The sequence below is a fragment of the Thermobia domestica genome, chromosome 1, assembly GCF_964235325.1.
Source record: "Thermobia domestica chromosome 1, izTheDome1.hap1.1, whole genome shotgun sequence".
Classification (NCBI taxonomy): domain Eukaryota; kingdom Metazoa; phylum Arthropoda; class Insecta; order Zygentoma; family Lepismatidae; genus Thermobia; species Thermobia domestica.
This window is the reverse complement of record NC_137454.1, coordinates 199,739,373-199,811,461: the sequence shown is the minus strand read 5'-3', so window position 1 is coordinate 199,811,461 and position 72,089 is coordinate 199,739,373.

Sequence of the window (72,089 nt, the reverse complement as noted above, 5' to 3'; positions counted from 1 at the left end):
CGTTTTGTTCGTCACCAGAAGTGTGTCAAGATGAGCCTCCAAGGTGTGACGAAAATGACCCACTTCCGACACTATCGAATTTCTAGATCGTTACTTTCGCATCGTTTAATGGATTTTTTTAACTTTTCTGCACCTATTTCTCGTCTTGTGCATCACCCGAGGTGAGTTAAACGGGGCTTTAAAGAGGGAGTTAAATGGCTCACTGTTCCGCCACTATCGAATTTCGGGATTGGTTCTTTCGCATCGTTTAGTGTGTATTGTGTACGGTTCTGTTCGCCTACTTCCACGTTTTGAGCATCACCAGAAATGCGTCAAAATGGTCCATCAATGTGTGAGGAAATAGAGCCATTGTTCCGCCACTATCGAATTTGGAGGTCGTTTCTTTCGCATCGTATAGTGCCTGCTTTGTACTGTTTTGTGCTCCTATTTCCACTTTAGTGCGACAACGAAAATGGGTCAAAATGGCCTACAAGTATAGCGGAATAACTTAATACTGTTCCGTTACCATCGAATGTCGAGGTCGTTTCCTTCACATTTTTTATGCATGATTTGTGTCGCTTTGTGCATCAGTGGGAGAGGGTCAAAATGGACCTTGAAAGTGGAATGAATATGTCTTTTTCTGCCATATTTGTAGGTCGTCTTTGACCCACTTTTGTTGGCCTACAAAACGTGAAAATATGCGCAGAAACGGTAAAAACATGCACTAAACAATGCGAAAAAGCGACCTTGAAATTCGATACTGGTGGGAGAGTGGATCATTTTTCTTCCCACATTGAATGCCCATTTTGACCCACTACCATTGATTCACAAAACGTGGAAATAGGCTTACAAAACGATAGAAAACACGCAGAAGATGATGTGAAGGAAACGACCTCGAAATCGTTCCTGACGGAACAGCATTAACTTGTTCCGCCATATTTGTAGGATAACATTGACCCATTTCCGATGACGCAGAAAACGAGAAAATAGGCGCACAAAACGACACAAAAAATTTCCATGTAATTAAGTTTGTAAGCTTAATTATATGGAAAATTTTATACATTTTTCCTTTACGTTGATCTACTTTACGTTGATTTGGGACTTTTAAATTTTATTCAGTTTTCCACTGAAAAGTATCTATAATTCAACAAGGAAATAATTATTAATTATAATTATTGTCTATATAATTGAATTCATTGTAATTTGTTCCATAACAAACACTTTACCATTTCGTACTAGCATTATGCCCGTTCTTGGCATGGATCAGATAAAATATCAATGTAAACGAACTGAACAACGGGAGAACAATTAAGAAACATTTCTAAAATTGGATATATTTTGTGTGAATATATATCCAACAACGTACATGTGTTTTCATTGGGAAGGTCGATGGGGGCTGAATTTGAACTTATACTCTATCGGGAGTGTCACTATACGTCTGAGCAACCCCAATAAATATGGATTCGACACAAATTCTACTACTTTTACATGTCCCGGTGAACCACCCCTCAGAACCCCTTGGTTCGTATTGTGAAAAAATCTCCTCTGCCCCCCCCCCAACCAATACCGCAAAAACTATGAATGTGACACTAACATCTGCCATTTTCTACTACTTTTTACATATGCCGGTAAAAGTCCCTATAATCCTCTGGTTCCAATTTTGAAAAAAACAATGCCTCTGGCCCACAGCCGATGGGGGCTGTATTTGGAAGTCAACGCCTGTGGAAGTATCACCATTCATCTCAGCGACAGCGAAAACTATGGATTTGACACTAATATCGGTCACTTTCCATTATTTTTACATGTCTCGCAATTCCCCACCCCCGGTGACTTTCGGCCCGCATACAATGGTGGCTAAATTTGAAAATCATCGCTAATGAAAGTATCACCATTGATCTCAGCCACCGCGAAAACTACGGATTTGACATCGGTCATTGTGGATTATTTTTACATGTCTTGTGATCCCCTTTATAATGCCCCCTTTCTTAGCTGATGGGGGCTAAATATGAAATTAACCGCGGTCTTGAGTTTCACCATTGAGCTCAGCTATCCCGAAAACTATGGATTTGACATTAATATCGGTCATTTTCTATTATTTTTACATGTCTCGGAATTCCCCCCTCTGGTGACCCAAGGCCCGCATACAACAGTGGATGAATTTGAAAGTAATCGCTAATGGTAGTGTCGCCATTGATATCAGCAACCGCGAAAACTATGGATTTGACACTAATATCGGTCATTTTGGATTACTTTTACGTTTCGGTATCCCCCCCCCCGTTGACCCACGGACCGCAGCCGAATACGGTGAATTTGGAAGTTAATGCGATCGGAGTTTCACCATTGATCTCAGCGACCGCATAAACTATGAAATCGACACTGATATCGTTCTACTTTTACATGTCCCTGTAAACGCCCCCCTGAGACCCCCTTGTTCGAATTTTGTTGAAAACTCTTTGCCTTGGTGTGGGACCTGGACCAAGGTATCTTTGACCAAAATTTGGTAACTCTCGGTCGACTTTTCTGGTTCCCAGGCCGGTCCTGGTAAACGTCCCCTGGAGACCCCCTAGTAAGGAATTAAAAAAAATCTCTTCGTCTTGGTCTGGGGTCTAGGCCAAGCTACCCGTGACCAAATTTTGAAAAGTTTCGGTCCACTCGTCTCGTCCACAGGCCGCACAAAGGTAGACAGACAGACACACGAACAAACTCTATTTTATTTATATTAGAGAGGTCAGATCCGATGTTATTGTATTAGTGCGGTGCTTGAGCGATTGATCGTAGAAATTCAAACTCCGATGAGTGATAATTTTATAGGCTTGTTTTATTACAAGCTTAAACTCTTTAGTCAGTAGAGAAGAGGGCGTGAATCATGGGTCAGAGTTGATGACAATGGGTTTTGGTGGGTCTGTGGGTCACAGTGGGTAAGAATGGTTTATGGTGGGTGGTGGGTCAGAGTGGGCCACGGTGGGTCGTGGGTCACGACGGGTGGTGAGTCAATTGGTCGTGGCTAAAGTTTTCATTGCCCCACGCCCTCTCTGAACTACAGTGTTGAAAATTAATCAGTGAAAATCAATTGCAATTGATCAATCAATTGAAAGTAATTGCTGTGGAAATCAATTGCAATTGAATCAATTGCCAATTAATTTCAATTGCAATTGAATTACAGAATTCAATTGCAATTACTTTCCACTGCAATTACTTTCAATCAATTGATCAATTGCAATTGATTCTCCTTTTTTAATGGCCAACTGCAATTAACAATTAACCATTACTTATTTCAATTGTTAATTGCAATTAACAATTAAATTTACAGATTAATTGTTAATTGTTAATTCAATTGAAATTTGCCCAACACTGGTTCTCCGGCAGTCACGTAGCGCAAGAATTAATTAAGAGAACAAACAAGGCTGTTATGGAGAACCTCAGGGTCTGGGTGAGGTAAGGGAGGGGTCCGAAAAATCATCTCAGCAAGCAACCACAAGCTGCATAACATGGGTGGAATATCAGCATTCATAACGTAAGTTGTATTTTTCATTTGTATAAACTCGCTGTTATTTATATAAGGTTCCAAGCTGGACGAATGGTCTCCTGCGAGAGAGCATAATCTAAATTTGTATTTTTAATCTTTAATTCATGTAAAATAAAGTCTTGCATGTTGAAAAGGGGAATTATTAATTTGTTAATTGATACCTGACAGGCAGAGATCCCTAACTACCTCATTATTTAAACATGGCTCCCAGACGAAAGAATACAGCTGGGGCCCTATATTGAATGACAGCAGTTTTCTTTATACCAGACTAATTTTTTTCTTTTCTTCCTTTTGGACGTCTTTTTTCAATAGTGGTACAGTTCTTTCAGTGCATTTGCTATATATTTTTTTCCTTTTTTCATTAATATATTTTCGAGTGTATTCTAGTATTCTATAATGCCAATAACACATAGTCTTGCGCAAACGATGGACATAAACGGTCATGTAGTAGCCCCGCAGTCTTTGACGACTCTTCCTGCTACCTCCATTAACCTGCACGCTAACAACAGTACACCCCATTCTATAACCCCAGACCCTGTAGTTAATACTCCTTCCCATACAGTTTCCCAACCTTCAGCCTCTGTCACGTTAGGCTCCGCATCCGTTTCGGTTAACCCTAACTCTCTCACAATATTTGCGGGCACACCTTTAGAGAGGGCAGATTTGTTTCTAATTTCGAACGCACAGCGAAAATATCTAGTTGGTCAGAAGATAGAATGAAAAATATTTTTCTTTGTGCCTAGCAGATGTACCCTTGTACTGGTACCAAACCACTGCCGGATTAGAAGCTTTGTCATGGACAGATCTTAAAGACAAATTCTTGAAACAATTTGGTCCTAACAACTCGCCTATCTCAGCAACAGAAACATATTGGTCTAGGGTTCAGGACCCTTCCGAATCTCTTTTGCATTACTTATACGCCAAAAAATATTTGTCTACGCAAATAGAGAACCCGCCTAGCTTTAACGAATTTTTATTAGGTGCTATTACAGGAATGCTCACACATCACATAGTTGAATTTTCTCAAAAAAACATTCACAACTTTGAAGAATTAATTACTCTAGCCTCTACTAGGAAACGAGCCGATATATTAGCACAAAGATGGTTGGCAAGCCTGCCTGCTGTTTCCAATATTCCTCCGCCTTCCGACAGTATTTCCCAGGCGGCGAATTATTCACTTCAAAATATCATTACTCGCCTAGATGCCATCCAACTCCAAGTTAATACACATATGAATGCCCAGCCAGTACAGCACACTGTGGCATTTACGGAGGATGCACACGCTAGCTCATTTAACCGCTCTTCATATCCGAATAATAGCTGTTGTTCGGACAACTTTTGCAGGTCAAAACGGGCGTCCTTTCATCAATCACCCAGTAGACATAGCGACAACCAGCAGTCTAAAAATACTGCCACAGATCATCATTGCTATTCTAATACGCACAGACAGTGCGCCTGTGATCAAAAGTCAGACGACGCAATTAAGAAGCCTGAGGCCAAAATTTGTGCATGTCAGAGCAACCCACAAAGTTGTAAATCGCAGCCCGCGAACCAATCAAAACAGCAAAAACATTTTAAGAAAAAACAACGGCCTTTCTCTAGAAATTCCAATAACCAACAATCAAGGGGTTTTTCCACATCAACGAATTTTGCATCGATGTACCCTCCAGTCTACCCACATCCTTTCTCTGGGTACTACCCCTCACCCTATTTTTATCCCAATTACTCCCTCCATCTCAAGTCCCTAGTCAACATTATACTACCACTCCTCTGCCTTCTTTACCTTCCACGGACACTAGTCCAAAAAACGGGGAAAATTAGGGGGGACATAGACGCTCCACCCCTGTCAATCTAGATACTCATATTGTATCACATGATATAACTAATATACTTCACAAAGTGCTACTACGCACACATTGCAACAGCTAGAGTTAGAAATGAACCCCAAACCCCATTTACACAAAAAATGCACATTTCAGGTACCTATAATCTTTCAGCGTCAGTTAACGTACATACAAGGGAAAATCTCAGGGAAAACACACCCTCTAGTATTAGATACTGGCGCAGAGTTAAATTTACTCCCCAGCCATTTAGTACCCCCTGAGGTAAAGCCTTTCCCACTAACTACAGTACTGAACGGCATATCTGGGTTACCCCTTACCCTCACCCATGCGGTGACATTAATGGTAAATATACAGGGTTATAATTTTTCAATACTTTTTCGCATAACGCCCTTACGTTCCTTTCCCATCATTTTGGGTAATCAATTTTTGAAAGAACATCTGGCACACTTAGATTATAACACTAGAACTTTAACATTAGAACATTTCGGTAAGTAACCCCCCACCCCTCCTCCCAACAGTAACGCACAGGTACATCTACTAACAAATGTTACAAGCAAGTTCTCCCGTAAACAAACATTTGTTTTCCACACTGCCAGAACGCAAACAATCCCGGCGCAAGGAGTAGGCATGCTCAAACTGCATATACCGTTACATTCAGACATTAAGCATTTTTATTTTCATTCGCCAATTCATGAAAATTTTAAGGGATGCTACACGGTACACTCAGCAATATCAACTGATAACCTTGCAATCCCTATTGTAAATTTATCTAATTATGACCAGACCTTCACACAGGGAACGCCCATTGCATTGAGTACAGTCCTTCCAAAGGACATACAGGAATCGAATGTGCTTTCAGTAGCTCAGCTGTATGAACCAACCGAGAAACATGCAGAAGAGAACCGAATAGAACGCATGGCCAAAATAAAAGACTATATTGATTTCACGAAATTCAATATAAATCCGGATCTTTCTCCTATTCAAAAACAACAAATGTTGGATGTTTTGAAGACATTTAAATGGTTTCCTACGGACTTCACAAGAATTAAGACTTTAGTGTCTCGTTAGACTTAATTGATCGACAACCGTTTGTCAATCGTCAATACACAATTCCACATAGACTGTGCCCAAACTGAAAGAAAAGATTTTGCTAGAACAAGGCATCATACAGCCCTCCTCGTCCCAGTATAGGAATAACATCTTAGCTATAGTTAAACCGAACTCAAAAGGAGACCTTCGTGTTGTACTTGATTTACGCACGTTATCTGATAATGTCACATTATAGCTGATGCAATTCAACCAATACAGAAAGTATTGGATTCAATGGCAGAAACCAAGTGGATCATACACCTCGACTTATCTCAGTCGTTTTTCCAGTGTCCCCTTGCAGAAAAAGACCGCCGTAGTACTGCTTTTTCAGTTCGTGACTTAAATTTACGAACTATGCGTACAGTCACAAGGCCACAAAAACTCTAGTATCAATTTACAACGTATTTTATGTACTATTTACCGTGACATTCCCGCCAAAAACTTTTCTTTGTATGTGGGTGACTTACATTTATTCTTCTTCATACTCACATTTGCTAAAAAATTTTGACCAAGTTTTAGAGTTAGCAGAAAAACACTCATTGCTCTTAATATAGATAAATCAGAATTCGGAGTAACATCGGTAAAATGTCTTGGACACATTATTTCTCACGGTTCTTTGAAACCTGATCCGGCCAAAATTGACGCCATCACTAAACTACCAAAGCCCACAACTATCAAAAAATTACGCGGATGGCTTGCTAGTGTTAATTTTTACAGGAACCACATCCCTTTCATCTCGCAAAAACTTGAGCCCCTATACAAGGCCTTCCGGAGGAACCCAAAAAAGTTACAATGGACTTCAGAGGTGGAAAAGGCATTTGAAAGGATGAGACAACTTTTAGCTAACGCACCTGTACTACAGCTTTACAGCGTAGAAAACACAGAACACATGGTAATGTGCGATTCGTCAACAGATGGCGTTGGCGCGTTTGTTTCAGAGAAAGATAGGAGAAAAAGACTATCACGCGGTATGTTATATATCGGCAAGACACCCACAACGCATAAGACCACTTCCTATTTATAATTTGGAACTATTTGCCATATTTTTTGCACTAACAAAATTTAAGAAATATTTATTAGGCCACCACTTCACTTTAGTAACAGACAATAAATTGTTACTTGCTCTAAAATCCACCACACAATTGACGCCAAAAATTTTACGGTGGTTGGAACAGATTAACCAGTATGATTTTACATTGCTCCACGTGCGCTCTGCCCAGAATCCGGTCAGTGACTTATTAAGTAGGAATCCATTACCTTTCGATGAAACAGATTTACAGCTATTAGACGCGGACGTGCATCCTTATCATCTGTTAGCCTTAGACACAAAAACAGACATAGGTCAACTTCAACGTAATGACCCATATTTTTCAAAAATTATCACCGCACTCATTACTGAAGACCGTACGAACAAACATTACGAGACTTGGAATAAACAATACTTCTTTCGGAACAACCGTAAAATGCATTCCCCGACCCAGCCGCGCACTTTACTTTGTGTATCCAAAATTTTGCATGATACTATTTTTGAATTTCACAACTCGTTGATTCATCATGGGTATCTGAAGCTATATTATCTCATTCGCAACAAATATTACATACCTAACTTAAAAAACTGGCTCCACAATAAATTACAGTCCTGTTTAGATTGTGGATACTTCAAACGCAACTACCAGAAAGTTGTTGATCACGTGCAAAGATTGCCCCCCACTAATCTCTTCTCCACGTGGCAAATATATATTTGTGGTAAATTATTGCCATCAGAAGGAGATGAATTTACCCATTTCTATGTGGCTACTGACCTACATTCATCATACACAGTAACCAAACCAATAAAGACACCTACCTCAGATGCTTTTATTGAATTCATTACGCATGAGGTAATTATTCCTTTCGGTGTCATGGAGATTATTTATACCGGTCAACAATCTACCCATACCAGTACAAAAACCAAAGCTTTTCTAGATGCTATGGGTATCAAAATTAAGCACGCACTACCAGGCGCCCATAAAACAATTGGCCAAGTCGAGTGTCGCATCGCGAACTTACAAACGGTTCTCAAATTCTTAACAAGAGACAATCAGCGATAGTGGCCAAACTTCTTGAAAAGGGCCACAGCGACCATCAACCATAGCCCACTAACTGCCTATGGCGTATCACCTTTTTACATCTTATTCGGACGTGAACCGCGGTTTCCTTTGCAAAATATTCTCTCTACCATTGACCCACCCACGGATGTTGCGGACAAATTAGCCATGCTGAATGAGTTTCGTGATCTATTGGAATATAGAAAGGAACAAGCCTTTCAACGTTTGAAAGAAAAGAATGAAAAAAATCAGGCTCCCACGGAGTTTTTCCTGGATCTCAAGTCTTGGTTAAAAGTTTAGCAATGCGTAGAGAAGAATGTGATCCCCTTCGGTCACTCTACAACGGGCCATATAGATTATTAAACAAGATTGATTCAAACACGTATCAACTTGACATGGATGGTAAGATTATAAGTATGGCGAAACATAGATTAAAATTATTCATTCCGGATGCAGAGAGCAATCCTACATTTGTTACCAAATACAAACAATTCCTTAATTCCCATCAGTGAACAAATAAACTAACTTCACGGAAATTTAAGATACTGGCACTTCATTTAAGTTACCGCCTTCGTCTCACACTTAAATAATAAAAACATCGATATACAACAAATAAATTTTTTTCTGTGAATATACTAGTTCCTATACGGCGCAAATAAGACAGATCCGCATCATGAAAATTTACAACACTAATTTCTTTTTGTATACTTACCTACCAGGTTATCCATCGAAAAACGAAACTTGAAGATCACTATTCACTTTAAAACAGTACGGTATTACATCCAAAAAAATTATAATCCCACTTCCCCCGATACCCAAATACACTATTCAGATCACTTCACATCGCGGAACAACATTTCAGCCACATCGCATAACATACACCGATCACTCACATAGCACCAACGATGTCATAACCCTTCCACCCCGAAACAAAAATTAATTGCACCAGTCTGTTAATAGCATAAACAAATTACTTCGGCTCTAAAACAGCCAATCACAGCGCGAGAAAAAGTTTCACTTTTGAACTCAGCACCCTCAAGGTCGATTAGCAACGGCCCACGTGTTCAAACACACTCACACACATTCCTTTAATGAGGAGAAAGTTTGTATTTTTCCACAAAAATACCCAAACAGGAAATAAAGGATTTATTTTTGGTTCAACATACTGTTAGCTTTCTACGACTGATCTTTTCACAAGCACGAGTAGCAATACATTTTATACATTTCTTTTAGTTAATAATACCTTATTTTTATAAATAAATGCTCATTACGGATTTTTCTTTTTCCAGATTTATAATAATTTCTGGCCTTATATCCCCAACCCACACACAATCCCTCACACCAGAAGGGGTAGAAATTACAATTGGGGTTAATTTCGTGCCATTCCACAGGCCATTATGTATAGTACAATGGTATCTTTAATATATTCCTTCCAAATTCCCATCCTGGAGAGTAACTCTATAACGTTAGAGTGTACACCGGAAAACGAGTCCCGATACTGTTTGCCATTGCTAACACTTATCCAATCAGCAAATAACTTTTCTCAGGACCTCATGCAGGCAACGTATAACTCTAAATTCGGTTTTTTGCCTATGAATACAAAAAATAAGCGTGCACTGCTACCCTTCCTGGGATCTTTTCTCAACTGGGCGACCGGAGTTGCAACAGAAGATGGGATAACACATTTCCAATCACATGAAAATGAATTAAAACAACACATTCAAATACTAGAACAAAAAGAATTAATTGTTCATTCGGAATTACATAATATGTCTGTACTCGTTTCCAGACTAGCCAAAGAAACTAAAGACAGTTTTGCGGATGTTCAAACTACCTTCAAACGGATTATTCAAGATGAGCGGCAAATACAAGAAACGTTGCTTTCAGATAAACGGCAATTAACATCCGTTATACAACTTAACTTCAATCTTCATTCTCTATTGTTGAACAAATTACACCAACTTTTAGAAATGTCCATTTTCAACGACATATACTTAGCATGTAATGAAAACAGACTAAATAACACCTTGGTTACACATACGATGTTAGAGAAGGACCTTACACGCTTGAACTTACAATTACTCAAAAAAGGAATGAAAATTAACCCATTACTTTTAGCACATATGGCTTATAAGATGTCTATAGTTAACTGTAAGGTTACTCCATCTACCGTATACATGAAGGTTACAATACCGATTATTCCGGTCAATACCAAATACTCGTTATATAAATTACTCTAACATCCTATTCGTCTCAACGATGAAACATGCAGTTTAGAGACCGACATTCAATACGTACTTTTTAATAATACGCAGACTACTCTACTCCCCAATGATGCAATCCAGCACTGCACGATCTCTCAAAATCCATTTCTGTGTAAAATACCCGCAATTAATCACAATGCCTCCCCCTTTTCCCTCTGTTTACAGCATTTACGTTTCCCAAAAGTCACCGGCTTGTATAAAACGGTATGCCTTTTTTCTTGCACCAAAATCACTCGTTAACCATAACACCACTAAGCAATACCGAATTTGTTCTCACTAATGCTCCCCTTTCTTTAATTACCTTATCCCCACAGGGACATAAGACGGAACTCCATGTTCCACACACGCGCACCATTAAAGTGACTTTACCCTGTGAACACAAGTTAGTCATGGAAGAACAAACTCTTATTTTTCAGCCGGACTTATGCCACAATGATCAAATTTTACCACGTCATTTAGTATTAACAAATGCTTTACACATAAATGATTCTCTCTTTCAATTGTCTCATGATCGATTATTCGCTTTTAAATCCAATTTCTCCAATATCCCCTTGAATTACAGTTCTAGAATATCCGAAATTTCACCCATTACCATCAACGATACAACCTTACCTTGGAACAGTTGGATACCGCTTGAATACTCAATACATATCAGTACTTCAATGACGTCATTACAATTTCTCATAACGATTACCAACTCGGTATTTCTTGTTATCCTCTACAGACGTTTTAGATCCTTCCAACTCTCGGTATCTAGTTCGAATCCCGAAGCCATTCCCTTGACACAATTACATTAATTTTTTCTTTTATTTTTTTTCAGAATGCGAGTTGCCTTTTTACTTTTGTTCTCTACCCCCACTTGAGCCCTTTCATTCTTTGATATCACACTCCTGACAGTGACACCTCTAACACTGTTATTGCTTATCACTCTAGGAATATTCTGTTGCAAACGTTACTTAGCGTACAAAACCTACTTTCGCATAGAAACACATACCCACATTGCATTACGATACCTCCCACCTACAATCCAAAATTCCACAATATCCCACTACCCACAAACAGAGTCTCGCGTTCCAATCGCACATCCTTCATATAACCCCAGCCGCAATTAACAAAAAAAAAGGTCTAAACTTAATATTTGCTCGTAAGCTTATCTCCAACAAAATTACAACGCTCATCATGAGTATTCCCTTTTTATCATTTTCCTTCTAATTAATAATTCCAGAGGAGGACCCGTCTTAGACTGCCCTTTTTCCTATTGAAAAAAAAGTCAAGAGACAAACTACATATTCCATCTTGTGCACTGAAATACACATTATAACACTACTGAACCTCAAAAATGATAATTATTTAAAATATATACAATCTGGTATAAAGAATAATATGAAAAGTACAACAATCCCTTTTCACCTCTACCATATCCCGACATCCCTTTGCCACCCTTCAACAAACAAGGCACAGCAAGGAACCAGGAACCTCCAACGCCGAAGTTCCAGTCATCCAATTGGAGCCACAAGAACATCTCCCTTGCCTGGGTTCGTCAGCCCAATTGAAGCCAGCAGCCGAAAACCATGCCTGTGTTCACCAGTCCAATTGGAGCCACAAGAAAATCTCCCATGCCTGGGTTCGTCAGCCCAATTGGAGCCACCAGCAGTACACCAGGAAACCATGCCTGTGTTCATCAGTCCAATTGGAGCCACAAGGAAATCTCCCTTGCCTGGATTCGTCAGCCCTACTGGAGCCACAAGCAGCAAACCATGCCCGTGTTCAACCTTGGAGGAACCAGAGTGGTCTAAGCTGCATGCGACGGGAACTCTCCCATGCCTGAGTTCCAGTCTCGATCAAGTTTGCGACATAACCCCCCGCAGTATGGACTCTACGTCGCAACATTACTTCCCCACAGACTTAATGTGTTCAGGATCCATAAACATTAAGAGATGTGAACTGTTTTTCCTTTTTTTGTGTATATGTGTGTGCATACCAATAGTCTACAAGTTCTCAAGTGCCAGTGTCTATAAACATAGTGTGGACAGAACTATGAGTGATGAAATGAGTGAAAAAAAAGGGAGTGACACACACCACGGTGATGTTCAGAAACATTTCCTCATCAATGGGGGACTGTAATGAAACTATGACAGAAGTGAAAGAAAAGAAGTTAGCTCAACAGGTTTCAAAAAGAAATATATCAAAAAAGATTTTTAACATTGTTTTCTAGTGATTAAAAAATGTATGTGTATTTAAGTTAAAATTATAAAAGAATTTTGAATAAACAGTTACACTTATCGTGGACTAATGAGGTTCTCCGGCAGTCACGTAGCGCAAGAAGTAATTAAGAGAACAAACAAGGCTGTTATGGAGAACCTGAAGGTCTGGCTGACGAAATTTATACAATATAAAAAGGTACGGGAGAGGTCCGAAAAATCATCTCAGCAACCAACCACAAGCTGCATAACATGGGTGGAATATCAGCATTCATAACGTAAGTTGTATTTTTCATTTGTATAAACTTGGTCATTTATATAAGGTTCCAAGCTGGACGAATGGTCTCCTGCGAGAGAGCATAATCTAAATTTGTATTTTTAATCCTTAATTCATGTAAAATAAAGTCTTGCTTGTTGAAAAAGGGAATTATTAATTTGTTAATTTATATCTGCCCGGCAGAGATCCCTAACTACCTCATTATTTAAACAATTAGTTGTATTTTGTTTGAGATATTTGACAGAAAATCCCTTGACTACATGTAACCATTTTTGCACCATCAATTAAAATATTTGAACAGCTGCGTTTTCTTGCCCTTCGGGTTTGTTCTTGCTCTTTTGTGGTAGCATCACCATAACCATCGAAAATACACTTGATAATTTGGTGAAATGAGTTTTCACAAAGCTCACATCGGATTCAAAAATCTTGTTCGTACATAGCTGAACTTGACCAAACAACTTCTCGAAGCAGCATACCTCCATGCACTATAATTTTATATTCATGGGACAGCATTTCTTTGATATCATTACCACTAGGAGTGCTCGACTGGAAGAGATCATGTAGATTGAAGATTTGTTTGTTTCTCTTAATGTCATGTTTCGGAATAGTGCCGGTGGATAAGGGGCTAACTCGAACTTTAGATACATGTTTAGATCTTCCTCTGCTTTAATCACACATGCTATCCACATAAACAATTGATTCGTATCTACCGGATAACATTTTAAGCATCTTAATAAATATACTTGCCTACAAAATAGGCTTTACTCGGTCAGATCTCTTCAATTTAAAATGTCCAAAATCCTTCCCAACCATTCTCTGTACACAGGCTTTCCCCGAAGTCTTCGCGGAATCGCAGTTAACTGAAGCATCAGAGATAACTCCAGTCGCGATGGAAATTAACTTGTTAGTGTCCACGTCGAATATACTATGGCAGGTGGGCGAGTGGCTTATCTTTGCGGGCGAGTATTTAATATCATACCGAAGGTAAGTAAATGATTTCTATTGAGAAATGTGGGCTAGTAGCTTATTTCTTGGGTGAGTAAAATTTCGTTCCTTATTTGCATCGCTGGACTATGGTCATTGAGCCCTAGAACAAACTTCTCAAGATCCTTGTAGTCACGTTGTTGCCAGGATTCTCAGAGATTGACATGTTGTTCTTACGACGATGAAGAGATGCCGCTGAAGTTTTCGAAGGCTTCACACATCCACAAATTTCATAGTAGAAAAAGCATCCACTGAGCCAGGGTATTATCCGTTATACCCCGGCCCCTCGTAACTCCTGTATATATACAGGGTGTTAATGAATTATACCGACAAAGTGAAAGAGGGGATTCCTCACATCAAAATAAGAGAAAAAGTTCATATGGGCCTATGACAAAAGTGCGTAATTTCAGAGCTAAGGCTGTCCAAAATCGCGAAAAAGCAAAATTTCAACAGGCCCTATTTCCAATTCAAAAAAAAAATGTGGATGGTGGTCCTTATCAGCGTAAAGGAAACCACGCATACACAATCCAAAACTGCATATTTAGTCAGTATTCAATAGGCACACAAGGTATTCCAAACAGGATGTAATTCTCAGATATGCTCTCAAAAGAGGTTTCAGATATACCCTGATTTCAAGGAGGGTTCAAAGTAGGCAGAAGGTAAACCTTGACAAAAATGGACATTGAATGCTTCTGAGGGAAGTCGGAAGTGTTAGGCAGCTCTATGTTATTTTTGTGTTCGGACTAATGTATGATGCGATGTATTTCGTCAGGGTAAATTTGACGTTTTCTTTAATTATAAGAATGAGTACGAAAAACCATGCTGCTGACGATCCTTAACACTTCCGACATCGGGCTAAAGGATTTTGTATTCACTGCTATCAAGGTTTATCGTTTGCCTACTTGCACCAATCATAAAGTCAGAACGTATCTCAAAATTCGGTCGATAGCATGTCTGGACGTTTCTCCCTGCGTGGAATACTCTGTACACCTACTGAAAATTAATGAAATATGCATTTTTGAATTACGTACGCTGATAAGGACCACCACCCACAGTTTCTGGAATTCGAAATAGGGCATGTTGAAATTTGACTTTTTCGCGATTTTGGAACTCTGAAACTATGCACTTTTCCCCACAGGTCCATATAAAATTTTTCTCTTATTTTGATGTAACGAATCTCCCCTTACTGTTTTCCGGTATAGTTCATTAACATCCTGTGTATATATAACACCCTTTAGGTTTGTGTACAAACGAACAATCTGTTTGTTTATTCATTAAGAAATACATAAAAGGAAAGAGTCAACACAAAACAGAATTTATTTTATGTCTGAGCATGTAAATGAACTGTAAGTGTGCTGGAAGAAATATAAATTAAAATATAATTTTAACGTTGATCTGATAATGAGAATTCACTGTTCATAATTTCAAATAAATAATGCTTGTCATTTTCACAGAATTTTAGTCCAATATATCATATGTCCAAAACTTATTATTATTTCACATTATTCATCGTGCTGGACTCTATACCTTCACAATATGAGTGAGTGTCAATTCTCATACGTCGTTTTTGAGAAAAATGAGAGAACGTTATTTTTGTAATCTAAAAATTGATACTATACTATAACTACGCCATATAATGAGTCTGATTTGAAGTGTACACTAAGCGAACTTTTCATTATGACATTATCAAGACTATGGTACACAGTATAGTTCCAAAGTTATTATTAACACTTAAACGTAATGTTTGATTACTTGGAATAAATATATTGCAAGGTTAAACACGTGCTCCCAACATCACGTGTTGGCTGTAAACAACTTTAGACGACAACCACGAAGAAAATGTCATCAACCATCCTCATCGATCATCGAGCAACGAAGTTTAATGAAGTCGGCAATATTTCTGGATAAAAGGAGCTAGAACACCGCAGAAAGCATTAATCTCCACCAATTGATCATCACCTCCACTCGCTACGACGCCTGTTCTCTCAGAGTTCCCTTTGTTAGGACTCCTGGTCTCTGCAAACAGCTCAACGCTCTCTAGGATGCCTAGTCTCTGAGAGATTCTTATCATTACCATACTCTCTAGGAAGCCTGGCCTCTGCGAGCTCCTTACCATTCTCTAACACGCCTAGTCTTTAAGAGATTCTTTTTTATTACCACTCTCTCTAGGAAGCCTGGTCTCTGAGAGATTCTTTATCATTGTCCCTCTCTTTAGGAAGCCTGGTCTCTAAGAGATTCTTTATTATTACCACTCTCTCTAGGAAGCCTGGTCTCTGAGAGAGTCTTTATCTTTACCACTCTCTCTAGGAAGCCTGGTTTCTGAGAGATTCTTTATCATTACCACTCTCTTTAGGAAGCCTGGTCTCTAAGAGATTCTTTATTATTACCACTCTCTCTAGGAAGCCTGGTCTCTGAGAGATTCTTTATCATTACCACTCTCTCTAGGAAGCCTGGTTTCTGAGAGATTCTTTATCATTACCACTCTCTCTAGGAATCCTGGTCTCTGAGAGATTCTTTATCATTACCGCTCTCTTTTGGACGTCTCGTCACTGAGAGCTACTTACCATTCTCTAGGACGTCTAGTCTCTGAGAATTCATTTTGCCAGGACGCCTGGTCTCTGCAAACACCTCACCACTCTCTTGGACGCCTGGTCTCTGAGAGGTACCTACATACACTCTTTGGCCGCAAGAGCCTTGGATCCTGTCACTCTAAGACGCTCGGTCTCTGGGTTCCTACAAACTCACAAAAATTACCAAATATCCTAGAGGAACTTATATTTGGACTGTAATTATTATAACTATTGTATATTTTAAGATAAGTTCTCATGTGTAGTTTTAGAGAAAATTATCAAAAACCAAATACTGTATTTGTGTGTTAAAAATATGTCATTTGTTGCCAACTTAAAATAGTTGATAGTTTGTTTTTGAGCCGTTGGAATGCATTCTTTATTTATTCACCTACTGTATATGAAAAGTAGCTTCCATATATTGTTGTTTGATTTCTGCTTAAAGTGATGCAAATAATACTTATAAATGTATGTCTAAAAATATATAATTTTAAGAGACATATAAATCTATAAACAACGATATTAAAACTATCCATTTGCTAACTTAGTAACGAACACCAAATTAAAGATACTCGTATAATATACATACTTTCTCCAGTGATGCAGTGATATCATACTAATACATTAAGGAGAATATTGAGTTAAATTTCTCTTCCTATACCTTTCAACCGACTTTGGTAGTTTTAGCTGTTTTTTTTTTCTTTTTTTTTTTACACAAGTTCTCATTACGGAGATTCTGGTATTAATCTCATTTTCATAAGCTTTATAATGCCAACTTAAACATTAAAAACCAAGCGATTTTATTTTATTTCATGTAGACTCCTTTCCTCGTACGAATTGATCTGAAACATAACAATATTCCGTACTTTTAAAGCTTTCGTTGCAATAACCTTAACAACATCTATACTAAATTAATTACCTCCATAACGATTAATATAAAATCTGTCAAAACTGAACATACATACAATATGATATATGTAATTTATAGGTTATAAATTTTAATAGCGTGCATTGTAGAAATATATTTTTCAAAAAAACTTTATATTTGGGAAGGGTCTATTGCGCAACATTTATCATAAAATCAATTTCTCAAATCGTTATCCAAAGTCGTAAGAGTATTGTAAATTGCGGTGTCTTCCCCCTCTGTCTCTGAATGGTTCTGTGTTTATACGTATCTTCCGTGATTTACTTTGGTATTGAAGGTCTATTTTTGGAAGAAATTTTATGTGCTTTTTCACTTTCAATTTGTCATTTTTGAATCACGTTTTATCATTCTATACAGTTTTGTCTCGTTCTAAAATAAATATATATTATTATTGATGATGGTAAGTGTGTGTGTGTTTGTGTGTATTTTTGTATCCAAGTAAATGGCTAGTTTTGAATGTGTGCACATGGAGCATTTTATTATGTGCTGAGTCATAATGGCGCCAAGAAACGAGAAATTGGAATTACTCAGTCCATGAAATGAACTCTTTAGTACGAACTCAGCACGTAATAAAACACAACGCTTAATGAAACATTTGTATCGTATTTTGATATTATTATGACAAAAGTAAAATAGATTAATTTGACACAAACGTTTATTTTCCAGTTCTTTTTCCCATAGTTTTAAACCTATAAACCGAACACTACTTTTCCGTTTCCATATCAATCTCCGTTTTCCTTTGCTTCCTCATTCTCATTCCATCAATTCTTTTATAATCAATTACTTTCATCAACCATTAGTATCCTTAAGTTTACAGGACAGGACAAACTCTCGTGCAATTCAAAACTAGAAATTTCAATTTCATTTTGTACCCCTAACTCCTTTAATTTCAAACGTTTACATGATTTCAAGCTTTGCCTTTTCATATTTCATTTTCTAGGAACATTTTAAAGACTTACTACAGTTTATTAATTTTTTTCCGCACAAAAGGACATAATAAAGAACATTTACAAAAAGCTATTATTTTTAAATTTTCAACCAATCTGCAATGTATTGAAATAATGCTTAATTTACTGCCGTTACCCACGTTCATATACGCAATCTAAATATTAAAGTTAGTTAAAGCGAAAAATCATGTAAAAATATTGTATACGAGGAGCGTTTAATAAGTTCTTAAATGTAACATGTAATGAATAGAGGGCGCCACGGTGGCTCAGTGGTAGAGTGCTTACTTCTGGTGCATGAGGTCTCTGGTTCAATTTCCAACCAAGTAAGTTTCAGGTTGACAACATCATGTCCTTGAATTTTCTCGTGGTACTCAAATTTCCTCTTACATCATCATTCCATCAATTCTTTCATCATCGTTAACTTGCTTTAATCATCCGTCTCTCTTAGCCTAACTGACATAATCATGGGACATTAAGCTGAAAGATTTCATTTCCTATAACGAGTAAATATTTCACAGTACTAACTCATAGTTCTACATAATTGATATTTTGTCATAACCATCAAACCAGTCTTGGATAGGATAAGGGATCAACGTCAACTCATCATTGTCAATGTAACGTGAACCACGCAAGTAATTTCTAGTTTTTGGAACAAGAAAAAGTCATTTGGAGAGTAGGGTCTATATGGAGAAGATGGAATCTGCACTGTTGACTAACAGGTTTGGAAACAGTGGTCACTTCAATCGTACTGAGAATCAACCAGTGGCGGATACAGGGGGCGATCGGGGCAATCGTCCCCCCCCCCCCCGAAGAGGAAACTTTCTTATTTTTTATACCGTATATTAAAAAAACGCATCCCAGAGTTTGAAGCTCTTAAAAGTAGCTCTAAGTAGCTGTATGACAACCCATCCCCTGCCCCCAGAAGTCGGTCCTGGATCCGCCCCTGGCATCAACATTCGCTCCATACTAAAACCGAACAATAAATTGCAGGCCCTTCTCTTTTTATTTTTATGCTAAGAAACGATGAAGCAATAATTTTTTCGAGTTTCGTATTTTTACGATTGTTGAGTCACCTTTAGGCTTGGAATATAATGAACGGCCCTTGTATTGGGTTCGAATTTACGATCTGCTTAAAATTTTAGGGCTTTAATTAGTAAGATGGTAGTGCATGAAATTTAAGTTGCAGGACTTGAATCTAACAATCGGAAAAGCAGCCAAACAAAAACATTACCATAATTTAGTTGTTTTCGAAGTCATGTGGTTTCTTCATTCACAGTTCAAATATAAAAAAGCTATAATTTTTAGTTAAGAAGGTGAGGAAAGGACATGAATTTTTCCAATAAAACTATAAATTTCTATGCCTCTATAGTCATAAATAGAAATTCGTAGAAATTCATAGACTGATAGCATGATATACATGTATAATCATAAATATACACGCATGAATTTACACTTTACACAGAATATTTGTAGAAACATACTATTATTGTATATTTAAAATATTAAATTTCGAGAACTCCTTCGTAGCTAAGCGGTTAGCGTACTCGCCTTTGGCGTGGGATACCCGGGCTCGATCTCTGGCGGAAGCTCATGTCGTTCGGATTCCACGTTAATCAGTAGGTCCCGTCTCATATAGACTCGCTGCTGAAAGGGACATTAAACTCAAAATCAACTCAATTAAACTTCGAATATGAATTTTCCATGCATATGTATTTTCAAAGGTATGACACTAATTATATTACATGAATTATTTCCAAGAAAATACATAATAAAACATAATAATGACGGCAAACGGGAAAGAGGAAAAGGTACTAGTTTCACGAATGAATAAACAAAAACAGTCCAATTATGTGCATCATTTAGTACCGTAATGCGAGAAGGCGTTAAATTCCATGAAATTGATGATAGTCTTAATATTGGCATTTCTTTCGTAATACAAAACTTATTTTTTATATTGAACAATTATTAAAATAGAAAGGGATTGCAATTATTATAACAGGATGCCCATATCTCGAAATCTATTAAGGTTTGCGATGTAAAATTCAGTACTTGGATTCTCATTTAGAATACTTAATACATATTTCAGCGGTTTTTCATATTTGCTCTGGAAACGAAGAGAATAAGGTGGGAAGTAAACGGACGAGGATTACAATCATTAAAATAAAGGTTCATGACTCAAAATTTCTTGAGGTTAGAGGGTATTTGGACTTTTCATTTGAAATAATAAGATACATATTTCGGTGTTTCTTCATGTTTGACTTAGAAGGCAAGAAAATGGAGAGAGCAAGAAAGAAGGAATTGGATTACACTTGTTATAATGTGGTGACTAAATCTCGAAATCCCTTAACGTTATAGATATGAAGTTTGATTAAACGGATTTTTTTATTTAAAATAATTAAACATGTGTTTCGGCGTTTTTTAATGTTTATTGTAGAAAGGAAGAAAAAGGTGGGAAGAAGGAGGCATAGAGGTGGCATTTATTATAAATTACATCAAGCCACAAAATCACTGTTCGGTTCTAGCAGAGATAGCTACTTTGCTATCGAAAGTCGCTCGGGATCTCGCGGATTCAGAGAGATTCGTTCTTACTAATCTCAATGGTCGGGCTCGCTCATGGTGGAAAGGGCTCGCTATTCTCAAAAAAAAATCTGACTCATCCATAGGGAACACGGTGCTGAGTAGTAGAGCGCTCACCTCTGGAATGAGGGTTCCCTAGTTTGACGTCAGGATATGTGGGTTTGTGATTCCTGGATCCATTGTGTTCCTGAGTTTCCTCGAGGTTATCCTATTTCCTCCCAAACAGTGTTCGACAAATTTCAAGTGAATTAACAATTAACAATTAATCTGTAAGTTTAATTGTTAGTTGCAATTAACAATTGCATAAATAGTGGTCAATTGTTAATAGCATCTGGGCATTAACTAATGAAAATCAATTGCAATTAATGAATATATTGAAAGTAATTGCTGTGGAAAGTAATTTTGCAATTAAATTCATCCATTCAATTGCAATTAAGTGTTATTTTACAGTTAATTCAATTGCAATTAAATATATTTTACAATTAATTCAATTGCAATTAATTTCCACAGCAAATAATTTCAATTGATTGATTAAATGCAACTGATTTTTATTGATTAATTCCCACCAGTGCTCCCATACGCTTTTTCCTCTATTCTTTCATAATCATTCCCTTTCATTAATCAACCGCCTCCTTTATCCTAAAGGGTTTATCGGTGAAACTTTAAACTAGAACTTTTATTTCATTTTTGCAAAGTACACCAACCTCATTTAGGTTCGTGCTCGCTAGTGCTTGGTCTTGATAATCTCAATGAGACTCGCACTCACGCCTGTTCGTGCTCAATTATTTAAGTTAAGCATCTCGGTTTATGAGACCGAGTGACGAGCTCATAAGTTTGGTAATATCTGGTTCCCAGTGACCCAAGTAAGACTATAAGTATAAATTGATTACCCAAATTGAAGTAGAAAATTAGCGTAACTTCGAAAAACTAACTGCATGGAACGCATTAAGATATCGTTCGTTGAGTATTAAAAAGGAATCAATTTCTATAGAAGTAATTTTTATGCAGAAATATAAATTAACTGGCCTTTGGCTAGCTGGGGATCCCCCCGACCCCTACATTTGCTCGGCCTACAGCCTCGCATCTCTCATGTATCAGCCTTTGCATCAACAGTGAATTTTGTGCCTTTTGCTCGGCCTACGGCCTCACGCCTCTTAAACCCACAATTCTGATGGTTTTCAAATTTCTTTTTCTATTTCAACTATCTAAAAGATAAGATTTTGTGTCTCAAGAAAACTCACATTTAAATAACATGGGGGTTTCTTCATCCCTCTTTACACCTCTTAAAAATTAATCATTTTGGGCAATTTTCCTGTCGGTTAGTCCACGAAGACTATACGCATGCCAATTTCATCATTCTAATTCTGCTCGAAGTGCCTAAACATTATGGGGTGTAGAAAACGTCACATATAAATAACATGGGAAAGATTTTTCAGTTCCCCATAAAACCACTTTACAGTTGGATTTTTTTTTTATTATTTTTGTTGATTTACTTAAGTAATGCTAAAAAAACGTGCAAGCATACCGAATTTCAAGTTTTTATTCTAATTCAAAGTGCCTAAAACATGATATTAGGCCTATGGATCAGAAAAAAAAGAAACAAATACCAATTTAAATAACATGGGTAATTTTTTCGTCCCCTCTTTAGATCCCATAAAAATTAAAAATATTCATTTTTGGTAATTTTCCTGTCGGTTAGTCCCGAAAAATTACAATCATGTCAAATTTCAATTTTCTATGTGAACCGGAAGTATCCCTTTAATTTATGTCAGTTTATGGAGTTATATATGTAGTAAGGATATTATATTCTAGCAGCGCGGAAGAGCGGGGGCGGAATACAAACTGTATTGTATACCGTATCCATTTTGAAGTAGGCAACCCAAAATACACAATCGTTTAACGGGTGGCCTATACAAAACATTAACATGTAGAATAGCATTACCAATTGGCGATGAATGTGACACAGTAAATATCAAGGAAGAGAGTGAATGAGAAAGAAAGAAAATTGTAGAGGTGTGTTGGTAGGATACTAGTAGTTTTGGGCTACTAGCAGTTTACCTGCAAAACAAATGATGCTTTTGTTTTACTGCCCTTGTCAACGCCCGGTTTCTCGCCTGTTCCATACTCCACTTTGTTTAGAGTTCACTGGAAATTGGAAGTAAACAATCACGTCTCAGAGCATCAAAATGGAAACAACTGTACATTTCTTCAATGTAAATCCTTATTTAAATCGTGTTTATATTAATTTCTTCTAAACTATTTACCATTTGTATTATTAGTAATAGTGAATTGCAAAAATAAAGTTGAAAAATACTTTGGAGCAACATATTTTAAAATTATGTTGATCAACCAACAATTTGTTGTCGTTGTTGGTAACATTATCCGTTGACTAGCTTACCGTTTTCCAGTGTTTGAACCACTGCCTAAAATCACTCAAGATAGGTGTTGATAGGGTAGCACTCTAGATGATCTTGATTAAATTCCTCAACAACGAGTAGTCATTTCAACAATTTCTGGGGTGTCTCTTCTTCTTTATCGGATTAATCATTAAACATTAACCAGAGAATGGAGGAATTCCAAAGAGAGCAGAACAAAGTACAGAACAAAAATATAGGATGTTGGTGAGAAAGTGGAATGTACTTAAGAAGAATTTAAAATGAATACTTGTAATGGAGATTAATGAAGGAATATCCATACACAACGAATGGCAGAACATTTATTTTAAAAAAAAGAAAAGAAAGAAAGAAAGAAAAATAAGTGGAAATTTGAATGAAAAGAGAAGACAGATGGTGATAAAAACATCTGTAGGGAAGCAGATGAGCAGAAGTGCAAGACACGAAGGCAGAGAAAAGAAAAAAATGAAATGCGATCCAAGTGATATACAAAACAATGGCTATTGCTACCTGGTAGATCTTCAGAAGGCAGGTATTGTGAGGAAGGTACTTTTATGGTCCCGGAATGCAACAAGAATGTATTCAGTTGTATCTTTTAATCAATTACCGTACTGTAGCAAAACTTTCTAATAAATTATATAGGTAACCAAGAAAGTATTTTCGTTTTCTCACCCACCACTTTCAAACAACGACATGTCACCTGAGACGTACTTGGAAGATCAAAGATAGTCTCCATCAGCATCGACAACCTTCTGCCAATGTTCTGTAGGCCATGGATCCCATCGCGGTGGAAATTGGTGGGCCGTGAAGCGAAGAAAGTATCAAGTGCATTTTGCACCTCTACTAGGGATTTGAACTGGCGTCCTCTAAGGTGATTGTCCAAGGAATAGAACAGGTGATAATCGGATGATGTAATCCGGGGAGTATGGCGGATGTAATAGTGTTTCCTGTCTAAGGCGTACAATGGTGTCCCGGGTTAGCGTTGTCCTTAACAGGATAACCTATTTGCGATTCAGAAGTACTGGTTCCAGAGTTTAGAGCTTTTCTTGAACACGGATCAACTACTTACAGTACACAGCTGTATTGATGCTCTGATCAGCTGGTAACAGTTCTGGATGCACGATGTCGTGAGCAGTCCACCAACCACACAGGAGGACCTTCTTCTGGTGCAGTGCTGGTTTCGGTTGTTTTAGAACCGGTTCATGGAATACTAACCAATGAAGATGATGCCGTGGAGCTTCGTGCAGGATCCACTTCTCCTCACATGTCAACACCGTATCCACAAATGGCTCCTCCCACAGACGAGACAACAAAGAAACATAAGTGTCTGCTCGCGTTGCTTTCTGGCCCGGAGTCAAATCATGTAGAACCCCTCGACCCGACTTGTAGTTCTTCCCAAGTTGATGGAGGTGATGCCGAATGATTTCTTCACTCACACTGAATTCTAGTTCCAATTCCTCACATGTCTCACCACTATTCGACTCAACTGCTGCCTGAAAATCTTCATTTTGTACATGTGATGGTCTTCAGTCACGTGGTGCGTCTTCGAGTGTTTCATCGCCGTCCTTAAAGCTGTTAAGCCATCGCTGCACTGTCCGCGTAGTCACGACAAGCTCACCAAAGTTCTGGCATATCTTCCGCCCCGCTGCAGAGGCGTTTGACCACAGTTTGAACTCGTACAGCATACATACATTATGACGTTCTGTGGAGGTCCCATGTTCACTCTGTCTTTACACAAGTTCACGGTGTAACTGACCTGCCACAACCAGGTAGTATGTTGGATATACCCACACCAATAACTCACCTTCGCCTTATCGCCATTCGCATTTAACTCACGGTGTGAGGGCCAATTGAACACAGACCTCTACAAAAAGCGACAAAACTTTCTTGGTTACCTTTATAGTACCAACATGTATGCTTCTTTACACATAATTAATTTCAAAGCGACTAAAATTTGTAAACCAAGACAGAAGAAACAGAAATTATTTTTGAGAGATGTTATACTTATTCTGTGACTTATCCTTTAAAACAGCCTTTCCCATTTTTTCATTTCTTCTTAACTTAAAGTCAGGATCCGAACTACGAAATTATTCTTGGTAGCAAAAAATATCTTGTATTTATATTTTTTGTATTTATATATCAAAATACAAAATATCTTGTATTTATTTAATAAATTAATTGTTTTTCTACTGACACATGTCGGTTTTCGTATCCTAATAAGTGGAGTGTTCGCTTTTAGGCTGCTTGGTCGCAGGATTAAAGTTTGCTTTAAGTACGAGATATGATCAAAAAATATGGTGAATAATTTTATTAGAAACAAAGTAATAATCGTAAAGGGAATTTAATTTAATCTTCTTCAAAGTACTGTCCTTGACTAGCAATGCACTTATCCCAACGTTGAATTCATGACTAGAAGCATTTCTCGAATGCTTTTTTTTTTTTTTTTTTAGGACAATCAGCTGCTTTGTCGTGGGCTCTCAATGTCAAGAATGGTGTTAAAACGTTTTTCTTTAAGCACTGTTTTAATTTTTGGGAATATCTAGAAGTCGCGTAGTGCTATATCTGGAGAGCACAGCGATTGTGTACAGACAGGAAGAGTTTTTCGGCCAAAACTCGTGGATCAAAAGCAAGGTGCGGCACGGAGCATTTTCGTAGTGAAGAAGAAAGCCATTTGCCCACTTAATCGGCGGTTAAAATACTTTTCACGGACTCATACGAGATGTTTAGTTCTTCGCAAAGCTCTCGAATAGTCATTCGCCTGTTTGAACAAATCTTTTGTGCCATTTTTGGCACGTTTTCATCTGTTTTTGACGTCAAAGGACGTCTCGATCATTGCTCGTTTTCAACCGACTCCTTACCACTTTTTGAATCGCTTATATCACTTATAAAGTCTTCAATGCCACTACTTCATCGCCGCACACTGATTTTGCCATTTCATGAGCTTTTTGGGCACTTTTTGCAGCTTAGAACAAAACTTAATGTTGGCGCGCGAAAGCCACTCTTAACACGTCCTCACTCTTCTGCCTCTGGAAGCCAACTAACATGTCCCAACTCGTTCAAACTCGACACTGACTGTATCAAAGGTTTAGGCTACCGGGTTGACTAGTTGAAATTTATACAACATCGATACATGGCACTGAGCAACTACAGCAACTACATTTACTGTACTTTTTGATCACACCTTGTATAATGGGGGCTCTTAAAATTCGAAGAATTCATTAGTCGAATAATGAATCCTTCAAATGTTTGGTATTTAAATATTCGAATAAAGTTCGTTATTATAAAATTGAAAATGAATGTTGGATTATTCAAATTTTCCGAATGCAGCACAAAAATTGTTTGAATAATGAATATCTGAATAAGTTTAACCGCACTTATTTAAATATGAGTTTAATAGTTGGTTTAGTCTTGCACAACCTAGTAGTGCTTACAAACGTAAAGTAAAAATTACAAATCCTACACTACAGATTTGTGATTATTGAAAAAGCATAAGATGAGTCAGTTAATTTTAATCAAACTTAATCGATTGAAATTATTAAACATTTTTGAAAACACATTTTCTACCAACTGTCAATACAATGAATATATTAAGAGGGCATATTGGCTCAGTGGTAAAGCGTATTTGCGAGGAGTCCCTTGTTCAAGCTCAAGCTATGTGATGGACAAAGTCGTGTCCGTGGGATTTCTCGCAGTTATACCGTTTCCTCTCAAATTCTCATTTGACCAAATTCCTTAATAATCATTATTTTCAATAATCTCTTAAAATGTCTCCTTTAGCACAAATGGTATAATCCTAGGACCTGGATTAAAACAAATACGTTTCAAGTATTTACTACCAAGTTTTAAATTCAACAGAAATTAAACAACTGAATTTTGAGAGACTCAAAATCGTCCTTCTTTACATGTACACATGTACTAGAAAATCTATTATTGGAATGGTGGACTGTATTGATTAGCCTACATCAGATAATATAAATACAGTTTTTTACAGCATATATTTACATTAATATTAATGAGGTATCAAATATGTATCACATAGCTATTTCCTTGTTGAGTTAATCAATAATAAAATGTTTAATAACGAAGTCCTTTCCATTTTTATTAAAACATTCTCATCCATATTTAAATATGTGAGTGTGAAGAGATAATTGGAATTTTAATTTTTAACGGTCATTTTTGTTTTTCTGCTGCATCATCACAATTCATTATTTTCTTTCCTAAAGGAATAAATTTAATATAGAAGGAGGTTTAGTAGGAGATGGGTCAGGTATATGATTTTCAGTTCATAAATACGGCTAATTGTCGATTATTCGTAAGCGGATTACCCTGTTCATGACTTACTCGTGCTTACTATTCTATTATTATTATTATTATTATTATTATTATTATTATTATTATTATTATTATTATTATTATTATTATTATTATTATTATTATTATTATTATTATTATTATTATTATATTCCTAGGAAGATATTCGAGAGCTTGCAATGAGAAGAAATTTCGAATACATGTGGAGTTGAGTTCGTGCAACTAATAGCGCACGTTTCATGAACAGCAACATACGAAACACAACTGTACTACAGTATAAACACTGTTCTACATAAATGAACCAAACTGGAAAGAACTTACGAAAGCTAAATTTAACAATGTGATTTCAATGCAGTAACGTATTTAATTAAAAACAAGGTTTTAAAATATGAATGATATGGGATATATATTGCGAGACAGATCTTCCGGAACAATACGATGAATCCATCCGACTTGGCCTAGAATCTCTACTCAACTGCTCTCTTACGGATAGCTCATGGCTGCAGGCATGTCTCCCAGTGGATCACGAAGGTCTAGGTATTCGTCGAGCCCTTGATTTGGCTACTCCATCTTTCCCTTCCTCCATTCATAGCTCTATGTCATTGATCACTTCTTTTCTTCTCCAGGGTATTCATCAAGATTCTGAAGCTGAGATTAATGATTGTATCTCCCAGTGGACATCGTGTGGCGGACTTGCTCTACCTGATCTTGATAAGAGAAGTTTACAATCTTCATGGGACGCTCCTCTTATAAACTCCAGATTTTCTCCTCTTCTTCAGTCCTCCACCAATCCTGAGGATAAGGCACGTCTTCTTGCTACTTCATCCCCTGAAGCAGGTGCCTGGGTACAGGCTATTCCATCTCCATCCCTAGGGCTGCATCTTCTCGACGAAAATTTTCGAATCGCTTGTGCGTTACGTTTGGGAGCAGATGTCTGCGAACAACACCGGTGCCTTGCTTGCGGAAGTTTAGTGCATAAGAAAGGTATACATGACCTATCATGTCTTCACAGTGCTGGCAGGTACTCTCGCCACTCCGATGTTAATGACCTCATCATGAGAGCTTTCATCTCTTCTGGAACGGATTCCATGAGAGAGCCAATGCGGTGTAGTCTCTCTGACGGCAAGAGACTTGACGGAATGTCTTTGGTGCCATGGAAACGAGGGAAGGTTTTAATATGGGATTTCACTTGTGCTGATACTCTAGCCCACTCTAATCTTCCTACTTCTTCCACAAAAGCTTGGATGGTCGCAACTCGTAGAGAATCTGAAAAGAAACGAAAATATAACAACCTCTTGGACAAATACCACTTCGTCACCATCGCCATCGAAACTTGCGGCTCCTGGGGTCATGAAGGGTTAAACTTCATTAAAGAAGTTGGACGCCGAATAACTCTCAACACAGGCAACACTCGAGCTTCAGCCTTTCTTATACAAAGATTAAGTATGGCTGTGCAAAGAGGGAATGTAGCACCGATGCTAGGAACGCTTCCACCGGGAAAAGCATTGGAAGAAATCTTCCGTCTGTAACCACCATCCTCTTACCAACTCACGCAATTTCTGCTAATTAATAATATATAAAATGTATTTTGGAACCTATGTAGCAATTTTTATAATAATGAAATGATTTTCATTTTCGGTTAAATATAATTCTAAATTCTGTCATTGAATCCTCACGCAGTGTTATCAGGCAGTTTTTGAACAGAGATCGCCTTAGCAAATCAGATATTCTCAGAGCATGATTTTAAACAGAATACTCCAAGCATATGTGTATCCAATTATTCTTTCAGTATTGCATTAAGGCGAAATTAACGCACTAAAATTCTTTATCTGCTCAGCCTACTGTTATATACATGGGCGGCGATTTGGGGGGTCAAAGGGGGGCAGTTGCCCCCCACTTTTTTCAAGTGATCCACTAATGTATCTGTATATCATTTGGAAATGTAAACTTATTGTATGATATAATATTTGCCGTTAAGTGAGTACGTATTAGCTGTCTTCCCATGAAATTATAGAAGCTGAAAGAATTGCGACGAAAAATAGCCCAAAAATTAGCTTATTGGAGCGCAACAATTCCAGCGTACTTTAATTTCATCTTACAATGTTAATCAGCCGCTTTGAAACTAATTGAGATAACATTTCGAAAATAAAATCTTTCACAAGTTATTCTTTAATTGCACAAAAATTGACAGTTCCTAAAATCTCTTATCTTCTTCCTAATAGTAAGAAATATTGATTAAAAAGAGAGTAATAAGAAACAACTTCTACCATTTCCATTGTTTTGCAGTGTAATATAGCTACGAGTGAGGTGATGTGTTTAGGGGTGTACGAGTGTATATAATTAAATTTAGTGAACTCAACATAATTTTAGGTTTTAGCATTATTTTGTATAACTGAAATGTGGAGTGATTCTAAGTATTGTTGAGTTTTGATGTATTCCAAGAAAGTGAAAACTGTACCTAATGACAACGAACATGTTTCGGGAGGCTGCAAAAGTAAATATTTATTTATTTAAATGTTGTTGCATATGCTTGTAGTATTTACTGTCTTTCTAAGAGTAGTAACTTACATTTAATAAGGGTAGTAACATGCATGTGTGGAATTAAAAATATAAGTTGTTCATTAATCCCTAGTTTCAATATAACTTTAGCAAAACAAGCCTCATTATTCATTACTATGATTAATATTATCCTTTCTATTTATTTGTTTTGCAAATTTGTTATTAAATAATCTGATCACAAATAATTTTCCAGACAGAATTTTAACATGTTCATGAGCAAGAAATCAAATCACTTCTTACATCTTCGTTGTTTAAGAGTACAAAGGGCTAGTTGCGTTGCTCTTGTAATTTACTTAATAAAATATGAAATGCGATATACGGTATTTTAACTGAAAAAGATAGTATCCTATTAGTTATACAACCTTTCGTCAAAGTGTTAGCATCAACCAGGGAAACTAACATTGATATACAAATATTCAGATCATGTCTTGCCCCCTCACTTTTAACGTCCAATCGCCGCCACTGGTTATATAGATTGTATAATTGGCTCAGCCTATATGTATTTTCACAAGTTGTTAATAACAAGAGCATTGTTAAAACTTTAAGAGATATTTAAAAATAAAGCTCAAGTAAATTAAAAAAGGATATGTTTATGATTTTCTTTAAAATAACCAATGTTGTGGCAAAACATGTTCCATTATTATTCGTGTTTCTTGGTTGTTGGTTCTTGGCAAAAATAATTTAAGCTCTTATTTATATATATTTTGAAAGTTTATAATAAACTTAATATATACCTATCACATTCTGGGCTCTGGCCGCACCCCCAATCTACCTTCTAGATCTGACACTGATTAGGAATTCGATGCAATAATTTCGTTGAGTTCTGATGTATACTGTGAATAATGCTTATGCGACGTAGCTTTTAGATAAGGAATACGAACAAACTAGGACCTAAAGGAGGAGGAGGGTAGTGAGCCTAGTATTCAAACTAAAATCAAAACGCCTTATTTAAGTAACGGACAGGGAAGGTATAGCACGTTAGAGAGGAAGGATTAGGAAGAAATTCTCAAGTATAGTAAAATGGGGTAATTGCTGCTTTCTTCATTCTGATTGTATGTTGTTTGTGTGTGTGTGTGTAAGATGGATCTTGGGTAACTGGGAGTGTTTCTTGGATTAGTTCTACCTGGCTTCTGTCCCATTAGTTCCGAATGGCGAAATCAAACTCCTATTACTTACTGTTAGAGCTGGTGTCGTGATCCTGTCATCTGCTTCCTTGGAGACTACAGTACGGCCTGTACTGTGCGAGTTGCTCCGTAATTGATTGTTGTAAGTTTAATGGAGATATCAGCAGCGAGGCTATGTGTACCCGTCACGATAAGGTCATTGGCATAAGATGCACATTAGAAATTCACAATAGAACTCCCAAAATGTGTCAATTAAATATAAAGATTACAAATTAAGAGAACAAACCAAAAGATAATAGATCCTAAAAGGATAAAGTAATAAATAACAATATAAAAATCACTTTTAAAAAATAGCAATAACATAAACTCATAACAGGAAAAAATCTAAAAAGAAAATTCCTCGGAGATAGGGTTTGCATCTGACCGGTATTTTCCCAATAACTAGTATATGGGAACTATATACATACATATGCATACCAGGCCCAACTATATATATATTTCAACTTTTAAAATTCAGTTATTCTCCATCTGTTTTAAGGATTATGAGCTGGTGCCCGTAAATTTATTTTTCAGAGCTGGCAACCCTACTCAGAGCACGTTAACAATTTCAATCACAAGAATAAATGAGAGAATACACATTAAAGACAGTATTATCCCCAAAACTTGATTGAGATCTTTAGGTAGTCCTAAACGTTCTCTGAGGTGTGTGTGAATATTCTGGAAATCAAGAAGAATTTGGCGAACACTGAATGGAACGACACAGTATTCACAAATACGGACAAAAGGTTTCTTTTGCATGATGGTTTGTGCACTCGGCAACTGCACTGAATTCAAGTCTTGGTGATGGTTCGGAGCCCACGGGAATAGTAGGTCCCGCCCTTCATAACCTCTGTCATGGGCATGGACGCAAATCACCAAAAACTAAAATTCAAACTCTTATAAAGTTCCAGTTGCCTCTCTTGCACTCGACTCCTGAGTAGTTCATCTGCCAAACTTTGATACGTGAAGACCTAGATCAGTCCTTTCGTACTCCTGTCTCGACCGTAAGTCCCATCTATTAGTTCGATTTCCCAGAGTACATAAACGATTTAGAAATAGGGCACAATGAAGGCTTCATTGTTATAATACTTGAGGAAAAGAAAAAAAGGTTCAGCAGACAGTACGGTGAAGATAGAATCACGTCTTTTGTGTACGTGAATTACATTACAGACGAGATTACAACATGGAATTAGGATATTTTGCTACGAATAGGCCATGGTGCCTTACTTCTGAGAGTGCCTTATATCTGTGGTCCACCGGTATCAGGAAGGCAAAAATGTTCTAGACGGCCTGGCTCCCTATCTCAACTCTACTTATATTTATTATTACAACAAGGCTTCCTCAACCCTCCCCACTGGTCTAGCGTGCGGGCCTTTGTTGTACGTGGTCTTGAATTTGATTCCCGTGATAGAGAAATGAAATTTGAACATATTACGATGTTTAGATTTCACCTGAAAACTGTATGTCGACGTCTCCAATAGCTTCGGTGCTGGAAAGAAACACTAAACTTCAGTGAATAATAATAACAAGGCTTTCTCTTTCTTTGTGTTTGGCAGGCTATATGGTGTTTGTTCCGCTGAATACCACACTAAAGTGCTTTTGTACACCATGGCAACAGGGAAATTAAGGTTCTTCACAATAGTAATACTATGATGTACTGCATGTATGTGAATCCACTGTGTATATGTATGTTTTACTTTATTTAATCCATGCTTATAGATTACTTATCGCCACATTTAGAATACAGAGAACTTACTAATAACTTTTCTAAGTGTGTAAAGACTTGAATTCGTTTCATTCTTTTAAATTTTTAGTATATTTATTCGAATAGGATGAAACTTAGAGTTTCAACTACGAGAAAGAGTTTCAGTTAGACCAGGCACCACTACATCTCAGTTGTTTGAGCTGTTTAGTGTGTTTGAGATATTAACCATTCTTTCGTCGTTCTGCTGTCGACTCCATAAAGGAAGGAAGTTTGATTGGTAGTAAAACACATGTCAAGTAGTTGCTAACTATCAAACGAGAAGCACACTAAATCAGATGTTTCTGCAGAACATACGGAAAGTGTGTTTTATAATGATTTCACTTTATAATGTTAAGCTTTACAATTATATTTGCTAAATACAGTTACTGTTTTAAACTTTCCTTTTTGGGGTGACAATGTGTTACATAAAACATATGTGGAAAATGAAATTATTTATAATTTTGTTGTTCTTCAAATATATAATAAAAATGAAACTTTTAAAGGATTGAGATATATTTAGTTTAACATCTTTCATGTTATATGCATACATGATTTTTGTATTTTGTCTTATAAATGAAAATATGCACGATAAGTCTAAATATTATGTAGCAGGTACACTTGTATCGCAAAAGCTTTATAATGCAATACAAGAAAATTACATACTTCCGACTAGCATAGTAATAATTATTATTATTATTATAATTAACCTTCAGCGCTGGTTCAGTGACTATCGCGCGTGAATTTGGTATACAGGATCCAGAGTTCGATTTCTGGTGAGAGAGCCTTAAAAACTTTTAACGCATTATAATGGTTCGGATTTCACCATAAACGGGAGATCCAAGCTTTGTATATAACTTCGGTACTGAAAGGGACGCTAAACTCCAAAACAACCAACCAACCAAAACGTATAATTTATATTGATCCATATTATTCCAAGATTCATATTCTTTTTTTTTTAGAAAGAAATGTTCTAGGATATCTATTACAACTATCCCGTTTTGTCGTGAGAAATTCTCTGGAAGATCTGCCAGTGTTATATAAACTCCTTCCTTAGTTGACCGTTTAATGCCTTTCATTTGACAGTAAAAAGTAATGGGTGAGCTTATTCTTCACAGGTCTAATGGACCCATGGGATGTGTGAAGGTAAAGGATTACACATTTTCTTAATTTCGACACATGGTAGAAGAGATGTAGTTATAATGATGCTTCAGCTGCCTTGACTTACCTAGGTTGTCCTAGGTACTCATTTCACAATGGCTAGATGAACTTTAGATCCGCATTGAGACGAGAAGGGAAAGGGAATAATTCTGGAGTCACAACGTCAAAAATGTCATTTTTTTTAAATTTCACCATTCGATATCATATGACAGGAGCTTCCTCTGGTAGAAACGAGATGGCTTTATCGCTCTTAGTTTGGGAGTTATGACGTAACAACTCTTCGGGACAAGTCATAATCATGTACTTCTTGTGTTGGTAAAAGGGGATAAGTCAGACTTATTCCCTTATACAGGCAGAAGTGTGTATATTTACTTTCAAAACACAACTCAGTATAAGGGAATTAGTCAAAATGTATGTTTCGTTTTCGGTTTGTTTCAAGTTTAAAACAATACTGGCGGCGAGTCTTTGATGTTTGTTTAATGCGTAAAACGCCAGAAATATATTTCCCATAACAATAATCGCATAAGGAAAAATACTATATTTATTTTCTTGCCGCAAAGAGGAAGGAAAGAAACAATCAGTGTAACTTTTATTGTATTTAATGCGATCGAATCATTTCAGTTTTTTTCCCCACAGAACGTAGTATTGTACTTAAGCACCTTGTGTGTATATCTTTAGTTGAGACCTAGTGTAAAATGGATGAAGGTTCCATTTTTGATGCTCTTAACGAGTCGTCGGAATCAAGTTTGGACGATATTTCTCTCTCTGGATCAAGTTACCATCCTGATGAAACTGAACTTTCATCTGATTCTTCTAGAAACTGTGATGAAAAACTTTGTGAAATTCGAGCAAAGAAGAGACTGAAAAAATCAACATTTTCTGAAGTTAAAAGACGAAGGAGATGTATCTAAACCTATGAGTGTTGCATCCAAAAGCAGGAAAGAGGAAATTGTGTCACCTGTTTTTAATGATAACTATATTTCCGAAAGCTGCTTTTCTTATAGTGTCCGGAACAAAGATCAATGTGAGACTGAAGTCAGTGAAGGACCAAAAATGACTAGAACAGAAGCTAAAAGACGAAAGGACCTCGGAGAAGAATATGTTTCTAGAAAAGGAAATGTTATGCCAGAAAGGAAAGCAAAACCTCTTTCTTCGTGTCGTATGAAGTGTAGTAAAAGACTAACAGAAGATCAGCTTGAGTCTATTTTTCGGGAATTTTGGAATCTTGGAGATCATAATGTGCAATCGCAGTATCTTGCAGACTGTGTGAAGTTAATTCCAAAAAAGTTGTCAAGACCTCGGACACCAAACCCACGTTCTCGAGAAATCACGTGTCAATATTTTGTTACAGTTGGTGAAAATGTTGTGCAGATTTGTAAAGGTTGTTTTGTAAAAGTGTTCTCAATTGGTGTTAAATACATTAACGTTATTATTGAGAAGAAAAGATCATCTCAATCAGGCATAATTTCTTCTGATAAAAGAGGCTTCAAAACACCCCCGAATAAGATTTCAGGAGAACGTTTGGCGAATCTGCGTTCCCATTTCGAGAAACTTCCCATATGTGAATCTCATTATGGTCGAACAAAAAGCAATAAGAAGTATTAACCAAGCTATCTCAATAAGCAAATGATATATGAATTATATAAAGAAGAGTGCAAGTCAAGTAATCATACTCCAGTAAGTTATACATTTTATATGAAGTTCATGAAGAAAGAGTTTAATTTTATTTCCGTCAAAGCGCCTAAAGTAGATACTTGCAAGTCATGCGATGTGCTTCAAATGAAAATAAAGTACGCGTCATCCGATGAAAAAGAAGTTCTAAATCAACAACTAATGAATCATCAATCTAAAGCCGAAAATTGTTACGAAGCAAAAAGACAAGATAAACTAAAATGTGAAAGTGATAATGGAAAGACTGTGGGAATTACTTTTGACTTACAACAGTGTCTTCCAACACCTAGTCTACATACAAGTGTGGCATTTTATAAAAGACTTTTGTGGACTTACAACTTGACAGTTCATGCGTTCAATGACAATACAGTGATTTGTTACATGTGGCATGAAGGAATTGCTGGAAGAGGTTCAGATCAAATTGCTTCATGCATGTTTTCCTATATCATGAGCTTGCCAGAATCAGTGACACATTTGATAATGTACTCTGACACTTGCGGAGGACAGAACCGGAACATAAATTTTGCAGCAATGTGTTCTTATGCTCTGACCCAGAAGGACAGTTTGAAATTAATAGATCACAAATTTCTTGAACCGGGCCATACACATATGGAGTGTGATAGCGTTCATGCCCGGATTGAGAGAGCAAAGAAAACATCTCAAGTAGAAATTAGGATTCCACAAGATTACTACCAGATTGTCCGTATGGCACGAGGAAAGAAGCCACTCAAAGTAGTTGAAATGAAGAGAGAAGACTTTCGATCTTATTCCGAAGTGTGAAGACCAGTCTTGTTCATCGCCATCAGAATACACATGGGGAACAAGTAAAATGGCTTGACATGCGGTGGTTACGATACGGTAAAGAATTTGGACTTATTCAGTACAAAACGTCTTGTGATGAAAAAGACAAGTTCCTTTGTATGGATTTGCGACGCCGTGGGTCAGCATCAGTGAGAAACGTACCAGTACCTGTAACCTACTTGGGACCCAACCCTATTAGTTCGGAAAAACACAGAGACTTAATTTCACTATTACCTTTGCTGGATCCAGTCTACCATCCATTTTATACCAGTTTAACTTCATGCAGAGGCGTTCCTTTTACAGACCCTAGTATTATAGATGATGTCGATGATGAGCACGAACAATCAGCGATTAACATATGAACGTTGGTGTGAACACTATTGTATATTTTATTACCTTGATGCAGGTATATTTCTAACACTAGAATAGACATATGGATATTTTTAAAGTTCTATTATTCTATTTTTGCTTAAAATATGGAACCATATTTTTTTAAAAAAACTACTGATGTATGACTTATTCCCTTTGACCAATAATAATAAATATATATATTGTATTTGAATATCTGAAAAGGTAAAAGGAGATAAGTCAAAAATGACGTCATTGCCACTCCCCATTGAAACTAAATTCGAAGCATTGCAGCTAATACGTAACAAAAGACTATGAATGACAATATATGTCAAGATCAACTTGATGTGTTAATTAGAATAGATACAATATATTACAGAAATTCATCAAAATTTTCAAATCGCTCTCCTGAAAAGTACCATTTTTGACTTATTCCCTTTGACGTTGTGACTCCAGAATTTGTCGTCCCTACAGGGGATCGCCCTCCCTCAATATCTCCACCTTGCCGCGGTGGGGGGGGGGGCTTGCGTACTCTAATGATCCTAAGAGCTATGCCGGAAACAGTTTCGCTATCAGAGGGCTTTCCATGTCGGATAGGTCTTTAGGGGTAGAAGTCAGACGAAGAGAGATATAATGATACTAGGCAGCAGCTCTTCCATTACCACACTAAGGCTGAAGATGATTGACATCGGCAAGGCTCAGATGTGGACAAAAGAGGCAGGGACAGGATGTCCTCTATGGCTTTTTCACTGCGAAGTGGAAGGACCTGGTACACCACCACTTTTCTCAGTCCCTAGAAAAAAACATGGAAAAAGAAATAAGAGAATGTAATATTAGGGAATACGACACTACTGTTTCACAGAGAGTCGTCCACGGCAGTGGATAAAACACAGCAGGGCCTTTTCGGTCGTCATCAAACGAAACCCCTGCAGGATAGGAACCTGGAATGTGAGATCGCTGTTACAGTGTGGAAAACTGGAAAAGCTGAAGAAAGAAATGGAACGCATGAATATAGCTATCTTGGGAATCAGCGAAGTTAGATGGCCTGATGAAGGAGACATGTGGAGCGGAGACTTCAGAACGATTTACCCAGGAGCTGTAAACGGTACAGCAGGAGTCGGTTTCGTCTTGAATAAGAAGATAGGACAGAAAGTTATAGGCAGTTTGAAATACAATGAAAGGATAATAATGTTGAAGATAGCAACCGAACCGAGAAATATAACGATAATCCAAGTATATATGCCTACATCAAGCTACACAGATGAGAAAGTAGAAGAAATCTATGAGCAAATAGAAGAAGTATTGATGAAAGTTGAAGACCAGGACAATTTAATCATCATGGGTGACTGGAACGCAGTAGTCGGCGAAGGCAAAGAAGAGAATGTAACTAGGAATTTCGGCCTAGGAGAAAAGAATGCGAGAGGTACACGATTAATTAAGTTCTGCATAAGCCATAATCTGACTGTAACGAACACTCTCTTCGAACAACCACTAAGAAGAAGATACACATGGACAAGACCAGTAGACAAAGAAATATATCAAATAGACTATATACTGGTCTGACAAGCATTTAGAAATCAAGTTAGGAACAGTAAGAGTTACCCAGGTGCAGACGTTGACTCAGACCATAATTTAGTTTTGATAAAGAACGAACTCCAACTAAAGAGAAAACGAGTGGTAGCACTAAATAAAAGATGGAACGCAATCAAGCTAAGAAGAGATGAAAACATGGAAAAGGAATTTGCAAATACGACAAAGAGACGTCTACGTTAGCTTTAGCAGGTGATGGCATCGACTCGAAATGGGAAGCCATGAAAGCAGGAATTACAAAAGCTGCCGACGAGCACATAGGAAGAGAAACGAGAACCCAATATAAACCCTGGATAACAGCAGAAATATTGGAAATGATGGAGCAAAGAAGACAGTTCAAAATAACAAACAAAGAAGAGGAATACAGAAGATGCAGAAACCACATCAACAGAGAAGTAAAGAAGGTCAGAGAAAACTGGATAAACAATTTATGCAAAAAAAAAATAGGAAAGTATAGTCAAAGACAATACAGAAACGGCATATAGAAAGGTTAGAAAAACGTTAGGGAAGAAAAAGAAATGCACAGGCATTATCATAGACAAGGATGGAACAACGCTAATAGAAGAGGAGCGGATAACAAGAAGATGAAAGGAATACATTGAAGAACCCTACAAAGGAGACAGAGTGAATGAAGAAGAGATAGGGAAGGAAGAAGACGTCGATGAAAATGAATTAGGACCATCAATTTTTCAGTGCGAATTTGACAATGCTTTGGAGAAAATGCAACATGGTAAAGCCCCAGGAATAGATCAAATACCAACGAAAGTGATTAAGAATCTCGGAATAGCAACAAAGAAGAAACTATTTAATCTTATTAACGAAATGTACATCTTGCGAAAATTACCAAGAGACTTCGAGAAAAGCATATTGATACCTATCCCGAAGAGGAAAGGCGCACGAAAATGCGAAGAACACAGAACGTTAACTTTGCTTTCCCATGCATCAAAAATACTTTGCAAAATTATCCCACAACGAATAGACGGGAAGATCGAAGAATGGTTATCGGAGAACCAGTTTGGATTCAGGAGGAAAAGAGGAACAAGGGAAGCAATACTGAGTCTACGGTTGATCATGGAACAGCACATCAGAATAAATAAATCAATTGTGATAGCATTTGTAGATATAGAGAAAGCTCTTGACAACGTAGATTGGAATATCATGTTCAGAGCATTGAAGAAGCTGAAACTAGACTACAGAGACAGAAGAATAATATACCAACTTTATAGGAACCAGGCAGCTGTTATAGGAGGAGATCAGAAGGAAGCAAGAAAAGTAAAGGATTGAGGCAAGTGGACTTTCACCTCTCCTGTTCAACTTCCATATAGAAGAGGCTATGAAAGAATTCTTGGATAGAAACGAGAAAGGCGTAAAAGTAAATGGTCAGGTTTTCAGCACAGTAAGGTTTCCTGATGACATAGCATTGATAGCGGAGAACGATGAGGACATGCAGGAAGCACTTTCAAACTTGAACGACCAACTGGAAAAAACATGCCAAATGAAGATAAATAAGAAGAAAACGAAAGTGATAAAGTGCACAAGAGCAGGACAGGAAGGGGCAAACGTATGGCTAGACGGAGAGAAAATCGAAGACGTTAAGACGTTCTCCTATTTAGGAAGTCTAATATTCTCGGAGGGAAGAAGTGAGAAAGACGTAAGTTCCAGAAAAGGACAGGCTAAACAAGCATTCAATAGGAAAAGAGGACTACTAACATCAAGAAATGTGTCGCTGGACATTCGTAAACGATTTATTAAGACACTGGTATGAATCGTGGCGCTGTACGGATCAGAGACATGGACATTGAGTAAAGCTGAAATATCCAAGCTGGAAGCATATGAAATGTGGTGTTGGCGCAGAATGGGCCGAAATCAAAAGGAATGAAGACGTACTAAAGGAAGCTAATGAAGAACGACCGATCATGAAGATAATAGGAAAAAGAAGAAAAAGCATGCTTGGCCATCTTATTCGATACTTCGATTGGATCACTGTGCTGATAGAGGGAAAGGCAGAAGGAAAACCAGGAAGAGGAAGACCAAGGATAGAATATCTAGATGCAGTTACGAAGAAGAGACCTTATCAAAGTATGAAACAGGTCTTCCAAGCGAGAGAAAAGTTTTAAAATTTCCGTGTTGCCCACCAACCTATGGTTGAGGTAAACAAGTAGACTGGGGATCGAACCCAGGACGTCTTAGCCATTATGCTACAGCGTTCATTCACCTGATATGAGACTACATGTTTCTGAGAAAGAGAAAATAATATCTATTTAACCACTCAATAGTGCAACTTAAATATTTAATATTAGATATCTCTGTCATTTTTAACGTACATACAAAAATAATTTCTTAGAATTTGTTTTTACAAACTTAAAGTAATCAGATTGTATATATTACTATTTTATTATTTTCTGTTTCAAATAAAATATTCATTCAAAAATATTAATTCCTATATAAAAATTATTTAAACACTATTTCAAGCAAAACAAAATTTAATTACTAGTGCATACATTTTATACGTCTCTTGGATATGACTGGAAAATTATCATGTTTCGTATCATCCATCCGGAACCATGCTGTGGATCTCCGGTGGTTCACGGATTACTTTTTAAGATTTTATACACCGAAAGTAAATTTGAAAATTGTGTAATGTACTTCAATGTTATTGCCTATATTCAACTATCAGGAGAATTTTAGAAACAATAAATAGGATTTATAGTAATAATAATAGTTGTTATTGGTAGTTACATTTGTTAATATTCTTTCTCTGTCCATTTCTGCAGTAACCTGGGCGCTCTCCTCTACGACAAGTTGAATAATGTCGTTAGACATTAAACCTACTATTTCTGTCTTCTACCAAAAAAAGAAAAAAAAAAGAAAAAGAAAAAAATCCTCTCAAAAGAGGTTAAATGAACTTGGAATTAGTGAATTGTGTTTTTACATAAACAGCCCGTTCCATTCAAACTACTCGATATGTTGTGACAAATATCAAAGTGGAAATATCTTACTTTGTTGCACTGTTCATTACAACCTCTGACAGCTTGCCTGACTAAATCATTTCACCAGCTTTACGCAGACGAGTAGAATTCTGAAGAAGCATGAATCATCGGAACTCATTCTTAGACAACTCTGGAAGGATTTTGGATTCAATAGATATTAATTTCAGTCCAAGAATCAGAAGCTTGTGTATAGTTCAAAACCATTCATTTGCCAGGTGAAAAATGGATGCTTAAGCCTGTCATTGATAAAGTAATATCTATTATCTATATTTAATAAAAATAAATTTAATCCTGTTTGCAATCACGAACTTGTATGAGAACTTTTAAATTACCTCGTTTTGGGTCCATTATTATGCCACTTTCATTGAAACACATACAGTAAACGGGTAGCGGAAACTCAAAATTCATTTCCAAAACCGAATATTTCACGATGTAATAATGGATTCAGTAATTCTTACATTTAAACATCCGTTTCTCATTATTACACATCATAAAATGTTTTCCATTGTTCCTGGCGTAGGCATTCTACATAAACTACGAAATACACGCGACGGTGTAAACAAACTTTGGAAGGGAAATCAGACATGCTATGTCTAACGGTAGACTTAGAACGACAGAGCAAGAGGAAATTTAACCCTTATCCGGGCAACCGGGGCCTCCCAGGCCCAGTAGCTTCATTTTTCTAAAATTTCTCAATAACCATACATATTTCGAAGACATAAAATACTGAATTCTTTTATCTTTCGTCGAAGTTAAAATCATGAACATATCGATTTGGTAAAGCTTTTTTTTTTAATTTGAAAGTATTTTCCTGACGTAACCGGGCAACCGGGGCCTAGGAGGCCCCGTATAACTTTAGTGAAATTCCTGTCAAATATTAGATCAAATTGTCACATAATTATATATTGAACACGTGACTATTGTAACCTTTAGTCGGAAAAGTATGCGGCAACAGACATTGAATTTTGAGTGTTCTGCACTTAAAATATATACTGGGTCTGACAGGCCCCAGTTGCCCGTTTACGTTACAAAAATGTCTGGACCGGATTTGCTATTCTGCTTGGTCGGCTTAAAAAAGCGTGACTTGAAGTTTCGCTACTTGACAAAAATATATACCGGTACATTCTAGACTAGTCTGAACAGTAAGTGACAACAGACATTGAATTTTGAGTGTTCTGCACTTAAAATATGTACTGGGTCTCACAGGCCCCGGTTGCCCGTTTACGTTACAAAAATGTCTCGCCCGGATAAGGGTTTTTAAAAAAAGTGGGTAGATAACAAGAGAAACGAGTGGTATTTAGCATTAGGATCGAGTTGAGTTCACATTATTCCATTATTCGATTGAAATGCACATCTTAAGGGAAAAAAGAAACGAGATGCATATACATCTTTCTAATATTTCCCATAAATATATTTTCCGCTTGCAAAGGACGGGCGTGCAACTACAGTATATATTTGTAATACTCTCTTCTCGATTATGGAGTTGATAGTTCAAAAAAAGAAGAAAAGAAAGAAAGAAAGAAAGAAAAGAAAAGAAAAATATATTAGAACAGGAGCTTTTCCTATTTTTGAACGAAAATTAACTAAGAACAGTAAACCTAGAAGTGAAATTCAAAGAATTTCACTTTGCCAAACCACGCTGACAAACAAGTACAAGATGACTAGACGCTACCTGAAAATAACCTCTTAAATGATTAATGGTATGGCTTACTCTCCCAAGGCACGCCTATATGATTTATGGCTTTCTAGAGTGAAGAAACGATCTTTTTATTTAGTTAGTTCCCCAGATTACTTGATGTTGCTGGAACAGTACCGAAATTTTTTTGAACCTATCTGAAATCAAATTTGGGACCATGCACATAAAATGTGCGTGTATTAAACATTCGGATATACTGTACAGAAACAAACACGAAAGAATTGACATCTTTGTTTCTAAATTTAATATAAATATTCTTTCATTACTCATCATTATGGTTGACCACGAGACGGGAACCTGAGGCTATCTCGTCTCGAAAAGATATCCCTTCTCACCAAGGTATCTAGTCACGAAAATTCTATCTTGGCTCGTCTCCCAAGCAACCCTACTCACCATTAAAAGTTCGTTAATGCAAATCAACATATCACTTTATTTCATAAAAATAATTGAGAATTTCTACTGTATCATATATCACCACAAGTGTTAGCTCCAGAAGTTACCTAAACTTAATTTTTGTGTACGCAGGAAATTCCAGTTAATGACTATACTTTGTAGGGACCCTGCACTCAATTTACATCACAAAGTTTATACTTCTATATTTCAATGTTTGTTCTTGTTAGTCACACCTATTACTTTTAAATAGAAATAAAACGGACTATTTGAAATTCTTTTTTTTTTTTTTTTTTTTTTGCTTTTGTTTGATGTTATCAGAATATTCAGAACTAATGATAGATTTAAATAATTCAGGTGAAACTTTCACTTTGTTCATAATCTATAAAAAAGTTCTTTTTTTAACATCTCTTTTAAATTTTAGATGAAGAGATGAAGCTGTTTTAATATTCGCATAAATTTCTTTCTAGTTTGCATGTTACATACAGTAGAGAGAGAGAGAGAGAGAGAGAGAGAGAGAGTAGTGTTTCTTCTAAACCATCCAGTTGATCATATATTGTATAGATGTGTATATGTAGGTGCTCATATTTAATACAGACGAACAACTTTCTCCCTATTGTTTTCATTTTTTACTTATATGCACTTTCCTTTCTCTTTCCATAGAGCCTTCGCCCGGATTCTGTGCGTGTGCTGCCCCCGCCGAATGCGTCGAAAGTATCAACCTACGCTGCGAGCAAAACCAAGTCAGGTGAGAGAGTTAGGCTATTCTATGTAATATCCTTCTTGTCTTTAAGTGTACGTGCATTAGCTAATGAATGGAGATCCACTCTGCAGAGAGAGATTAGATCTTGTGCTGGATTCCTTTTTCGACCGTTTCCATTTATGTCCAGTCCTAATTATGGCTAATCCTTTGAGCATTATAAATTAGCCAATGCGGTACAATAACCTTGTACTTTTTTTTTGCCTTAATGGCATATATATTATGTTTTAAGACAGAAAAGAATAGAAAGTAATGTTTCTTTTTTTATTCAACAATAATTCAGTACTAATTTTCATCGGAACAAAGGAAGTCTTTCTCAATCAAGTTACTAAGGAAATGCGCATAGGTGTTTTATTTTATTCCTTTTTTCTTGCAAAAGTGTATATTCAACTTTATTCTGGGTTTTTAATTGTTCTAAATTTTTTTTGCAAGATTGAGAACATTGAAATCGTTATGAAACATAAGCTGACTCCAGCTAAAGAACTAGTAACCTGAAATCGAACAGATATCAATGATCCGAATAACGACATCCACTAGGATAGATAGCTTTCTTCTTAACCTTAATACAAATAACACCTTAGAAGTACATACACTTATTAATACGTATATGTACTAATCTGTGTTACGGTTTCAGCAATTATGTGTCTGATAAAGGCAATGATATAAAGTGCAGGACAAAAATAAACGACCAAAATCGTCATTAAGGAATTTTGATAAAATTTGCCTTGTTCAGTTAAATATTACATAGTTCCAAAGTTATAATGAATATAATTCTATTTCTTCTTTACTCTTTATGTCCATACTTACAGGATTTACTCGCAACCCGTTTTCTATTACATGGATCCACTTGATATCCCTTACATAATCGTACTTACTCATTAGATGTCCTTCATTCATCAAAATTTATCCTATAAAAGCAAGTTAAAATGTCAACTAAACTCACAACTTTTTGTACTCTTCAAGTTTCTCACCAATGATTCTGTGTTACTGCATTAATCGATTTTTTTTCCCAACGTGAATAAAACAATTTGAGTCATGTAGTTTTGATTGGTATCGAGAGGGTGCAATTCCCTGTAAATTATCAAACATTACACTGATTTGATAGGAGTTATTCATTAAAAATATATTAAGTTTTTTTCTACTTTATATAAATGTAACCGGGGACTTCAGAGATTGCACTTATGTGGGACGCAGTTTCTAAAACTGAAAAGTTCTCATATCGTTGGATTGATCCTGTTATACGTGAAGACACTCCTTTCTGGTGATCCCCTATTTGCTTACTTCGATATCAGATTATTCTTGGCCGTTCTGGTCTAAGACATAATTTATGCACCGCTATTAGTCTCATCCCGTCCGACTATTTATGACTGCAAGCCGAATCAACATGCCTGCCTGCATTTTGTCGAATGGAAGGAATTTGATTATTGTTTCAACGTGCACAGAATGACCAAGATTACATTACGTACGATTATATTATTCGTACATTGAACTACGAATAATATAATCAATACAACAAATTTGAACAATTTCTTTCTGTAGTAGCACAAGTTACAGTGTAGGGTAGTAGGGGCGTCACTTAGGGAGGGCAGCAGGAGCAATTGATCTCCCCTAAGTTTGAGAAACATGTTTTTTTCACATGAAACTCTTATGTCAGTGGACTATCTTGCCAAAACTCTTATGTCTGTAAATATTTTTTATTCATTTATAAAACTAATGTTACCAACGAAGGGTAGTTAATATCTCTTTTCTTTAGTTACAAAGCAAAAATTATCTGTGTGCTAGTAAATTTTTACAAAGCTACAAACTATAGTTACAAAGCTAAGGTTGCAAGTGTAAGGTAGTAAATATCTATTTTATTCATTTACAAAGTTAAGGTTGTCACTGTAGGGTAAGAAATATATCTTTTATTTACTTACAAATTACATATTTATATAAACATTCTGCATTGACAACTAAGTTCTTTTGCGAAGTTATTGACAAAGTTGTATGTATGGGATGGATGTATATATCTACTGACATTTCTCGATACAGTGAGATATAAGTCTTATTCTGTGGTTTAACAGTATTAATCGCTTTTAAATACATTTTCCATAAAAGAAATAATATTCAAAAAAATTATTTATGTATGAATAGTGAAATAAACAAATCCATCATGAATATAATTTATTCGTTCAAAAAATAATGTAGGCCTTCAACTCACAGTAAAATTTACTACTAATACATTACTAAAATTTTAAAAAAAGAAAGTATTCAAAGGGGAATTTCAAGATCATTAGTTCACACACACACACACGTACACAAACAAATAAATAGCTTTGATGTATGTAAAAAAAACTATACAAATGCCTACATGATACATATCTAGGTATTGGCATTTACGATCAAACTTTAAATCATAAACATTGTAAGACTTTATTTGTGTATAAAATTCCTCTGTTACAGGAGAGTGGAAATATTCTAGTAAATTTATTGTATAAATCTTCATATAAAACGAACTCTCCTCGTTGGTCTAATGGCGAATACATTTGCCTTTGATGTACGTAGTCCCGGGTTCAATTCCCATTGGGAGAGTACAAAAATTTTATTTCAAAATCATTTATCTTTATTAATTATCCGTCCGCTTTAACCTAAAAAGAGGATAACCAGAGAATGGGGGATTAAACTAAAAAAAAAATCATGACGGCACGGTGGTTCAGCGGTAGAGCACTTACTTCTGATGCATGGGGTCCTTGGTGCGATTTCCGATCAAGTAAGTTTGTGGTGGACGACATCGTGCTCATGGGTTTTCTCGGAGTACTGCCGTTTCCTCCCACATTCTCATTCCACCAATTCTACCATCATTATCCATTTGCTTTAATCATCGTCTCCTTTAGCCTAACAGACATAAGCATAACGTAGCACGTTAAACTTAAACATTTCATTTCGTTCTCAATCTTTCCACATAAAACAAAACGAGAACACATACAGGTGCAAAAAAAGAAAGAATACAAGCTTAGTAGTAGCCTAAGATAGATGTACGTAATAGCAAGACGCTAAACTTTGAACGATCTGTAAACTTTGTAAAATCTTGAATATTGATATGGTAAATGTAATATTTGCACTAGGTATTTTGATATCTCTGGTATCTCCGATAAAAAAAAAAGTTTTTCCCCTAGATCAACAACTAATGACTGTAACGCTCAAAACAAAACCCATTCCAGGTGGCGAAATTCCCCCGAAAGGATATTGGCAATTTCGCCGATTCACTTGAAATAATATCTGCAAATGGCGTATTCAGTTAATAGAAGAGGATGCAGCTTGCAGCAAACTTATGTTAACGTCCGCACAGTATCTACAAGATGAACTTGATAGTTTTTACCCAATATTATAAATTAAATAATACATATAATTATTATTGCCAGCCAAGTTAATCAATATTAATGTATTGATTATTATATTAGTAAGCACGTAGTTTCTTCTGTTATTCTTGACTCTTCGTAACATAAATAGTATAATGCCTAGATCTATACAGTGGTTTCTGAAAGTAAGCATTAGTATAAAAGTAAGTATGAAGCGTAAGTATCAAATAACGACTCAATCGGAGACTCTAGGAACAAAATATAAAAGGCCTTGAAACGAAAATAAAAAAAAGACTTACATTAAAATTATAAAAACCTGTCAACGCCCGTACTATTAAAGCATTTCTTAAATAAATATCTACGAATTCTCAATCTTTCCTTGTAATCTTTGGTAAGTACACAACATTAGTTTTAAATATTCGTTCAAACCGTTCGAATACACTATTATCTCAGTTGTCCCGGAAACTCTGAAATAAGTTAATAGTATTCCCCTTAACTAACTATAAATGTTAGGCCCTATGTAACCCAAAGGTTCAATACTGCATTTACAAAAGATCTCCATTGACTTCTGTCTTTCGCTAACTGGATTCAGTTTCTAGTTTGTATTCCTATTTCTACGAGATCTATCTTAGTAGTGCCCTTCCATCTACAACTAGATCTTCGTAATGGTCTTTTTACGACTGGATTTCTAGTTTCAAATTGAAATCATTTTTTACTTTGTTCCGTTTTATATTATTCCGCTTGGATTCTTTAATTGTAAAAGTACTGCCTTTGTAAACAAAAGTAAAAAAGCTTTTAAAAAAAGCATCACAGTTTACAATTTCGCCATCATTTCTTTACCACGGCGAATTTGTATACAGTGGCATTACGCTACTATCATCAGTTAAATGCACTAGAATCAAGTACTAGTCTAGCAAATTGTCTACAGCGGTAGTTATCAATTACTCCAGAATTGTAGGCCATTCTTTAAGGACTCCATACCTTTAAGGGGTGCACTATGGCTCAGTGGTAGAACGCTTACCTCAGGTATGTGGGGTCCCTGGTTCGATCTCGCCCAAGTAAGTTTGTGGTGGACAATATCGTGTTCGTTGGTTTTCTCGGGATAACCCCGTCTTCTCCCACTTTCCCCTCATTCCACTATTTCATCCAGTATCACTCACTTGTTTCAATTATCGTCTCCCTTAACCTAACGGGCATAATCATAGGACATTAAAATCAAAGATTTCATTTCAAAATCTTTCCCATACCTTTACATTTTTGTATCTGCAAAGAAATAGTAGTTGAGAAGACTATCTCAACATTAAGAACATTAAGAACTATTAAATTGAAAATTTTTATTTGTGTTATAAACATACACTATACAGTGTATACATACAGGGGTCCATGGCATTACTTACATCTCTTATACATTTTGAGATGTAAATAATGCCAGGGATCCCCAGGGGTCTGGGTATCAGCTACTGCGATAGATTGATGTACAATAATGTACAGAAGGTTCATATTTTAACTGTCCATTAGTTACCTTACAGACGACCTTACAACACACGCCACAATTAGAATAACTTCCACCGCACAATATTAGATCAACGTCACAACAAAAACAGACAGTAGCTACCCTTCATTCCTGCTTAGTGCCTTCTTTTGGTTATCAATATAAATGCACAGCAAAAATTATACTGATAAAGCAACCCAATTTTAACAAGATCAGCGGTCTTAGTATGATTATTACATTAACATGTTATTTCAATAACAAAAGGTCCGGTGTTGCGGTTAACACGGGCCTGATGTTACCGTTTTGACATAGTTACCTTCTGTTGAGTGGTATGAAAATAACACCTCAGTTGTGTTTACTGAATTAAGTGAATGAACAATGGAACGTAGAAATAGGAATAGTCATATGGTAATTCTTCTATATACATATCATATGTTGTAGTTGCTAGTAACACTCAAGTTAGCATGATAAATGCAAACCATTGGAATACTAATATTTAATAACTGTATTATTTGTGAAAGGTCAGTGCAAACATTGCATTTGCTAAAAACAATGACTTGGCAAAGCAATCACATCCATCTCAAAACCATGTGTATCAGATAGATACGCGTACAGTATAATGTAATTTTAAGAGTAAACATTATTTTGGGGTTAAGTAATAAATATCTGAGTAACTGACATTCAGAATTTGTATTAGTTTTTGTTTTCCCGTAAGCAAAACTTCACGTAGTATACTTGACATTTATACCATGTAACGAACAACGTATTACATTTTCGTAATCTTTCACAAAAATAGTTTTGTGAGCATATGAGTTTTCTGACTATATTCATATAACTAAAATTGTTACCTTCTGCTTATTTTTCTGGGTTCACTATGTTACTCTTCGTCGGACTATATTTCATTCCTAATTTATGCCACCTATAAATAATTTATGCCACACTTTATTATCTCTCATAAGAATCATTTCCGTTTAATAAGAAAAAAACATTTTTGTAATTGTATATAAAACAACACCAATGGCGTGTTACTAAAATGACTCATTATCATATCAGGTAGTTGATTTTACGACTACCATTTTAACACTTTTACTATAAAGTGTGATGGAGTTTAAGTATTACCAGGCATGCGTCCAAATTAACACAACTTGTTTGACATAGAACCATTATATTGAATTAACACAGTCATTTTTTACTGTGTAGCATGATTTGAATGAGTAAATACTAAAGTCACTTGATTTATTATTTATCTAGCTTTCGCGATGCTACATTGTATCAATACACAATATAATTAAAATATTATTATAATAATGCAGAAAGTAGTGGTATGAAACTGTATACAAGATAAACTTCACAGAAATTTTAATTAAATCGCCATTATAGTCACCTAGAGACTATTTTAAAACGAAGGGCAAATATCACCTTTTCCATATCCACTGTGGGCACCCATAAAGTACCACACATTTAGACAGTGTGAAGGCATTTCATGTAGCTAATACATACAGTATATATCAAGGCAGTAGTCATAAATGATAACCGTGTACAATAAGTATGAAAATAATGATTTTATAAAATGCGCTAAAAAGAAAATTATTTTTTGTGTGATAAAAATAGAAAATAGGACAAGAACTAAATGCATTGGATACAAGGGAATCACTTTCTTAATATTCATAAAAATCTCAGTCCTTTTAGTCTTACTCCTTTTCTTTGTTTTATTCCACAAAAATATAGTTATTAGTGTATTTTTTAAAAGCATTGTTTTGCATTTTTACGTTAATTTTTTTTTATTTTTTACTTTTTAATCTTAAGTCAATATCCTGCAACCAATGCCTCGGTCCTAACTTCCTTAACTATAAAACACTACACAATTTCAGTGTGTTACTTTCTATATTTATTTTCCAAGAACATACTATAAGAATTACAGCAGTTCATTCAAAACTTTTGCAAAATAATATTAAGAAAGAAAAACACTTGTAGAAGCTAATGCTGCATATCAAAATCTCGAACCAGCACTGGACCACTCTGCCATACAGTGTTTGTCTGGGAAGTAATAAGCCCAACTTGACTGTGAAGCGACTGTGCAGCGCCGAGCGGTGCTACCGGTGAAAAGGAGTGGGAGGGACTTTTAGCTTTCCAGCGGTACCGGGGTTAATCGCCTTCGTGTAGTCGGCAAGTCAGGAAGTTCTGCGGCGTGAGCCACTGTGCAGTGACCTTGTCGTACTTACGATGGAGAAAGCGTTAGAGCAATGTTACGTGTTGAAATTTTGTGTGAAACTGAACAAGACCAAAAAGGAATCTTACGACAAGCTGAAGGAAGCCTTTGGGGATGACTGAATGTCCTATTCACACGCAAAGAAGTGGTACAAGGCGTATCGAATTGCCGGGACGAAGCCCGTTGGGGACGCCCCTCAACATCGCGATTGGAGAAAAGTGTCACCCGTGTGCGCGAATTGCTGAACACAGATCGTCGCATTAGTGTTCGTATGATGGCGGAACAGTTAAACCTGCTGAAAACCGTTGTCCACGAGATTGTATCGGAAGAAATGAGCATGAGGAAAATTTGTGCAAAACTTGTGCCGAAATTCTTGACCGACACGCAAAAAGTGAATCGCGTGGAAACGTGTCAGGAACTGAAAGAACTTTGTGAGGATGATTTCAATTTCGTGGACAACGTAATTACTGGTGATGAGTCAGGGATTTCTGAATATGATCCGTAATCCAAGAGGCAAAGCTCCGAATGGTCCACGCCATCGTCACCGCGCCAGAAGGAAGCTCGAATGAGCAAATCCAAAGTCAAGTCCATGGTTATTTTTTTTAATGCAATGGTTCGGTGTAGCAATGGTTCCTCACCCACCCTACAATCCCAACGTAGCCCAGGAGGACTTCTTTTTGTTCCCTCGATTGAAATGGGTGCTTAAAGGATATTATCTTGGCACTGTGGAGAACCTAGCAACCACGTCGGCTTTCTAAAGGACATCCTGGCCGAGGACTTTCAAAAGGCATATGCAGCATGAGCATCGTGCTAACAATAGTGTATTGATGGGGAAGGTATGTACTTTGAGGAATATTAAGTTTTTGTCTGTGTACGATTAATTGTGAGTGAAAAAATTAGGCTCGTTACTTTCCTGACAAAACCTGTATATTGAAGTAATGCTTACTTAGCTCACGTTGCCTACGCAACCTATTTTTTTTTTAATTTAACGTCCCACAATTATGATCTTTAGGCTAAAGAAAACGCAAAATTACCTGTAATTAAAGTGAATGATTGTGCTCTTCCACCGGGAATTGAACCCGAGACCACGTATACCAAATTCGCGCGTACTATGCAGTAGATCAGCTGAGACGGTTGCACAATCTAAATATATTCGTAGTAACTTAATTATTTTAGTAAAATGATAAACCAGAGCGAAAGTTAATGTGGAAATATCGTATTCTCATCGGCTTTACGTATCAGTATAAAAATTCAGAGCTCTATAGTGATTACGGGAAATGTCTGAAATTTAAGTTGCTCGTTTAACTCTAAAAAGCAAACAAACAGAAAAGCAATCTAATAAAAGCATTGTAAATAAAGTATAGGAAACTTTGGATTTTTCCTTTTAAAAAAAAGTTCTAGTTCATAGGTACACAAAATACACTTTTATGTCTTGTTGCTGTTCATTAAACAATAACTGGGCTTCGTAAGTGAACAAAAGGCAATTGAATCGAAGTAAACAAGAACAAAATACAAAAACAAAATAATATTATTGCTTCCATTATGTTGTTGTATGAAATAACATAATAAAGACCATTCCTTTTGTAACAGCAGCAGAAAATATAGAATTTATTAGCGGGAGCGGGAATGAATATTCTGTCATTTAATAAACCATTCAATAGAAAACCGATATTTTGTAAACATGAAGCTAACAAAGACGACCCTATTGGCCAACCACATAAAAGTCAGGGAGCAACCGTTGTATAATGGTATCATTATTTTTAAAAAAGAATGGAAACCCATTCCCCCTTCTCTCCCTTAACAACTTTCCTGGAATATGCTATTGTCACTAGTCTAGTAGGTAGCACGCGTGTCGTTGGAATCTCGGGTTCCACTACCGGTTCGAAAGCCTTACATTTTGAATCGCATTGCGGTGGCCAGTGGCGTCCAGTAAGGGGGGCGGCAGGGCGACAGCTCCGGGTGTCGAAGTAAGGGGACGCAAAATTCGGGAGGGAAAAGAAAAGAAGGAAAGAAAAAGAAAGAGGAAAAATAATAGGAGTGGTCCTATAATGTTATTCATGCTAAGAAAAGGGCCGCGGAGACTCAGTGGTAGAGCGTTCACCTCAGGTGCTTGGGGTCCCGGGTTCGATCCCAGCCCCCGCTAAGTGAACTTTGTGGTGGACAAACACCGTGTGTGTGGGTTTTCTCGGGATTCTCCCGTTTCCTCTTACTTTCTTCATTCCACCATTTCATTCATTACTCACCATCACCGTCTCCTTTAGCCTAACCGGCATAACCGTGGGACGTAAAACTCAAAGATTTCATTTTTTCCATATTAGGAAAATGCATGCGCATATCATCACATGAAAACTTGACCCACGACCCACTGACCCACCATCCCCCATGAACCACTCTCACCCACTGTGAACTACTCTGATCCACCAAAATCCATCGTCAACTCCGACACATGATTCACCTCCTTTTCTCTACTGGTTAAAGAGTTTACACTTGTAATAAAACCAAGCTGTGGACTTCTAACTAATCGGAGTTTGAATTTCTATGGTCAATCGCTCAAGCACCGCTCTGTTACAATAACGGTGGATCTGACCTTTACGATATTAAGTGATAAATAAAGTGTTTGTCATTGGCTAAATTACGATGAATTTCAATTAAATTATCTTAGTATAATAATTATTTCCTTGTCGAATTATCGATACTTTTTAGTGGAGAAAAGGATGAAATTTGAAAGTCCCAAAATCAAGGTAAGTAGACCAACGTAAAGGAAAAACAAGTGTAAAACTTTCCATATAATTATGCATACAATCCAAACTTAAAATTTCCCTGAAATTAAGCTTACAGTACAAATTTTATGCTTATTTTTTTCACAACTTTATGAGTTGATTGCCTTGTGCTCTAAGTGCTCCATATAATAAACACAAGTTTCAGCAATTATTATAATAGATAGCAATGGGTATATGAAGCGAAACACTGTATTTTTTATTTCTCAATTAATAATTCCTAAATTTTTTCTCAACTAATATAGATTATTTTTACAAACCAACCTACTACCAATTTTCCATATATAAGTGCTCCTCCCCATAAAGGAGAATTTAAAAAAAATTAATAGAACACATTCCGTTTATTTTTAATAAGGAGTTAATATACTGAATGTCAGCTCCATAAGTTTAACGGCTTGCGAGACACTCAATTTTTTCGCAAAAATTCGAATCCCCTCTACCCACTTAAGGTATGTATTATAATGAAAGCGATATGATAACAAACCAGTTTGAATTAAGGCCTAACAGTATACCAAAAGTCATTTCCTTTGACTTTGCAATTTGACCGTAATGATCAGACCCAGACAGTTGCATTCAATTCTTTACGTGAAAATTTATATATTACAGTGATTCAAAAATATATTTTTTCTTGTAGTTAGTTCCTCTAAAAACTCGAAAGCCAAGTAGTAGTATAAGTCCTATTTGCTATTATTACAATTACAAATATCAATATCCAAAAGTGCTTGAAGTTCTTTTCTTACTTAATTATACTCATGTCAGTAAGTAGACAGTAACAAATAAGAAATGAAGGGAAGTGGAGGCCTTGAAAGTAAAACGTAGACAAATTCACCAGTGTTCAGAAGATTCTGTCTATAATGCAGTGAGCAGAGTGGGTCGGTAGGTCAGACTGAGTCGGTGGGTCAGAGTTGGTCATAGTAGGTGGTGGGTTGCAGTGAGTCACGGTAGGTCGTGGGTCGCAGTGGATCACGTTGGGTGCTTGGTCGCAGTGTGTCACATGCTGTTGACCCACTGACCCACTGCATCTCTGGTGCACATATATAAAATATATCAAAAAAAGTAAAAACAAGTGCTCAAAATCCAGGAAAGGCCTGTTTTATTCTTCAAAATTTTCTTACGCTTCACGCCAACCATGGTGGCGCTTCGTGGCTTGTCTATCGACCTCACTCATATGTACGGTAGAGGTCTGCACGGGCTCAGGCCTAAAAAGCATATATCACTACTTGCCCGGGCCAGACTTGGCCGTAAATTTTTAAATATACACCATATTTACGGGCCTTTCGGACCTAACTTTGTAAATGTACTGTACAACGATGTTTATTGGACGTTTGGAAATTCATTCTGAAGAATTTTTAAAACACAACTGAAAAATTAAACTTTTAATTGTTGTAAATAAAATGTACAATTTTGTGTAAATTATAAATTTTCTGTAATTCGGGCTTATTTCGGGCTCATTTGATTACCACACTAACTCGGGCCAGGTTCGGGCCTAAATGCTAAAACATATTTCGGACTCGAGACGGACCTCACATGATAAATTCACGGGCCGGGCCGGGCCGGGCCCGGGCTAAAAAATTTCGGCCCGTGCAGACCTCTAACGTACGGGGGCACCGTCATATACCCTCGCCCCGGGTGCTGATTTTCTACGGCACGGCTCTGACGGTGACTCGGATTCCACTATAAACTCCACGACTCATATAGTCTCAATGCTGAAAACAACGCTGAACTTCAACCAATAACAAAATATTTCTTAAAATATAACTAGACTGCGCGGGAGACTGACTGCATGCTATAACTAGACTGCGCGGCTTTATGACTATATAAGTCATAAAACACAGGTTTTCAGGGGGGGCGATTTTTTTTTATTTTACCAAGCATAAGTATGAATCACTTATACTAACAGTACCAAGACGCTATTATTCAACTCACGTTTAGAATTGACCTATACCAAGTTAACCGCAGGTGGATTATGTCACACAGATCTGCAATTTTGACTTATTTCATTTTGACCAATTTTTGACTTATACTTTTTCTCCCGCGCAGTCTAGAATGTTAAATATTGAACGCTTCAACCAAGACTCAGTTGTAATGACCGTATTTTCTTTCTATATACGAGGCGTGTCCGAAAAGTAAGTACCGTTTTGAAAAAAAAAACCTCCTAAACAGGTTCTTTCAAACCAAATTTATTTTTACATGAAAGAGCACACTTTAAACATAGTATTTTTTGACATGGTTCCACCAATGTTCAAACACCTGTCACACCTGTCACCTTGCCTAAACCGCCCTCAATGATATATATGAAGATGCATCATTTAAAAAAAAAAAAAAACTTTTTTAGGTTGATCAAGAATGTCACTAGCTAATTAGAGTTCTTCTTCTATTAAAAAAAGAAGAAGTTTACCGTTTCTCTTCTTTATTTCTCGGAGCCATGTGCTTTTGTAGGCAGAAACGTTGTTTTGGTGCACCTCCCATTCCCCTTGACTATGTCGGCCCTATGCTGATTCTACTGTAAGAGGTGCTTCTGAGATTTCTTGAGGAATACTGATAGTTTTCCCTGTGAACGCTCCGACACAGAAGTTTCTTTTTACCGTGTTTCACATAAACTGACTTCATACACAGTAAAAAATGGTTGTGTTAATTCAACTCAAATTTAACACAGGACAGTGGTTCCAGCGTGACTACAACTATACGGTGTTAATTCAACACAGACCCCGCCATGTTAGCGTTTAACACAAGGGGTGTATTACGTTTTTAACACACAACTGGCGTTGAGCGGTGTTGAATTCGGATCTGTGTGAGTATTTTCGGTGTTGATTCGACACAATGTCAGTGTCAGTAGTGTGGGGAAAAGTGTTGAGTGTTACTTGTGGCGGTGTTGTACCAACACGAAGAAAGTAACACAGTGCGTAGTGTGTTAATTATTTTGTGTTAATATTACACCATCTCAAGTATCAATATAACAGAGTCCTTGTGTTATTTCAACACCATTTTCTTATTATTTCAACACACAATCTGTGTCATAATTCAAGGTCAAAGGCGAATAAGTAACACCGTTTTGGTGGTATTAATTCAACACTCCCTGCGATAAAATTTAAAGTCAGACCACCAGATTAACACCGTTTTTGTGTTAGTTCTACTCCAGTTCTGTGTTACTACGATACCTATTTCGGAGTTGAAATAACTCCGAGTGCGGTGTTGATGTAACCATTTTTCTGTGTTGGGAAAGGTTGTGGTGTGCATGCTTACGGTTACCGAAGATTCTAATTTTAAAATAAGAATAGTAAACTACAGAACACTTCATTTAGAACATCTTCATAAACTTTTTTGTCGTCCTCCCCAACACTTATTCTGAAGTATTTCTTGATGGTTCGAAACACAACCTTCACCAACAACTTGTTCAAGAATGATAGCAAGCTCTTACCTATATGCTTATAGTATGTTTGCCTCTTAATCGTGTTTCTACTGGTTTTCCGCCATTTTTGAAACACAGTCCCCGCTGTTGACTGGTGAAATCTAGTGCAGTATAGAAGTGACACAGTAATACGGTGTTGTTCCTCGCTGTTGGCATATTTCTTCATAAACATTATGTAAAACAATTGAGAACACATCGCGAGGTTTGCATGTTGAAATTTTATGAATATCTGGATTTGTTTAAGTATTTCTTTCTACTGTGCTTGTGTGTAGCTTCAGTACATAAGCCTTTATAATTAGATGCTCAATATATTTGGCAATCACGCAGAAAACAACACCGAAGATTCTACACTTGTGTTAACACACAGGCTGTGTGTCATTTCAACTACCGATATTTGACACACAACTCCAAATGGAGAGTGAGTTCTTTTAACCACCTGTTTGTGTTATATTTTAACACAATCGTGTTAACCCATAGGCATGTCGTTGAAATAACACAACAATTTTTTTTACAGTGAATAGGTAAAGGAAATATTTAAATTCGGATCTGCTCTAACCCTCTAGTAAAAACTGCAAAACTGATGTTGAGTAAGACTAAAGATTATCCTGCTGTACAGAATGATGAAAATCAAATATCACGATTTCTGTTGTTCCATATCTTCTAATTGAAAAAAAAACTAACACTGTTAGTACATATAATACGCTCCTTCGCGTTCGCGGTGGGAGTTCAGATGATTCGGATCATACGTTAAGTTGTAGGTTCATATCTCAAATCGTCCTACGTCATTTGAATAATCAATAAGTGTATCTCGAAATTTGCGATTTTCAGTTAACACGATACCTTACATGATTTTACGAGATCTACCAATCGCTTGACTTAATCACCTACTCGATGTCTTAAGAATAAAGTATCCGTCGCCTAGGGTTCTTACTTGTACAGATTATTGCAGCAATCTGTAGATGTATTAAAACCAGATATGGTATCTGTCATAACCAGGGGTAAAAGTGTATCTGAAAAGGTAAGGGGAGGCTTGACGTTACTCCGTCCCCAGTCTTATCTATCTTTGCCCCTTTTGCTATTATTTTAGAAAGTGGGGGAAAGACGTTCGCCCGCTCCCCCGTCACTTTTACCCCTGGTCATAACGTCAAAACGAAAATTATTCCTCCTATTCGTTATTCCAACGATTATAGCCTCGGTTCTGAGAATGGGCATTAAATTCCAAATCAACCTACCAATTTTATTCATTAAATTATCATTAATAAACTAGCACATTATTTTATTCTATTTACATCGGAAAAATACATCAGTTATTTCCTTACAGTCGGGATACCTGTTTCGTCGATTCGCAGACCACAGTAAAGAAACAAAATTAATTATTCAGAAAAAATGGCTTCTGGTTTAATTATTAGCTGAGTTACTTTGATCTCACTACGCTTGTAATTACTCTTGTAAGTGTTATTTGGAAAACACTTCTAGATGCGCGATCCTATTGTTGTTAACAACTTCTTTATATAAGTTTTTAAGGGGGAAGTAAGGAGCATATTTATTACTTTAATACGAGCTTTTCACAAGAAAACAGGAAAATAGTATCAAACGTATTTAAAGTAAAATAAAAAACGCACAAAGAGTGATAGGCTCAAATAATTAAGGAGGAACGTCAGCTGAGCAGATTTCTGTTAAGTTTTAATATTCTTGTCAGCAGTTTCCTGGATCAATACAACAAGATCGACGTTTTATTGACTTTAATATTACTTACTACGTTTCAATGTTTCTAATCCCATTCTTCAAATCTTTTATCCTCATTTCCATTTGACACTTGAAACTTCCAAAATAATCCCAAGCTTATTAATTACGAGTCGTTTTTTAATAGTTCTTTCATGAAGATACCTAACATTTCCCTGCTTTGAAATCAAAGTTTATTAACAAAAGTTGAGAACGGCACACCATTTTTTTAATTTTGTTTTTGAGAAGCATGTTTTTCTCCTCGAGAATTTAACAAATCTCTTGTTTTTTAAACCGAAAATATACTCTTTAGATGGTGTGAAAGGGAGGCGAGTGAACAAAGAATGATTTGCATGAAATAAGATGAAGAATGAGCTTATTCTGTATTCTGGAAAGAAAGAAATGAAAAAAAGATAATAGGAAATATTTTCATTAAAAGGCAAAAATAATTAAATTTTCGAAACCAAGGAATAAGAAAGAGAGAAGGAAACCAAATGCCTCGAGCAATAATAATAATAATTTTTAAAACGAATTATGGCTTAGTATTGTTTTTCTCATGTCTAAACGAGTAGTCGTAACTATTTATTTTCCTTCATACTCTTAAAACTGCCGGTTTCTAGATTTAACAATACTGAAAAAATCTATTTATTCATTATAGTAACAAAGATACTAACACAGGGCCTCGGTGACTCAATGGTAAAGCGTTTAACTTTGGTGCGTGGAGTACATGATTCAATCCCCGCTTAAGCCAAACGAACTTTGTGCTGGACTGTATGCGTGCTTTTTTTCGGAGTTCTCCCGTTCCCTCCCACTTTCTTTATTCCACCATTTCATTCATTTCTCATTATTACCATCTTCTTTAGCCTAGCCGGCGTGATCGTGGAACGGAAAATTAAAAGATTTAATTTCAGTACAAATATAATTGTAGCAGTCATACTAAATCCTTTAGCAATAGAAAAATGGCAAACCTTGTTGCAGGTACTACAATGCTTGCACACCTATATTGGTATTGTTATCATTAAAGAAGAAACTATATCATTTTTTTAGTGTAGGGCTTTAGTGTGAACAAACTCTTTGACAGCAGCTAGAACAGTATCAGTAAGAAGCACTGTAGTATCATCGATAGTACTATTACTTTTAAGGTAAATGACTTAACGTAATTGAAACGGAATTTGAGTGTGGATCAATCTACAATAAAGCACTAATCCTTAAACTACAAAGGTAGAATGGTAACTCCAAATATATGGGGTAAATGTGCCAGTCATTTCTAACCTAACTCATTTTCGTATGGTCGTTAATCGTTATTCACTGTGTGGAACAAATTGGCAGGATATAACTAGCTCACATGTGTGCCTAAAGCTATATTTTATCCAAAACTGAGATAATTTTACTACTTATGTAACATTAGTCAGAGAAACACCAATGACTGTTTTTTTCAAGTATTGGACTACTTTTTGTTAATGTTCGACCGCATACTGTTTAGTCATCGACCACTACTCAGTTAATGTTTTTTAATTACAGTAGGTAGGTTAATCTTTATTAATTTACTTATAATAGAAAAAGGGGGTGCTTTATTTATTTCCTCTTTACTTTCTTATGTTTTTTTTATCTCAAATAAGCAGAAAATGTACTATTACATAAATTTAACATCACAGAGACAATATCACATAATATCAAAACATACATATCCAACTTAATACTAACATTAACGTTGACAACTATGAAAGAAAATATACTAAATTTGAAACCAAAATATAGAAACAAATAAATACTACTACTCTGCGTGCACATTTCTTATTTTATTGCTGTGACTTTCTCCATTTTTATGCTTATTTTTGTGTCACACTTCTTGTAAGATATCTGCCATGTGCACAATTGGCCTGGCAACTACTACAAACTACTACAATAATGTGAATTATCATCTGCAGTTGGTGGTATCTTCCCTTGTGAAACATCCGGTTTCTCCCCTGTCTTTGTTTTTCCGTGTTTATTCTATTACCTCTTTCTCTTTCTGTCTCTCTCTTACAAACAACAACTTTGTATGAACTTAGACATAGCAAGAACTTACATTTAAGAGGCAAATCTGAACATTTACTGTTAAGCCCGGGTACAATGATAACATTTAAAATATAATTGCTCTACCTCGTCGTATGTAAGCCCAGCAAGATAAGTACATTTCAAATTGTACCAACGCATACATGAATCGCAGCCCACAGGCTTATCCTGGTCATCATTGGCAAAGTCATTTATTATTTCACCGCAATCAGAGGATGCTCCATCACCATAGTCCACCGCTGTAGGCTGAGTTTGAGGCACTGTAGGTTGGCTCCACTTGATTTTCATCTTTTGCCCTTTTATTGCCTTTTCCTTTCTTTTTCTTCTCTTTCTCGTTTCTTCTTTGCTCTTTCTTCTTTATTCTTCTGTTTTCTGATTTCTTCTGTCTTGACCATTTCTTTTTCTCGGAGATATATTCTGAATTCGTCAGAGATGATGGCTGAAAAGTGTCTCTGCGGTCTACTAGGGTATCCAAATCTCTTCTTATCTGTGGAGCTTTTTGACCAATATAGATGCTTCCTTTCTTGATAGACGTTGGTGTTGTTGAAACATTGGAATATTTTTTGTTTAGTGGAATCAGTTTGTTGGTAGCTGATTGATTACTAGTTGATAGAGCGGGGTAACTAGTTGCTGTGAGACAGCAATTTAAATGATTTGCTGCAACTGTTGTTGTGAGAGACTGACTACTTGTATCTGGAGAATGAGCAATACAAGTGACTGTTGACATCTCTCCTTGATTACAAAAATTAGCAAGGATACTGGGACTGGCAGGATTCAATAAGGTTTTTTGATTTGCTCCAGCTGCTGTATTGACTTCAGTAAACCTATTGGTTTCAACAAGTGGAAGTGACTGCAAGATCTCTGTGAGAATATCGGTATTCTCAAGTTTGAGAATGGCTGATACATTGTTTGTAGTGCTGGTATGGACAGGGATCAACATTCTAAGAGGTGACTGCTCTTCAGATGGGGCTGCAGATGTACCTTCCTTCTTATTGTGTGGCTGTTTTTTCTGTGTCGTGCGCATCTTCAGCAAGCGATACAGAAAAGTGCCTTAATATTTTACTGCAGTCTCAATATCCGGTTGGGGGGCGCGGTGGCTCAGTAGTAGAGCGTTCGCCTCTGGTGCTTGGGGTCCCTGGTTCGATCCCAGCTCGCGCCGTGTGGACTTTGTGGTGGACAAACACTATGCTCGTGGGTTTTCTCGGGGTTCTCCCGTTTCCTCCCACTTTCTTCATTTAATTCATTTCTCAATATCACCGTCTCCTTTAGCCTAACCGGCATAAACGTGGGACCTTAAACTTGAAGATTTCATTTCATTTCAGAATATACGCTTCTGATACTGCTGCTGGTAGTGGTAAGTGTGTTTGTCCTGTAGATGTTCTGGTTTCTTTTAAGCACTTAGAGTAATCCGCTGCTTCTGGGTTGAACGGGTATAAACCACATCTTCTAAATCCGTTTTTAATTACTAACGATGTTGCTGCCTTGTATATCATTCTTTTAATTAGTGGCGCAAACATAATGCGCGTAATATTTTGCTCAGTTTCCATGTAGGACCCTCGAACTGTCTTTTCCATACAGTTTTTTTTTTTTTTTTTTTTTTCGATTTGAACATGACACGTTGCAAGGTTGGAGAACATAAGTGGTGTTTGGTGGCATGCAGTAGAGTACTATACCATGGCTGAAATAAAATTCGTTGACTTCTATTGTCAAGTGAGCCATGTGGCCGTCGATTAGCAGAAGGACTGGTTAGTTAATATAGTGATCATCCACCCATTTTAGGAAGCCGTATGCTATCCATTCGTAGAAAGTTTCACTTCGCATCCAGCCGCTATCTGACCTGTCTATAAAACTCTCTGAAGGAACTGCACTGATGACCTTTCGGAGGATGTTTTACATATAGATATATGACCATCGGGGAGACATCTGCTGCGAAAAAAGTGCAAAGCAATGTTAATGTTTCTTTTACGTTGCCCTTCACCTCGTACACATTTTCCCACCCTTTGGGCCCCAATACTTTTCCTGATTTAGGACACAGTTGAAAGGTGGACTCGTCAGCATTATGTATTCGCTCAGAATCATTCTGCATATCAGATTGTCCCGCTTCTTCCAACTATTTCTCAAGGTTCTGAAACAGAAGCGAATGTTTTCCTCAGTTACAGAGTGTCGCGCCTTGTTCGCAGTTCTGGAATTTCGGAACATGATTTTCGGGTGCCTTTTCATGTAAGCGTGATGCCAGGTTTCACGACGTCGATTGTCTTTGAACGGCGTTTTACGATTTTCTGCATCGACAATTTTTAACACTATTCAGAAGATCGTGTTTCTTCTGTGGAAAGCCCGTTTTGCTCATATTAATGAGCCAGTTTGCTAATTCTTATTCTTCTTTCTGTGTTACGTATGGTTCTGGACGCATCCATTAAAAAAAAATGAGCTATTGGGCGAAAGGATTTAAGCAATGTAACAAATTCAAATCTACCGTGTTTTCTTTCAATTGCAATGGATAAGGAACTACAATTTAGTCAATTCAAATTTCCTTAAGCTGAATATTTCATAATTTTATTATACAGTCTTATTCAAAAAAGTCTGGCCACCCACCTCTCTTTAAAAGCATTGTACTTTTGCCTATAGTTGGAATTTAATCAAACAAATTTTGATTTGATCATTTGGCCATTTGAGATATTTACTTTTTTAATATATATATATATATATATATATATATATATATATATATATATATTAGAATTTCCTACTTATGGTTCCTAAAATATTGCCTTCTAAAGCAAGGTGGCTAACCAAGATTTTTTGAACAAGATTGTACATAGCTAATAAATGGTTTACGTAATATCTTAATGACATTCGCAAATCAAACACACTAACCCTTAATTCACATATAAGACTTACAGAAGAATTCATATTCAAGGTATTTGCTCGCATCTTTAACCAGAGATAATATTTTTTAAAATTTTTCCTCAGTTTCCAATTTCTGTAGCAATCTTGGCTTTATGTCGGTTCACTATTGATCCAACACAATGCATATAGCCCTGCAATTTAAGAAGACAAACGACTAGAAATTGGCCATAATGAGAGTAGTTTTAGCCAAATTTATAGCTAATAGCTAAATTACATTTTTACTGCACTAGGTGTAACTAGGGAATCAGGTTATTGCCTGAACCACGCTGATGATTGTCTCTCACGTGGTTCTACATTGTTTCTCACGTGCACAATAGCGACTTAAGGTCAGTGTAGAAGACGAGTATGAAAAGAGTACGCCGGGTTGCCCTAATGGTATAAGGATACGCATTGCCCTAGTGGATGATAAGATCCTGGAAAGTGTTCAGATAAGTGATATACACACCACTAATGCTGCACGTGAATAGAAACAAGAGACAATAAACTTTGGAAAAGACAGTAAAAAGGATTACGCAAAACTTACATGTATGGGATATAGATATACAGGGTGTTTCAGAACAACACCGACAACGTTTGGGAGGTGATTCTTGACACCAAGACAAGACAAAAAGTATAGAAAAACCTGGGTGCACAAATGCTTCCTTTCGGAGTTATAGGCTGCCGAAAACATGAAAGAGTGAAATTTAAAAGCCCATAGCTTCAAAACTATGGGACCTACCGTAGTCGGATTAAGACTTCATTTAGGAACTAGTATGTTCTCTATCCAAATACCCAAGTTTCAGAACCCTTCGGTACTTCCGCAACAGTTTTTATGGAGGTACTTGGTGAGTACTTCCAATTAAATGCACGTAGCCAAACCCTCTATAAAAATTGTTGCGTGAGTAACTTAGGATTCTGAAACATTTATTTTTGGGTAGGGCACATATTAGTCAACCGACTATGGTAGGTCTCATAGTTTTGGAGCTATTTGGTCTAGGAATTAATTCGTGCGGGTGGACAAGAGATGGCGCAACGAACGGAGCGTCCCACAGTTCCGTGTATCCACACATGTGTTGCAAACCCCTGTCATCGCGTATCGTTCGTAGTATAGGGCAGTGGATTAAAGCGTCAACAACACCAGTTTGTAGTTAAGTGAACATGGCGCAATTTGTGCCTGATAAAGTGTTTTTGCGGGGTGTCCTGCTGTATTACTTTAACATGCAGAAAAGTGCGACTGAAAGTCATCGTATTTTGGTGGAAGTGTATGGTGACCATGCTCTAGCTGAGCGAACGTGTCAGAATTGGTTTGCACGGTTTAGAAGTGGTGATTTCGGCTTGGCAGACCAAGAGCGAGCTGGACAGCCAAAAAAATTTCAAGACGAAGAATTGACAGCATTGCTCGAGCAGGATTCGTGTCAAACGCAGGAAGAACTTGCAGCAGCATTAGGCGTTGATCAAACAACAGTTTCCAAACGCTTGAAAGCCATGGGAATGATTCAAAAGATGTCACATTGGGTTCCACATGAATTGAAAGACAGAGACGTTGAAAGACGAAAAACCATTTGCGAATTGCTGCTTCAACGACAGAGCAGAAAGGGGTTTCTGCATCGAATTATTACGGGTGATGAGAAGTGGATCCATTACGAGAACCCTAAACGAAAAAAGGCCTGGGTGAAACCAGGTGAACCAGGTCCATCACAACCAAAACGAGATATTCACTGTGCAAAGGTTATGCTGTGCATATGGTGGGATATGAAAGGTGTGGTGTACTATGAGCTGCTGCAACCGGGTGAAACTATGAATGGAGAACGTTATCGACGACAATTAATGCGTTTGAAGCAAGCTCTGGCCAGAACACGACCAGAATGGGAGAACAGACATGATAAACTTATTGTTCAACATGATAACGCTCGCCCACATGTCGCAAAACCGGTCAAAACCTATTTAGAAAATGTCGGATGGGAAGTTTTACCCCACCCGCCGTATTCACCAGACGTTGCTCCTTCGGACTACTACTTGTTCGATTGCATGAACAACGATTTGATTGGACAGCGGTTTCCTTCTTCAGAAGATATCGAAACATGGGTCTCTGACTGGATCGCTTCCAAGGATGAGGACTTCTTTCGCCACGGAATCCGTACATTGCCTGACAGATGGGCGAAAGTGGTGGCTAGCGATGGACAAAATTTTTCTTAAGGTATTTATGTATTTTGTGTTTGTACTACAGCTTCAATGTGTGCGTACCAACCGCACGAATTAATTCCTAGACCAAATATAAACCTTTAAAGTTCATTTTTTCAAGTTTTCGGGAGTCTATAACTCGGAAAAGAAGCATTTGTGCAACCAAGTTGGTGTATACTTTTCGTCTTATCTTAGTGTCAGGAATCATCTCCCAAACATTGTCGGTGTTATTTTCAAACACCCTGTATACATATATGCAGCTTCCGTTATTCGTTAAGACGTTAATTGACTGACTCTATTAACGAACTTGGTCAAAATAATCGTTCCTGCTATTTATTACAAAAACAGAAAATGTGATTCATATATTTCCTTAAACGACGTGTATGGTATAATCCAACGTTTATCACCGTTATTCATTAAGACGTTAACGAACTGACTCCATTAACGAACTTGAACTTGGCTAAGATAATCGCTCTAGCTATCTCGTACCAAAAGAAAAGAATTCAAAAATTGACTTAAAGTATGGGATATGAGCTATAAATAGCCACCATTAGAGTCGGCTTTACCCGTTAAGATGTTAACGGTTGGATAGCATTTATGAACTCGGCCGAGCAATTGTTCTAGCTCTCTATTGTGAAAAATAGAGGACTACAACATTCTTATGTCTCACTGTGTAATCGTAATAACGCTGTATAATTTATTGCACTTGTCAGAGGTGGATCCTGTATGACATGTTTGATTACACGTTTGATATCGAAGCTTACTTGAAAGTCTACAGAGACGCACACGGCTAGAAATTACGTTCGTTGCAGAATACTACTCCGTACATCGTACCTCTCTCCGATGCTACTGACGACGTCCAAGGAGATGGCCTTCGGATCTTACTGATGCCTTCAATAATCGAGGTATTTCAGTGTTTGTACAGATAAGAGCCCATGAGAACTCTGATTATACTGAGTGTCGCTGTTCTATCAGGTAGGCTAGCTCGAATGACTGTATTCTCTATAACCTCGAATGTGCGTCGCTTGACACTGAAAAGACATTCGATGTGGGAACCTTCTACCTCCCATCGTGTACTTCACCAAATCTCACAATCAACGCGAGCACAAATTCTGTGACACGACCATTCGTCTGTTACAGCTCCACTACACAAACACACTCGAAGTAACAACTTTTTAGGGACGCAAAGAGATGGACGCCGTAAAAGCCATCCATAGCCTATGGGATATAGTAGCTCAGTTGTAGACCGTTCTTCTCTGGTGCGTAGGATCCAAGGTTCGATTCTCGGTCATGTAAGTCTGTGGTGAACAACATTGTGTCCGTGGATTGTGGTGTCCAACGATCTTCAAACTGGTAACCGGATTCCTCTCTTGAAACAGCACAGCTCTTAACGCCTCCCATTGCTATCCCTAGCCTCAACATTCAGTTTCCTTCCGGACAATGGTGTCAACGGCCAAGAAGAAGACTACGTACATCGGCTGCAACCAAGGCCGAACAAAAATGGTTTACCCCAGGTCGATTTCTAAACTACACTCCTAGGTGAAAGTGCTCCAACTAACCAGCCCTGGCAGATACCACCGTAGCCCTGGCAAATAATGACCTCTTTGCAGATCTCATCATTGATCTCGATCTTTAACCAGACAACGTGCGTTGGCCAATCCTCTAAAGTAACTGGTGTGCTGCTGGAACCTTCAAACTAAGATCAGCATACCCATTAGAAACAAACATTCTGAGTTACGAATTTCGTTCTAAATGGACAATCTATGCAAAATTTCTTGTGTTTCCACCTGTGCCTATAGAATGAATACAAAAAAACAGAGAATCTACAATACAGACAGCTCAGTATTTATTTCAAAATTAGGCTGAAGTTTCATAATTACTTAGTAATATACAGAGTGAACCAAAAGTCGGTGGACAGTAAATGATAATGTATTAATTGCCATTATGGATTCACTGAACCAGCTGAAAAGAAAAATATTATTTTAAATAAATTTCGTGATAGAAAACAATATAACACAAAAACCATAGTTATGACAACATCATCATATAAACCTAACACATATCCTATTCTAACTACAGTCCACTATCTTTGGTTCTCCCTATATTCTATTCTACCTTTAGGTCCACTACTTTTCGTATTCAGCTATTATTAATCTAACATTTTCTTATTATTATAATTAATTAAGAGGATATATTTTTATTACATTTATAGTTATAATTAACCCTATCCATCTTCTTTTAGAGGACATATACGTATATTAAAAATATCCGTATATCCTTTCGTGGTATTAAGAGTCTTATTTTGCAATCTTGTTTACGGCTCTATTCCTTTTGAAGATTGAGAGTAGATATGTCGTATAGTCACTGATGAAAATCTTCTGGAAAACTTTTCCTTAAATCCAGAAGAGTACTAAAAGAGGAAAGCGACACTTTTCATTGACTCTCTTAAATCATTGATAAGAACTGTTTCCAGATCGCAGTATAGCTAGAGTATGAAAAGAGAACATGAGGATGGTTCCCAATGCAGTCACTAATATCTGATTAAAGAAGCAGTACTTCTTTTTAAACTTCGTCATTCAACTGTTCTTTGAATTCCTATCTCTCTTTTCTTAAAAAGTTTGAATTTTATCCGTATGTGCAGTACTTTCTTTCCATAGTAATTCCGTGCAAGAACAAATTCCAAACGCAAATATCTTTCACTGGTTGCAAGATTAAGATGGATCCAAAGTTCGCGTTTTTCTTGGCTGCAATGAGAAAAGTAGAGTTTTCCTCATTTATTCTTTTATACCCTCTCCGCTGCCCCGGGATCTAGACTAGTTTATTTCTTGTGCTCTTATTGGATTTTAGTTTATTGCCTTGAGGGGAAATCTTTTAGCTCATTGGATTCTTCTCCAATGACAAGGGGATTGTAAAAGAAATATTCCTGTTGAAAGCCCCTGGTACTTCTACATTCTCTTCGTACTGCCATGTTTTACTGTTTGGAATTGCACCATTCAAGCTTTGCGTAACAGACATCCACTGTCTATAGTTCTAGATGCTTGAGCGGAATAGTAAGTATCCTCTTGCAGCTGCATCCAATCAATTTGTAGTGTATCTTAGATTCAGTTCACTCCTTCAACAAAAAGAAAATCGTTGTTTCCCTTTCGCTTGTTGAGTTTATAGTTAAAACAACAGTGAATTATAACATTTTCTTCATTTGTTTTATACTGCGGTCTTATTTATTATTCCTTTCCACCTCCCTAAGTACAATACAGTCATTAAAAAGTTGCATGTGACGAATCAGTTATTACAAATATACAATGTGCTTGACTCTAGACACTGACAAGCAAACGTTCCTACTCACGAATCTTAGATGTAGACATGAAGTACATATATTTAAAAAGTACTAACCATGATTAGTAAAAAATCAAAATTTGAGCGGCAGACACCAAAGGCTATAGGGGTTAGAAAGTTCTAAAACTAATATTGTAATCTATGAAAAATTTAATCTATAATAATTTTATTTGTACGTTAGTCTCTAACTTGTACAAGCTCTTCTCGCTGGTCTAGTGACTAGAGTATGTGCCTTTTGTACACGTAATTCCGGGCTCGATTCTCGGTTTGAGATCATAAATATTTAATTTCATAAACATTCACTGTTATCTATCATCTATCTCCTTTCGCCTAAAGAGCATAACCGTGGAAAGTTTAACTAAAAATTTATTTTTGTTTGATCTTCTACTATCTAAAATGTATATATGTAGACAAATTAAGAATGAGAAAGGCCCAGAAGACAAGAATTGTACAGCTAGAGTAGGAGAGAGACGAAAGCAAACATTTATGCATAAGGAGGTAAGTGAGGGAGAGTGTGAGAAGAGAGAAACGAAATGATCTTGCGAAGAGTATGAGACAGGTCAGCAAAGAGTATATGTCAACTACAGAGTAGTAATGGCCTGACTTGGCCGAAGTTAAGAACTTTGACTCCGACCTTTGTGACGTCATAGGTCAAAGGTCAATGACCTTGGCCCGGGGTCAATGACCTAGTGGTACCTAGGCCCACCCCCTCTAAATTTTGGCAGGGGTACATAGGACCACCCCCCTAAAATTTTAGAAATTGCCAAATCTAAAAATTTGGTATGGTAGCCTAGGACCACAGTATGTACCTCTATTAGTATTGGGTGTCTATGTCGTTCCCTTTTATGTGTAAAAAATTGCCAAAATTCAAATTTCGGGGGTTTTTGACCTAATTTATTCCCTTTGATGAGGTGTTACTACCTTATATAGTTATATGATCATATATAGGGGTTCATTCCCTTTCATAAGACATGGATATATAAATGCACCCCTTGAAAAATTTGGGAGGGGTACCTTGGCCCGCCCCTTAAATTTTGGACATTGACCAATTTAAACATTGGGTATTATAGTACTGGGCCCTAATATGTATTATGATAAATTTAGGTGGTCCACCTCATTCCCTTTTAGGGGTACAAAATTGCCAAAAATATAAACGTAAGCAATACGTTGTACCACGTGTTTGGTTTTCGACTTAATTTATCTGCTTGGATGAGGTCCTATTACCTTATATAGTTATATGGTCATGTATAGAGGTCCATTACCTATTATAAGACATAGGTACATTTGTGCACCCCTTTTAAATTTTGGGAAAGGTTCCTTGGCCCACCCCTTTCATTTTGGAAATTGCCCAATTTAAACATTTGGTATTATAGTATAGGACCCTAATATAGATCACTATAAATTTGGGTGGTTCACCTCGTTCACTTGTAGGGGTACAAAATTGCCAAATTTTAGTACAACCAAGTGTTTGTTTTTTGGCCCAATTTATCCACCTGTGATGAGGTTCTATTACCTTATATGGTTATATGGTCACGTATAGGTGTCCATTTCCTTTCATAAGACATGGATATATTGATGCACCCTGGAGGGGTACCTTGGCCCACCCCTTAAATTTTGGAAATTGACCAATTTAAACATTGGGTATTATAGTACTGGACCCTAATATGTATTATGATAAATTTGGGTGGTCCACCTCATTCCCTTTTAGGGGTACAAAATTGCCAAAAATATAAACGTAAACAATACGTTGTACCACGTGTTTCGTTTTCGACCTAAATTATCTGCTTGGATGAGGTCCTATTACCTTATATAGTTATATGGTCATGTATAGGGGTCCATTACCTAT